The sequence below is a fragment of the Bufo gargarizans genome, chromosome 10 (genome assembly GCF_014858855.1).
Source record: "Bufo gargarizans isolate SCDJY-AF-19 chromosome 10, ASM1485885v1, whole genome shotgun sequence".
In the NCBI taxonomy this organism is placed as follows: Eukaryota; Metazoa; Chordata; class Amphibia; order Anura; family Bufonidae; genus Bufo; species Bufo gargarizans.
In genome coordinates, this window is record NC_058089.1 from 8,347,926 (window position 1) to 8,408,873 (window position 60,948).

The 60,948-nt window shown below is 43.2% G+C and overlaps 1 protein-coding gene across 1 annotated transcript; it reads right to left on the minus strand.

The window, feature by feature from the left end:
- Positions 1 to 23,631: 23,631 nt before the first annotated feature.
- LOC122920244 (tumor necrosis factor receptor superfamily member 14-like) lies at positions 23,632 to 59,805 on the minus strand. Its single transcript, XM_044269598.1, has 13 exons — positions 59,582 to 59,805; positions 40,980 to 41,100; positions 38,020 to 38,152; positions 35,249 to 35,360; positions 34,219 to 34,325; positions 33,490 to 33,537; positions 31,529 to 31,570; positions 31,103 to 31,177; positions 28,133 to 28,167; positions 27,735 to 27,854; positions 26,116 to 26,257; positions 25,821 to 25,860; positions 23,632 to 23,993 (listed from the first exon to the last, which is right to left on the minus strand). The coding sequence occupies exons 2-12, from the start codon at positions 41,070 to 41,072 to the stop codon at positions 25,853 to 25,855; spliced, it is 915 nt and encodes a 304-aa protein (XP_044125533.1). The 5' UTR covers positions 41,073 to 41,100; positions 59,582 to 59,805; the 3' UTR covers positions 23,632 to 23,993; positions 25,821 to 25,852.
- Between the last annotated feature and the right edge of the window lie 1,143 nt (positions 59,806 to 60,948).

Below are 60,948 nucleotides of genomic sequence, written 5' to 3' on the forward strand. Positions count from 1 at the left end.
GCAACCACATGAAGAGTTGCCTTGCCTCAGCGCCTCCAGAATAAACCTCCGGAACGTTTTCTGGTTGAGGTAAAATAATCCTATCCCCGTTACTGAATCTTACAGCTGATACTGCAGAAGTACTCCTCACAGAAGTACTGTCCAGCACTTCTCTCTGTAAGGTTACCTGCATATCACAATCATGTCGACTGCAACATTTGTCTGTCCGGAGGTGAGACTACAAATCCCAGCTGACATCTGTTAGGACACATTGGGAGTTGTAGTTTCACAACAGCTGAACAGCTCTCATCTGGACAATTTACCCACATAGGGCAATGCATGTATTTAATCCAGTCTCACCTCTACGTCGTCTTCTTTCTTTTTTTTCTGTAAAAGAAAGTTTTTATAATTTTATATTTTTGAGATAATTAGGCAGGTGGATATTTTTGGGGAGGGGGATATACCTGCGCTAATTCCCCATCTGCCAGAATGGATAGAGGTTGCAGGGAATGGCTCTCGCTATGTGACCAAGTGTATGCAATTGTCTTTGAATGAGCACAATGTAATACCACATTTTATCTGCAGGTGGCAGCAGCTTCCTGCAGATTCTTAGGTTCTCCATTGTTTGTATTCTTATTAGCAAACAATTAATACACACATTTAGAATAAATAGCAAGACTTAAATAGCTGATTACTACCTACTTACCTTTCTTTTGTGTCAGCAGATATAGAAAATCAAAATGACAATGGTGACTATGAAGATGCCCATGAGGACTGAGAGTGCCACCACTGCAAATCAGAAGCAGGAGACAGGATCTGTTTTGTGCTCCATCCTGAGGTATGGAAGGAGTAAATACAGAATATAAAAGTCTATCAGTGTGCCATATCTTTGACAGTAAATGATTAGATGGTGTCACAAATGTTGTGCATTCATTCTAAGAATTGACATCAAGAAGAGTTTTATGAGCCACCCATTTATATAGTACACGTCCCCGACCTAAGGCATTTGAATTACAATTATATGCACCATTCATCGCAACCCAAGATAAAAAAAAAAAAAATCCTTAAATAAATACAGACCCAAACAAATACTGCATCTCTGAGAGGTTGGTAAGATATTAAAATAACATGGCAGTGTCACTCGGTGCTGGCATTGCAGCTGTACCCCATTCCAGTAAATGGGATTCCGCTGATTTATCAGGCATGGCCTATGGACATTTAGGCCAGACACAGACGAGCAAGTTCAGTGCGAGAATCTCTCTGCGTGTGGCAGTGTGAATTCCCGTTCTGAACTCTGCTCCTCTGACAGGATTGCACAACATCATAATGATTAATAATGCTGTGTGTCCCTGCCAAATGTGAAATCTATTCAATAGATTCCACAACTTGCAGTGTCACACAGCATTTTTAAATCGCTATGATGCTGTGCGATCCTGTCAGAGGAGCAGAGTTCAGAATGAGAACTCGCACTGCCACATGCTTCGAGTTTCTTTCTTTGAAGTCGCTCGTGTGTCTGGCATTATTGACTTCTTACCTGAGCTTGTTGAGGAGCTCTGCTCTGTGGCATCGAAGAAGCAGACGACGCATGCAATCAATACATACAGTCAATACATACCATTAATGGGTGTTGTGGTGGAGTTAGTTACAGGACTATCTTCACACGCTGTATTTGCTGTTGGGGTGCATACAAACTTCTCCAGCTGATCTTTCACTGCGACTAAAGGAAGGGAGAACATTTTTGTCACATGATATCATCATGTCACAACCATTGTTTTTTTGTCCCGATGCATCACAAGTGATGCATGAAGCAACTTTGCAAATATCGTTTATTACACATCTCCTTCTGTTTTCTGTTTACAGCTCATATACAGGCCTATGCATCTCCATGGTAACAGACTACAAGCAAATCTTGTGTAGTTGGATCCTGCAGTTATGAGCCTTTACACCTGACCCCTACTTTTTGTTAAAATACATTTGGCAGATTAGTAAGAAGTAGGGGAAAGATTTTATTCGACAGGATCAGACTACATAGGGTTTGTGTGCAGTCTGTTACCATGGAGACACTTAGGTCTGCTTAGGTAAACTTAAAGCTGTGGAACTTTTTCTATTAAAACTATTTGCAGCACTTCACCCTTTTTTATTTTATATGTACTGGAGCAATAATGACTGTGAAGGCGAACATACAAAAGTAAATACTGTAAATTTCCTTTACTCCTGTACCAGTTGGACCTGTAAGGTGCTGGATTCTCAGCTCTTCTGAATCATTGTACAGTTGTGGGAAAGCACCTCAAACTCGCTTCAAAGAAACTTCATTTCCATCTGTGAAACTTTTAAAATAAGTGATCAAATGCTGGATTATCAGACTTTCTAGATGATCCAATGCTATAAAGGAATTTCACTATATAAATCTTTACTTATATTTGTTACGGTAAGTTGAATGATAACCATTATGGCTGCAGCTCTCAAAGAAGTTGCCACTCAGCTTCCCCAGAATCCTGAGCTGTCTGCTTAGTGATGTGAGATTTATTATTGCTTAAATAGGTAGACTTACTAAGCAAGAGTCTGGAAAAACTGGGTACCCACCCTGTGGGCGATGTAATGGCTGCCATGTTGCCTCTTACCCAGCTTTCCCAGAATCACATATAACAGTAACCAAGCAATTTGACATAATTATTCAAAGCCATATAAATAATCCAGCACCTTTAAATCAACATGGGTGCAATGAGATTCATGCAGGATGGAGGAAATATAGCAAAGATAACCATTAGGTTGACACCAGCACTCCACCAGTAACTTGCTGGCTGCCAGACGCTGTCCGATATAGATACCAGATATTGTCACAATGAGAGTTCCTAGGTACAGTCAGGCTGCACCCTATAGACAAAATTATGGATGGATGCAATAAAAATTGTCAAAAGTTTAGTTCACTACCAGCAGGTGCTCTAAATCCACAATTACGGGCTGCAAGTGATACAGAACAGGTCACAGAATGACAACCCATGATCCACAGTGCAATATTTAGAGACGTGTGTCCCTATAAGAGACAACACATGTAACATACAGCTATATCTGCAGCCAAATACAGACCTGCAGTTACATTCAACGCACCCGCACATTTTCCCACAACGCCCGTGTGAAAGAGGCCTAAAACCGGTTAAGTGAATATCACTAATTATCTGGTCACAATGGTGCCTGCAAGCTGTTGGGATGTATTTGGCAGCAAGTGATGTAAGATCTGGATGTTTTGGAAGCAGGAAAAATGTAAGGATTGCAAAGACTTGGGACAGTGCCAAATTGTGATGTCTAGACCACTTGGTCAGAGCATTTTCAGAACGGCCAGTCTTAAGGGGTGTTCCCAGTATGAAGTGGCATGTCACCATCACAACTGGATCTTAGAACAATGCAAGAAGGCGGACTGGTCTGATGATTAACAGTACATCATGTGGACGGCCGGGTGTATGTGTGTCACTTACCTGGCGAAAAGTATCCTGTGTCCCTTCACAACCTAGAGTCACATGAGTAAATTCTAACTTCTGGCAGCCATCACTAGGGGAAGCTTCCTCCATACTGAACTGTACAGCTTCCAATAACTTCCACGTTAAATCCCTGTGCTGTGTGCTAATGTCTGGTGACACCACAGGACACATCAGAGATGTGGAGCCCAGACCTCGACTGGTCTGTCCTGTTTTGTTGACAGGGGCCTGCACGATATTGGGCAGGTGGTTCTAATGTTATGATTGATCGGTGTATACTGTGTATACATATGTATAATACACAGTGTAATGATTCTTACCTGCTGCACATTGCTGACAACATCTGACTTCTGAAATGTATTCATTCCTATAACAGGTTTTGTCGCCTGTTTTTGTTGGTAACTGGTCTGAAAGGTTCCTTGTGTTCTCATCTTTTTCTGCCATGACCTATAAGATACCACATACAGATAGAAATGAATAGATATCCTAGTGTAGCATGTAAGGGATATTGAGCAACCCCAGAAACCTCAGCATTGGGTCCTAAACATGAACTGGCCTCCTAATGTGTCTATGGGCCGCTATAAACACAGTGATTCTAAGACTCTGCTCACTCCTTCATATATTTGGAAATCACAAAAGGAGAGCCACACTGCAATGCAAAGGGTTAAAAAAAATGGTCGCCGGTGGTGACCGACTTACTTTTAAATGGGTTGTCAGACTGTTCATTTTGTTTTAATTGTTAAAAAAAAAAAGTCAGAATGGCTTACAAAGGAAAAGTCCAACCTCAATTATTCCCTGCCACACCCGTTCCGATGCTTTCCATGGCCCCCGCCGGTCTCTACTTTCTGGTTCCTCTCAATACAGGAAATTTGTTACTCATCAGCTAGTCACTGGCCACATCGGTGATCCATCTCGGCCAGTAATTGGCTAAGCAGACACATTGCTGTGTGGACCAGGTGGTGAAGAAGACCGGCGGGGGGCACCTGGAAAGTTTCAGAATTGGAGTGGTGGGAGATCGGCTAGTTGACTTTTTAAATTATTTTTTTAAGTAATTCTGGCTTTAAGAGTAGGACAAGAGATGGACCCCAAGATGGAAGATGTCACTAAAGAGCTAAAGGGTCAATGAGCCTTCAGAAAACATTTAACATATATCAAAGGTTTGGATTGGTGGGGGTCTGAGTGCTGAGACCCCCACTGATTGCTAGAGGATATGGAAGCGATTACTTGGAGCACTCTCTCCTAGCTGCAGGAGATGGGACCAAGATGAGACTAGACTTTCTACAGAGCCCATCTCCTGCAGTGAGGAGAGAGAGCGCTATGTGATCTCCTATCTCTCCTCGTTCTAGCGATTGGTGGGGGTTTCGGCACTCGGAACCCCACCAAACAAAATGGATGACATATCAAAAGTTTTTGGAAAGTTTAGTGATGCTTTAAACTTCTGAGTACTCAGAGCTCATATTTGGTTTGATGCAAGAGGAACCGGCACTAGGTTTTGAACCAGCGTCGGTTCATATTGGATTCCAGTGGGTGTAGTAGGACAGATGGAAGGATTGGAGTAGTTGTCCTAGTACTGTCACTGTATACAACTCCTCTGCACTAGAATCTCAGAAGAACCAAACAGCCCTTTGTCAGTACAAAAATATGTTGTATAAGGGACAGGGAGGTGGATACTAGAAGTAGTTATGCTGTGTGCAATGCTGCACCAGTGGCTTAGAGAGTCCACAAAGTTTGGGGCTGTATGCTACACACGTTCTGTGCCCAAGACACAGGTGCCAGACATAATGTGGCGGTATATGCAAGAACTGGCACTGCACCCTGCAAATACATCCTAACATAGGAATGTAAAGCTGCAGTCACCTGATGCTTGGAGCTCCCTGGCCTCCATATCACCGGCATAATGTGCGACCTTATCTCCGAGGAATAGCAAACCACAAGATTCATGGGTCTGGTATTTATGAGTCTAACAGTCTGAGATCTATTCCTATGGTTGCCTCCCTTCAAGACGGAGAACTCTATGTGCATGCTTAAAGATATCCGACCGCTTTCCTGTAAATGACTTATCTGGGACCTGAGCAATGGCTGCGCTGCTCCATGATTGGAGGAATTTGGAGGGAAAAATATATAACTCTTTCCCAGGGTCCCTACTTTTGTCCAATTATTGTCTCTGAAATGCCCCTCTTTTGCAAACCTCAGTGATTTCATGTATTATAATGTTCCAGAAAGTGACTCTGTGGCACGACTGTCTAATACTTCCCATCATTATGAATTAAATTATGTTTTTATTGTTTAATCTCTGAAATGTAAGTGCAAAACGTTCTAATACACTGTAATGTGTTTCAATCCCTCACCATGTTTAACCCCGTCCTGACGCAGCAACATTTTCTGTTATCTCATTTTCATTCTTTTCTCTCTGCCTTCCTGAAGCCATAGCTTTGTTATTTATTTATTTTTACTCGCATAGCCGTATAAGGACTTCTTTTTTTTTTTTTTTGCAGGACAAGTTGCGTTCTCAAATAGCACCATTTTATATTGCATATGTGGTAAAATGACATGTTCACTTCATTATGTGGGTCAATATGAATACAGCAATACCACATTTTTGTAGTTTTTATTGTGTTTTAATACTTAAAAAAAAAATTAAACATTAAATTATTTTTGTGCATCAACGCTAGGGTTGAGTGAATCGGGTTCAGATTGCTGTATCTGAACCCAATTCCTTTAAAAACGTTAAGAATATCGGCTCCGTCATACTGTAAAATGTATTACCTCCACTGAGGTCTTTCTGAAGTTTCAGCAAATATCACGAGACCTACTGTCACGGCTGAGGATGGGGAAAACCCTCAGCCGTGCGATGCCCGAAGATGTTAAGCGCTGCTTGGCCAGGACGACAGTATTAGGGAGCAGGTCACCTCCTATCGCGTCCCTAAACTGACCCTGACTCCTAACCATATGAGTGAACCCTGAAGGTGGGAGGACTCATACACCGGATGCCTTGGGGTCCCTGCTAGCCCTCAGGATTGCCCTGGAAACAAGGAGCAGGGTAAGACGACCTGTTCCTCCTAGGAACGGAGGAACAGGAGTCTCACTAGCCAAGCTGCAAAGGGAAAAGAACATAAACAGCCTATGGATATGGCAGGAGGCTGAAAAGCACTTCCACACCTATCTACCACAGACACACAGACTGGATCCCGTGCAATACAAGCAAGAGTCCACACCCAAACACCAATGGACACAGCACACACACAAACACACAGGAACCCAGATCCATAGGTGCATAACATAAGAAAGGAAAACATCAAGTGGACATCAACATAAACCTAAGAGTCACAGTTTGTTTATGACCACAAGGGTGGCCCCCACTGGCAGATGGAATAACCAGGAGGGTATCTCCAGCAAAGCATGGCTGAAGAACCCCTCAGCTACTGATATCCAAAGAGGCTTTATAGCCCAAAGTGGCCACACCCACACAGACACACAAGGAGAGGTAATTAACCCTTCCAACACTTACAGGGAGTGAAACCACTTAAAGGGGAAGTGTCACAGTGCACACCTAACATAAGACCAAGTGCACACCAGACATACAAAGTGCATACAGACACACACAAGCCAAGTGCAACCGCATGCACAACACAGCTCAGGCTGCCATGCTGCCACATAAATACTGTTGCCAGCGGCAACCACAGGTGAGGCAAATACCAAAGCCCTCACCTGTGATTGACAACCAAACCGCTGACAACCGCATGCGGTTCAGGAGTCATGGCCATGGCCGTGACACCTACTTCGTCTCGCATTTGTCACGTGTCACTTCGTTTATTCGCATAAATTATTGTATCAAAATAGAAGCCGCAGTCGGCACAGTTCTCTCAATCTCATTTTTGTAGGTGCTGGTTAGTCACGGAGAGCACGGCACTTCCAGTAAATGACCATTCAGATGCCTTGGTCGCAACTGACCACAGCATGTGTGGGGTTAAGTCAGTGAACAGAGTCTCCACTCACAGACTCTTCCATTGGGTATCCCCGGTGGCCATCTCTAAAGACCTGACATCCGCCGTATACAGTACAGACCAAAAGTTTGGACACACCTTCTCATTCAAAGAGTTTTCTTTATTTTCATGACTATGAAAATTGTAGATTCACACTGAAGGCATCAAAACTATGAATTAACACATGTGGAATTATATACATAACAAAACAGTGTGAAACAACTGAAAATATGTCATATTCTAGGTTCTTCAAAGTAGCCACCTTTTGCTTTGATTACTGCTTTGCACACTCTTGGCATTCTCTTTATGAGCTTCAAGAGGTAGTCATCTGAAATGGTCTTCACTTCACAGGTGTGCCCGGTCAGGTTTAATAAGTGGGATTTCTTGCCTTATAAATGGGGTTGGGACCATCCGTTGCGTTGTGGAGAAGTCAGGTGGATACACAGCTGATAGTCCTACTGAATAGACTGTTAGAATTTGTATTATGGCAAGAAAAAGCAGCTAAGTAAAGAAAAACGAGTGACCATCATTACTTTAAGAAATGAAGGTCAGTCAGTCCGAAAAATTGGGAAAACTTTGAAAGTGTCCCCAAGTGCAGTCACAAAAACAATCAAGAGCTACAAAGAAACTGGCTCACATGCGGACCGCCCCAGGAAAGGAAGACCAAGAGTCACCTCTGCTGCGGAGGATAAGTTCATCTGAGTCACCAGCCTCAGAAATCGCAGGTTAACAGCAGCTCAGATTAGAGACCAGGTCAATGCCACACAGCGTTCTAGCAGCAGACACATCTCTAGAACAACTGTTAAGAGGAGACTGTGTGAATCAGGCCTTCATGGTAGAATATCTGCTAGGAAACCACTGCTAAGGACAGGCAACAAGCAGAAGAGACTTGTTTGGGCTAAAGAACACAAGGAATGGACATTAGACCAGTGGAAATCTGTGCTTTGGTCTGACGAGTCCAAATTTGACATCTTTGGTTCCAACCACTGTGTCTTTGTGCGATGCAGAAAAGGTGAATGGATGGACTCTACATGCCTGGTTCCCACCGTGATGCATGGAGGAGGAGGTGTGGGGGTGCTTTGCTGGTGACACAACTTCAAAATTGAAGGCATACTGAACCAGCATGGCTACCACAGCATCTTGCAGCGGCATGCTATTCCATCCGGTTTGCGTTTAGTTGGACCATCATTTATTTTTCAACAGGACAATGACCCCAAACACACCTCCAGGCTGTGTAAGGGCTATTTGACCATGAAGGAGAGTGATGGGGTGCTGCGCAAGATGACCTGGCCTCCACAGTCACCGGACCTGAACCCAATCGAGATGGTTTGGGGTGAGCTGGACCGCAGAGTGAAGGCAAAAGGGCCAACAAGTGCTAAGGGAACTCCTTCAAGACTGTTGGAAGACCATTTCAGGTGACTACCTCTTGAAGCTCATCAAGAGAATGCCAAGAGTGTGCAAAGCAGTAATAAAAGCAAAAGGTGGCTACTTTGAAGAACCTAGAATATGACATATTTTCTGTTGTTTCACACTTTTTTGTTATGTATATAATTCCACATGTGTTAATTCATAGTTTTGATGCCTTCAGTGTGAATCTACAATTTTCATAGTCATGAAAAAATTGAAAACTCTTTGAATGAGAAGGTGTGTCCAAACTTTTGGTCTGTACTGTATGTACTGTGGATGTTTGGTATGGGGTTAAGATCTCTGCTTGCTGTCAGTGGATAAGAACATCCTTGTTAAAGGGTACATCCACACGTGGCGTAAGCACTGCAGATTTGCGTGTGGCAAATCCTCAGCATTGCAGAGTGCGAGTGAAGTGGATGAGATTTTAAGAATTGTCCGGAGCATGTCAATTTGTGCTGCAGGTTCTACCTGCGGCTTTCAACCTTTGCAGTGCACTTGCTGTGATTCCGATGCCAGCGTGAAAACCTGCCCATTACCAGTGATTTTTACGTTGGTGGCTTTACTCCTTTTTCCTGATCCACTGTGGATTTGATTCTGCCACGTGTGAATTCACACAGTTCACATGGCTTATATTGAAAAACATGCTTAAAAAATCAGTGTGGAATCTGCTTGGTTGAGTTTTTTTTTTTTACAAATTTTTGATGCGTTTTTTTTTTTTAACCAATGGGTGTTCACTTCAATACAAAGCTGCGTTTTCAGATTGAGGTTTGTGCGCTAAAAACACTTTTTTTTTATGCTTCCTATTTATTTCAATGGGAGATTCAGCCCCAAGATGGGCACATCCTGCTTCTTTTTTACACGTGAAAAAAAAGCAAATGATGCTTCCCATTGAAATGAATGGAAGGCTGTTTTCAGCAGCTTTCCAAAATCAGCACCAAGAAACGCCATGTAAACTGTCCCTAAAGGTACATGCACATGGTGCAGAAGATTTCTTTGCAGAAAATCTGCATGAAATCTGCACCAATACCGCACAAATAAAACACACATAAATCCACACAATTTGCGTTTTGATGCGGTTTTTGGTGTGGATTTTCATGCGCTTTTTTTTTTTCTGTTTATGGAAAATACACCCATGAAGTCTAGAAAAAAAACACTCTACAAAAGTGTGGAATCGCACTAGCAATTGACATGCTGCCGTGCAACAGATCAATTTCCACATCTAAGAAAATACTGGGACAGCACGGTGGCTTTGCAGCGATTGAGTCCTCCAAAGACAGACTGATGGGGAACTTAAATTGTGAGCCCCACTGGGGACAGCTTGATACTAATGTCTGTGAAGCGCAGCAGAATATAGTAACGCTATATAAGTGTGTATAATAAATAAATACTGTTACTTTTTTTATGTTAGATGAACAGACAGATATCAGGTAGATAGATATTAGATAGATAATATATTGGTAATAGATAGCTTATCTATCTAACATCTTTTGTAGTCAGTATTTTATCAGGAATCCACCACTAGATGTCCTCATTAGACATCTCTCTTCCTGAGCTATATAGGCAAGATGGTAACATTAGGGGGTCATTTATTAAAAGGGAAGTTGATTTATTGTTTTTGTCTGATCTGAGGCCTGAATGGGGGTCTTAACATTGGGGGCCTGTTCTGAGTGTCTGAAAAGGGGTCTTATTAGCCTGCCAGTCTGAATGGGGGGTCTTAACATTGGTGGTCTGATCTGAGTGTCTAAATGGAGGTCTTATTAATATTGGGAGTCTGATCTACGGTTTGATTGGGGGTCTTATTAACATGGTCTGATCTGAGGTCTAATTGAGAGTCTTATTAAATTTGAGGGTCACATGTGAGGTCTGATTAACATTGGGTGTTCATTGGTGCTCTGAGCTTGGGTCTGATGAAAAATATTTTATTCTACTTATTTTCCTCCTCTAAAACCTGGGTGCGTCTTATAGGGCGAAAGATATGGTATGAGTGCTGCATGGAAATGGTGGTGCATAGTAGTATTTATTTGCCCCGGCATAGCCACTGATTGGCTGGTGAAACCGGTGGAGAAAAAGTGTGAGAAGTCCTGCTGTGGTCCACCTTTTCCATTTATTACTCACTTTACTCTCCTTTGAACCTGCTCCAGCTCTGCAATGTCCTTCTTTTGCACTGGTGCTCAGTACTGTCCACAATATTCTCTATGCAGTCTGACCAGTGATGAAGTGAAGTAGTAGGATTATGTTCCCGTCACGTGCATCTCTGCTTCATGATCTTATTATCAGGGTTAGTGTGTATTATATGGGTACAGTTTAGATGCATTATTAATGTGTTTTATCGTTTTATTCTTTTGACTTGAACAGAGAGGACGTACACAAACTGTAGCCGTGTTTTTGCAGGAGGAGTGGATTGAAAGTAAACTGGGCCCCAGGGCATCAAAGGTGTTGGCACTTTACCACTATAGTTAGGAAGCATGTATTATGGTTAAAATTTTTAGCACCTCAGGTGCACTTAAAGGGGTTCTGTTGGAGCACCGCTGCCTTCTCAAACAGCTGATTGGCGGGGGTCCTGGGTGTCGGACCCCGGCCGATCAGAAGCTGATGATCTATCTAGAGGATAGATAATCAGTTAAATGAAAGTGCAGAACTCCTTTAACAGTGTGTTCCATCTAATGGGCAGTGCCATGGTTTTCTGATGCACTACTGCCACTGCTAATTTATAGGCACAGCATTAGCTATATAATACATTTTTGTACTTTATTTGGTTTGCAGAATGCTGTTGCATTGTATGTTTTTTTTCTATGTTGTGTTTTCAGCTATAGCAACGTGCACCTGCGCATTGAAATGTGCTGACTAACAATCCTTTTTTTTCTTTACTGCTTGTAGCAGGGCCATTTGTTAGGTTTGGTACTTAAAATGACAACTATGCTACTTGTCCATAGGAAAACTCTACACGCAGCCTAGCCTGAATCCCATGGAAACAACCAAATCAGTGCTGGGTGACCAATAAAAGATATTATATAATACAATATCACAGAGGGAGGGGTGACTACATCAAATGCATCCTTGTGAGGCAAGACATTCAAATAACTTAAAATAGAAGAGGGAAGCAGAAACCACAGAGTCACAATTCTGACTTCTCAGAATCTTCTTTGATTACTGGTAATTATAGGATAGATTGGGTGTATAGTGCTATATAGTACTATACAGTACTAAAATGGTCCTGCCATACAGAACTCACATAGAGAACCTACAAAATAGTTCTATACAGACCTATCTACTTAATAATGCTATACAGTACCTGCATAATACAACCTGCAATATAGTGCTATAGAGACCTAACATAATAGTGCCATATATTATCTACTTACTGTAATAGTGCCATAGGAAATCTACATAATGCTTCCACAGGGATTCTACATAAAGTTAAGTTCACACGGTGGATTTTCCACCCATATTTTAATACATCTTTGGACTAATGTAATTGAACGTGTGCTGGCCGGGCCCGTGCTGCGGACTGCAAATTCCGCTCTGCAATGAACAGGCACCGATCGTAGTTCCGCCATGTGCAGAAGACGCAGGAACCATTTACTTGAATGGGGTCCGTATCCGCACCGCAAAAAAGTAGTGTTGGAAGTAACAGTACTCCATACAGTGCCTTGAAAAAGTTTTCATACCCCTTGAACTTTTCCACACAAACTTAAAGTGGTTTTCCAGGAATTAAGAAAATAAAAATACGTAAATATTACTTTATTATACATATATTTTCGAATACCTTTCATTAGTTATAATGGCTAGTTTTGTCTAGAGAGCAATGATTAGGAGAAACAAAATGGCTGCCATCCTATTAGTACACACAAAACCTGTCCTAATCGCACATCAGGACAAGTTACTTCACAACACTGAGAGAAAGAGCTGCCTCATCCTCCTCTCTGCTCTACTTGTCAGGGATTATGATCCTGAATACAGTTTAATATGATATTTAGCTGAATCTTTGGGAATGGAGTTCATGAGGAGACATGAAGTACAGAGAGGATGGACAGGACAGACTGTGGTAATGGAGACTGCATACAAGTTCTGCTGCTTATTAGCCACATCTGCTCATTAACTCCATTCCTACAGAGATTCAGCTAAAGATCTTATCATCTGTATTTAGGATCATAATCCCTGACAAGCAGAGAGGAGGATGAGGCAGCTCCTTACCTCAATGTTGTGAAGTAACTTGTCCTCGTGTGATTAGGACAGGTTTTGTGTGCACTAGGACAGTGGCCATTTTGTTTCTCCTAATGATTGCTCCCTAGACAAAACGAGCTATTATGACTAATGTAAGGTATTTAGGAATATATGTATAATGAAGTAATATTTAAGTATTTTCATTTTCTTAATTCCCGGACAATCCCTTCTAAATGTATTTTATTGGGATTTTATGTGATAGACCAACACAAAGCAGTAAGTATGTTTGAGGTGAAAAGAAAATGATACACAGTTTCCACAATGTTTAATAAATAAAAATGTGGGGAAAAAATCTGAAATTTGTATTCAGACCCCTGAGTCAGTACTTTGTAGGACCACCTTTCGCTGCAATTACAGCTGAGCATCTTTTAGAGTCTATCACTACCAGCTTTGCACAGCTCGAGGCAGACATTTTTGCCCATTCTTCTTTGCAGAAAAGCTTGCAGATTGGATGGATTGTGGCAAACTGCAAACAGGACTTCTTATGGCTTGCTCTGAAAAATGGCTTTCTTATTGCCACTCTTCCATATAGACCAGATTTATGTAGTACAGTGATGCCCAACCTGCGTCTCTCCAGCTGTTGTAAAACTACAACTCGCACCTTGCCCTGCTCTAGGATGTCCAGGCATGCAGGAAGTTGTAGTTTTGCAACAGCTGGAGGGCCGCAGGTTGGTCATCTCTGATGTAATACATGGCTAATAGTTGTCCTGTGGACAGATTCTCCCACCTGAGCTGTGGATCTCTGCTGCTCCTCCAGAGTGACCATGGGCCTCTTGGTTGCTACTCTAATTAGAGCCCTTCTTGCCTGGGCTCTCAATTTAGGTGGACGGCCATGTCTTGGTAGTATTGCAGTTGTGCCATACTCCTTTCATTTTCTGATGACGGATTAAACAGTGCTCCATGAGATGAGATGTCCAGAGCTTGGGATATTTTTTTTTTTTATAACCTAACCCTGCTTTACACTTCTTCACAACTTTATCCTTGACCTGTCTGATGTGTTCCTTGGTTTTCATGATGCTGTTTGATACTGAGAATACATTACACACAGGTGGACTCTGTTTACTAATTAGGGGACTTCTGAAGGCGATTGGTCACAGTGGATTTTATTTAGGGGTATCAGAGTATAGGGGGCTGAATACAAATGCACTCTACACTTTTCAGATTTTCATTTTTAAAATATTTTGAAAACCATGTATGATGATCTTTTCAACTCGCACATACTTGCTACTTTGTGTTGGTCTACCACATAAAATCCCAATAAAATACATATGTTTGTGTGTGTAACGTGAAAAAATGTGTAAAACTTAAAAGGGTGTGAGCTCCTGCCAATTCAATCACTAATACAACGGTCAGTAGAGACCACAGCACCTTGAAGAGAATCCTTTTGTCTCCCCATACCGATATATATGTCTATTATGCCGTGCCAAAAAGGTGCCATTATACACAAGACAGCTGTTGGCCGAATAGCTATTCCTCCCGACCCCGCTCCCCAATTAATTTATAGTCCTGCTGGGCTTGGCCGAGCATGCAAGTGTTCACAATAGGGAGAGGTGATCAAGGTCCCATTAACACGACCATATTTTTGCTCCGCATCCGATCTGCATTTTTTGCGTATCACATGCGGACCCATTCATTTCAGTGGAGCTGCAAAAGATGCGTACAGCACACCGTGTGCTCTCCGCATCCGGATGTCTGTTCTGCAGCCCCAGGAAAAAGAACATGTCCAAAGCCATTGTTACAATGAGTCCTCAAAAAAAAAAAAAAAACTGTTGCAACGCGGACGTCACACAGATGTCATCCATATTTTTTGTGAATCCCCATTTTGCCTACCACAAAATACAAATGGTTGTGTGAATGCACCCTTAACTGCTGACAGGCACCTTACACATTAGGTAGTCATCCGGTCTTTCTGAAATCTGCAGGGTTGCTGTTCGTCAAATGTGTATGGCATCCTAATAGAATAGAGCAGGGTTCCGCAACCTTCGGCACTCCGGGTCTTTCTGAAACGTCAACTCCCAGAATGCTCCATTCACTTTTATAAGAGTTAGAAGAACAGCCAAGCATGTTTGCATGCTGGGAGTTGTAGTTTCACAGCAGCTGGAGTAACGAAGGGAGCTGATCTAAGCATAGCCTAATTGATTGCTAGCCTGAAAATAAGTATTCCAAAGCATTATGCATAATATCAAGTGGTTGCCGTTAGTGCTGTGTGATCGGCTCTGCTATACCTCGTTGTAGTTGTAAGTAATGATAAATGTGGCACGCCCTCTGTGCGGCTGGTGCTTTTGCGTGATAACGTGTGAAAGTGTTTGTGGGAAGCGCCGCGATATCACTGGTGTCCTGGTTGTGCAATTTCAACCATAGCACATGACCGCTCATAGAACGTCTCCATTCAGCCCAGGCCTTCGGTTACTCAGGATGTTTATACAGTTCTAAAATAACCTGTATAGCTGCAGGAAAAGGGGGAGCAGCAGTGCGGGGGGTGAAGGGTTAACTGGAGCTTGCTCTATGTGATATAGAGTTCAGAGCTTGTGAGTCATCACGGCCCAGTATCAGCAGAGGAGGCAGCAGCCAATCACAGCCGCACATCATTGCGCAATGGAACTTGTGATGCTGATACGTCATGTGCAGCAAATGTCTATAAATGTCTCTTAGTTTTCTAAAGTTCCCTTAATCTGGCATCTGATAGTCCAGCACTAGCCGATCATGAGGCATTTTACAAGTTTGAAGGCATAAAACTGAGGTCACAATATAACGCACAATAAACTAATGAAATAAGCAAGAAAGTAAGAGCTAGTTTGTAGCCGAGCCAATTTATCTAAGCCTGACTGTCTGCTGAGCTGCTATATCTAAGCCCATCGTGTCAGACTGTCTACTGAACTGATGTATCCACGCCTATCATATGAAACGCATTCGAGCTGCTGTATCTAAGCCTTTCATAGGTGATATGGGTTGCTGCAACATATGACCCCCCAAAAAAGCATACCAAATGCAGATCCAAAATATGGCTGTGTGCATGAGGCCTAAAGGTTAGAGGGGTTTTCTAAGATTTTAATATTGATGACTTGTCCTCAGGATAGGTCATCAATATCTGATTAGTGTGGGTTCGAAAAAGTATGCAGCATGTCATTTTACGCGGAGGATTTCCATGCAGATTTCACACTTCACAATGCATAGGGTGAAATTTGCTCAAAATCCATGAAAAAATGCACAATAAATCTGCAGCAGAATACATTCCATGGGTAAGTCCTCCTCACTCAGAGATACTAGGTAAGAGTTAGGCTACTTTCACATTACCAGCAGCCTTCTACGGCGGATGAACAGCCTGCTGGATCCGAGCTGTCGCTAGTGCACGCGTGCTGCCAGAAGTCACTCTAATGGGGGGCGGGCAAACATGCCGAGAGGTGACCGGAAGAACTTGACATGTGAATGGGACTGGAGCGGACTTACGGCAGCATGCGTGCACTAGCAGGATCACCTGCCGGAGAAGGCTGCCACTAGTGTGAAAGTAGCCTAAGGGGCTGCTTTACCCCAATGTTAAGATATACGTTAAAAAAGGATGCAAAAATGTAATACACTAGACTTGTCCATCCTGCAGAGTACAGTAAAGAAAAATGTATAAGTTAACGGATATTTTATTAATTTATTTACTATGGAGACAGAGGACCCTGTATGGCATCCATTGGAGGCGTCTGTATAAATCATGTGTATATGTTAAGTGTGGGATTAAAACTTGATGTGAACACAGCCTTACAGATTCTAATGCAGTCAAGGCCAAGGGACTGGTGAGGGACTGGTGAGGGAGGGTCCAAGGCAGTGGGTCGAGCCCATTTATGTTCTTTTACGCCAGTTTTCTACAAGCTGCTGTAGATTTCAGTTTAGACTCGTGGCCTGCCAGAGGATGCCCCTAATTTATGGCGAGCCGTGCACCTCGTCATCCTCCAGCAGTGCAGGGCATATCAAGACCAGTGTACCACACCCCCGTCTTAATACATCTCCCCCCTAAGTTTTCAAAAGTTCATAAATAAGAATAAAAAAATAAAAAAACACAGATTCGGCTTCAGTTTTATGTACATTTTTATTTTATTATTCAAAATAGAAAAAAAACATCAGTAAATCATAACCCCCCCCCCCTCCATTTACATTTTTCACACTGACATTTGATATATTCTGTCATACATGACGACAGACACACAAATATTTGTCAAAAGCGCACTCTGTCATGGATGCAACAATAGGCCAAGTACAAAAACATTCAAAAGCTGAAATAAATGCAAAAAAAGTTTGCCCATTCCTACCCATTATGTGTTGACACCACGCGGGCTGCCATCCAAGGTATCACTGATCCAAGCAGAAGACCGCAACCAATCAGAGACCGCACTTTAATATTCCAGTGCAACTTGGAAAATGAAACTGAATTCTGATTGGTTGATGTAAACGACCCATCTGCTTCCTTCTGAGACCCTCTGGGTGGCAGTTCACACTCTTCCTTCATAGAACCAGCATAACACAATACATACATACGCAGGTCCGTCCAGGATGAAGATATGTACGATTCAATAAAAGGAGATATAGTATAAAATATATTACATTTTTTTACCCAATACTAAAAAGTGCTTAAAGGGAAACTCCAGTTAAAGTCCTTCAGGCTCCCTGAGGTTTATTAACTTCTAGACCCTGCCGGTTGTCACCTTCACTGCAAGTGCCACCGACATATCTCTCAACCGTTCTTATTGTGCAGGATAGCCCAGCAATACTGACTAAAAAGTAAAATGTGACCCAAAGTGCGCCATATTGTCCATTTGTGAGTGTTACTGGGCAAATGAGAGCACTTCTTAACAGTGTCCAATGAACTGTGGTCCAAAGGGTTAGGAGTTATGGTCACCAGGCAGAGATTCATGCAGCGGCTGAGACAGAGCAAGAGGGAAAGCATTCGGCAGGCAGTTTCACATCCCTGTCACATCTAGCGTGCAAATATTGGTGTAAAACAGTAATAAAATAATGTATAAATACTGTAGATATAAATATGTAAATTACATGGTTTTAAATAATGTTTACAGCAGCAGCAAAACCGCAGTTCATATCAGGGCATTCTGGGCTGATTGATTCTGATATGGACAGTGATTTTAGATCTTGCACTTTTAAAGTCTTCCCATTACATACACACAGCGGAGGTAGCCAGTTTATGAGTTATATGACTAATTCACTATACTGCATGCTACCATTTTGAGTAAAGTAATGTATGACAGTCTTTTGGCTTCTTCTCTAGTGCACTTCCAGTTAGTGCACACAGTGAAAAAAAGAACTCTAGAAAGTGGCCCTGTTTTGTAGTTGGGGCCAAATTGATGGAAGGCAGGGCCAGCAATACCATATTGTGACAGATTATACCACCCCAACAGAGCCAGTACCACAGTCCATCACAAAATACTGCCACAAAAACGTCCGCTGGCCGGCTCAGGCGGTCCCCTGGGCATCAGCCCACCGGGAAGTTTCCCTGTAAGGTCTATGGCCAATCCACCCCTGTCATTAACCTCCTTAACTAAAAAGCTTCTATTTGTCACAAATTATTTACTAATATCCACCTAATAATTCGGATTAAGCTTTTTTCTTTAAATACACAGCAGTGTAAGCATACGTTACATGTCACCATATTAATATATGACTGGCAATGTAGACGTAGCACTTGTCCTGTTTGGCTTCTTCTCTAGTGCATTCCCAGTAAGTGCACACAGGGAAAACAGGATAGCCAAAGTATTTATAGTCTTCCTGTTACACATGGAGGAAAAAGGCGTATTATAATAAAGAGTCTACTATTAATTAGGCAGCCATTTTGTAGACTAAGGAAGACATTTTGAGAGCTTCTTATGACCACTCTTATTGAGTAAAAAATTTTTATTAATAAATTATTTATAGTACCTTTTGTAATAATTCTTATATCTCTAAAGCATTTTATGCCCCCATTTTAAGTACATTAATGTTGGACAGGCACTGCTTGACTTCTTCTATAGTCTTCTATGGTGCACACAGTGAAATATCACAGGACAGGCTCCTCACTACTTACACGTCAGGGAAGTCATCAGCAGTAGTGGAAAGTCTACTTTTAATTAGGCGGCTGTTTTGTAGACTAAAGAAGACATTTTACAAACTCGCTGGGAAGCTTCTACTTTTTAATATATGTACAGTGGCGGAAATAATTATTTGACCCCTCACTGATTTTGTAAGTTTGTCCAATGACAAAGAAATGAAAAGTCTCAGAACAGTATCATTTCAATGGTAGGTTTATTGTAACAGTGGCAGATAGCACATCAAAAGGAAAATCGAATAAATAACTTTAAATAAAAGATAGCAACTGATTTGCATTTCATTGAGTGAAATAAGTATTTGAACCCCTACCAACCATTAAGAGTTCTGGCTCCCACAGAGTGGTTAGACACTTCTACTCAATTAGTCACCCTCATTAAGGACACCTGTCTTAACTAGTCACCTGTATAAAAGACACCTGTCCACAGAATCAATCAATCAAGCAGACTCCAAACTCTCCAACATGGGAAAGACCAAAGAGCTGTCCAAGGATGTCAGAGACAAAATTGTAGACCTGCACAAGGCTGGAATGGGCTACAAAACCATTAGCAAGAAGCTGGGAGAGAAGGTGACAACTGTTGGTGCGATTGTTCGAAAATGGAAGGAGCACCTAAATGACCATCAATCGACCTCGCTCTGGGGCTCCACGCAAGATCTCACCTCGTGGGGTGTCAATGGTTCTGAGAAAGGTGAAAAAGCATCCTAGAACTACACGGGAGGAGTTAGTTAATGACCTCAAATTAGCAGGGACCACAGTCACCAAGAAAACCATTGGAAACACATTACACCGCAATGGATTAAAATCCTGCAGGGCTCGCAAGGTCCCCCTGCTCAGGAAGGCACATGTGCAGGCCCGTCTGAAGTTTGCCAATGAACACCTGAATGATTCAGAGAGTGACTGGGAGAAGGTGCTGTGGTCTGATGAGACCAAAATAGAGCTCTTTGGCATTAACTCAACTCGCTGTGTTTGGAGGAAGAAAAATGCTGCCTATGACCCCCAAAACACCGTCCCCACCGTCAAGCATGGGGGTGGAAACATTTTGCTTTGGGGGTGTTTTTCTGCTAAGGGCACAGGACAACTTATTTGCATAAACGGGAAAATGGACGGAGCCATGTATCGTGAAATCCTGAGCGACAACCTCCTTCCCTCTGCCAGGAAACTGAAAATGGGTCGTGGATGGGTGTTCCAGCACGACAATGACCCAAAACATACAGCAAAGGCAACAAAGGAGTGGCTCAAGAAGAAGCACATTAAGGTCATGGAGTGGCCTAGTCAGTCTCCGGACCTTAATCCAATCGAAAACCTATGGAGGGAGCTCAAGCTCAGAGTTGCACAGAGACAGCCTCGAAACCTTAGGGATTTAGAGATGATCTGCAAAGAGGAGTGGACCAACATTCCTCCTAAAATGTGCGCAAACTTGGTCATCAATTACAAGAAACGTTTGACCTCTGTGCTTGCAAACAAGGGTTTTTCCACCAAGTATTAAGTCTTTTTTTGTTAGAGGGTTCAAATACTTATTTCACTCAATGAAATGCAAATCAGTTGCTATCTTTTATTTAAAGTTATTTATTCGATTTTCCTTTTGATGTGCTATCTGCCACTGTTACAATAAACCTACCATTGAAATGATACTGTTCTGAGACTTTTCATTTCTTTGTCATTGGACAAACTTACAAAATCAGTGAGGGGTCAAATAATTATTTCCTCCACTGTAGATTAATTACTCAACACGGCCCATTATTCATTTTTATCTTTAAATACTGCCATTGTGAGCATACATGCCGTCAGCTTTATAACATCATAGAAGAAGCCTTTCCCCTTTTTGGATTCTTCTCTAGTACATTCCCAGTAATTGAACAACATTTTTATAGTCTTCCCATTAATAACAGAAAAAGAAGACATTTTGCGGGAATGAACAGTAGTCAAGTGACTCCTGCCCATCTGTCCACAAGTTTAGGCAGCCATTTTGTGAACTAAGCAAGGCATGGTGGGGGCCATCAACAAATCTTCACTTGTGAAGTGTTTCTGTAACCAATAAATATTTGAAGATTGCTAATAACTCTAACTGGCCAGTCCGTTTTTGCGCCGGGGGATGATTCTTATTGTATTCGCATAAAAATCCTCCGTGAGGTTCCAGGACCCTTACCTGAGGAGATCCGCATCCATGGCTGCATACCGACCGCATCTGGGGAACGATAAGTTATTCCCGACACGTCTACAATAGTGTTGTGCCTATATTTCTGCACAACACCCTAAGGTGAGCCTCCAATTGGAGTATCGTCTCGAATCCCTTATCTACGTTTTTTACCCTATGGTGCGCCCCTATTTTGTTTATTCATATAGTAAACAAAGCCTGTGTACACGATTCACTTAGGAACTAGTCATAGTGGACATATTCATTTCGACTGGTATTTAAATATTGTCCATTCTCTTTGGTTTCTGCATACCGTTGCACACAGTAACACTGCTGCAGAAGCTTCTTTTCTAGTACACTGCCCAGTCCATACAGACAGCAGAAGAGAGACGAGACTTACACATTTTCAGCTATATTATCAAGGTGTTTTCCCCCTTTTGAAAAAAACACAACTTTTTTATCTCTATTTTACAACACCATTTGTTAGGTTGCAATATTATTATTAGCTTTTTTTGTTAAGAATCTGCTGTAGTCCACGTGACTACACAGTGAGCAGTATCTCTGAGCTTAGGCTTCACTGTAATGCAGTGGTCACTCAGCTATATAATGGTTTAGGCATCGGGGTTTTACATTTTTTTGCCCGTCACTAAATGTAACTGTCCTTTTAGGCCATTAGCATAGAAATGACCGGACTTCCGGACTATAAAACTCTGATCATTGTGATCATAGAAATAATTAGCGTCCTATTGTGGAATCGCTGATCGTAAACGCTCATTGTTCAATCTTTCGCACTCATTGGGCAGAATTGCTGCTTGTAAGCTTTCCATCTCGCCAGCGCCCAATTCCCCAGTGGATGTAAGCTTTTGTTTGGCTGCCTCCGTTTTCTGTGTGGATAAAAGGAGCACCTTAAAGGCACAGTACATAATGTATGTACAGAAGTAGTATACAACAATACATCCAGCGGTTGATCATTAATAAATAGCAATAAAGATAAACGGAATATTAATACATTTTCATTCCTTTCTCTATTTTCAAACATTTTAGGAAAAAACATAGCCTTCTATTTAAAGGGGAAATCCAAACTATGGTCACTATCTGGTATCAGTGGGTGCATGCAGGCCTTCCACAGCCATTGTGTAGAAAGTTTCCAGTGACAGGGCTTTGGTAACGGTACAGAACACAAAGTCGACCAGGGGCAGATCTCCCGTCACACCTAGTCCATGGTGTCTGAACAGAACCAAAGACCCTTTGCCCCATCAAAACACACACGTATTGTGAACGGCACATACTCTATGTGGAGCCCTCCTACAAATTATGCATGGGCCCCAAATTACACCTACGATTTCTATACCTGATTAGTGGAGGTTTCCCCTGTATTGTTTCAGTGCAGACTATGAAAGTTGTTCCTAACATTTTTTCTTTATAGACACACGAAATCATACAATAAATATAATAGCATCTTCAAAAAATAAGAGCCATAAAAAACGACTGCCTCGAGGGTACCACTTTTGTCATCAAGTTTGAGTCACACTGAGACTCTTTGTGGCCATCATCACAGTAAAATAACAACATTTTACCCGGCACCGACCATGAAATGCACCAAAAGTGGTATTGTATCAAGCAATGCTGTATCTCGGCCATTGAGTTCCACGTTTAGCATTAAAATAAAAAACTTCCCTTTTAAGCCCTAAATTCATAGAAACTGCTATAAAAGTACTGCACAAAAAAATAAAATACTTCATCGAACCATCTCGCAAGCACAAGCTGTTACACATAGAACATCACTAGAAGACATAACCTCTTGCATTTCCCTGATTATTACGTATATTTACCACCACTCTGATCCATGTGAGAAGTTAATGATTGTCACATTCTGGCAGAAGGAGATGAGCAAAAGTGTGACGTAAGCAGGGGTGGGGCTTGGCAAGATTAAGGGGTGGGGCTGCTTAGAGCCCGGGAAATGTAGGGTCATTCCAGCCTTGAAAGAGGTATCATCCTAGAACTTACACCATATAACATCAGTCTAGCTATATGCAGTTTATAGAGTCCTCCGTGTGAGGATGCAGTCCACTTAAGACATATATCATATGAACCATAGTGCTCACCTACCACCTTGCAGTAGGACATTGAGCTTTGGTCCAGGACAAATAATGGTCTTCTTCCTGGAGCTCCTTTTAAGCGGCTACACCAAAGCTTATTAAAACTTTGGGTCTGAGGGGCAATAAGAAAATAGAGGAGCTTAGAACGAAAGGCCCTTTCCTCCCGCCAGGAGAAGGTGGCGGGTGGAGTGGAGCAGAGAAGCCAAATTTCTGTACCGTTTTTTTTTTTTTGCTTCTCAAGTGACCAACAGTGTCAAGTCATTCCAAGTAACATTGGGGGTTTCAGGTCCAATTTTATGAAGCCAGAAAAATAAACTTCTTAGTTGTACTAATTAATTGGTATTTTTTGAGTTTTCAAGCTATTCTCAATATTTTGGCAGCACCCCCCTAGGTCCATTTCCGTCAACTCTTTAAGCAAGGCTCTCATAGAGGCCTGTTCACCCTTTTCATCCCTCCAATGACTGAGTAACTGATAGTTTTGTTCTGTACAGTCGTTGGGATTATTCTTTATTATTTGATCTATGGTAGCTTTATGGTGGCACAGCCTTCGGGCCAGCTGCACAATGTACTGCGGTTGGACGTTGTCAATGACAGTGTAGTGAAACAGCGACCACTCTGGAAGGACAAAAAGAGAAACTGGATTAGAAAACCTCATGGGGTACATGCAGCTTAAGCGACTACAATAATCTTTTGCTTTGCCGTTGTTGTATATGTAGATATGGCCCAAAGCGCAACGTATTAAAATGTTAGCTCTGCGTGTAAACAGTTCATGCAGGGTCTGGTCAGGTTTTTTATGTGGTTTTTGGGTAGTAGTATTTTTTTTTTAATTATATTTTCTCTTTTTATAATCCATACCCGATTTTGGTTTCAAAGACCATATAATAAAAAAGTTATAGTATAGAAATGAATCAAATTGGTGGTGGCTGCTCTCTATGTAGCTATATGATGTGGTGCTGCAAATCCAAAGAGAGGACACCCTACCTCTCGGATGTGGATAATATTTTCAAAAAAGAATGTGAGGACGAGCACTCTCACAATTGGCATACATTTATTGAAGACCTGATATAATTAATCAGTTAAAATGCATAAAACAATAATACAATAAAATAATATACATCTATTCAATTAGCCACAATGGGATGCTCACTGATGTCAAGTGATTTGACAGTCTCGGTCCGTCCTGTGGAGAAAGATGATGATGAAAGACCTGATTGGCCTAATGTCCACAAGAATTCAAACAAGAAATATCACCTGCCATTACCTACCATTACCTACCACATTGGTATAACAGTAAAACTTGAGGAGCTACACCTCTAAGAGTGATATTTCTTGTTTGAATTCTTGTGGACATTAGGCCAATCAGGTCTTTCATCATCATCTTTCTCCACAGGACGGACCGAGACTGTCAAATCACTTGACATCAGTGAGCATCCCATTGTGGCTAATTGAATAGATGTATATTATTTTATTGTATTATTGTTTTATGCATTTTAACTGATTAATTATATCAGGTCTTCAATAAATGTATGCCAATTGTGAGAGTGCTCGTCCTCACATTCTTTTTTGAAAATAGTATAGAAATGAATGGAGCGGCACTGTCCGTGCAGAACACTGGGCCTTAATTGTCACAGCAGGACAACCCCTTTAATTAAAATAAAAAAATTTGCTTTGGAATATCCCTTTTCCAAAGAGTTGGTAATGACACAAGATCACACACATCATTATACCACTGATTGCTGCCGCTGTGTGCGCTTGGTCAACACATTTTTGATCTATATGTAGTTATTGAGCCGCTTCTGGAAACGCAGTAGAGCCACAGATATCATGAGTATCAGATTTTGTGCTTCACTTTACATCCTGTGTCGCTATACCCTCGCTATGAACAATGAATGCTGTTTACTTGGAAATAATTTTTGCACCGTTTCTCAATATATATTTTTAGAAAAAGAGAATGTAAATGAGCTCTAATGCCTATGAGTCAATGTTCATCATTTTAAACAGGACTTTATACATGGATGACTTGCATAATAAATAAGCCAGCATCTCATCTGCAGACCTCTGTTTCGGGGTAATTGCCCCTCATAAGTACAGAGAGTACTGGCTTAATTGGGTGAGACCTCGGTCAGGATTCGAGGAATACAGTATCTCCTTATGGAGAGCTCATAAACGGTTTGAGGAGTCTTAGAGGCCAGACAATGCTCCTCTGGATTTCTGGGAAGAGGGAATGCAAATGAGCTCTCTATAAGAAGATATTGTATTCCCCGAATCCTGACCTAGGTCTCTCACCCAGTTACTGTAAGCCACTTATCAGCCCACCCCACCAGAGTATGAGTAAGCAATAACAGCAAGCAGACACACCATGATCAGTACATTAGCAGAGTGGACCTCCCCTTAACACTAGCACAGACACTAATGCAGGCATGTTGTCCATCTAATACCTACGTTTATCACATGGCTGCGGCTTTTTACATTCTTCACACTCCTGCAAAGAAGAGAGAAAAATAATGCCAATGCTGATTGTATTAATAATTAACTGTAGAGGTGTTTCTACACCTACATTTAGGAAAATGGTCTGCAACCTGTGGTTCTCCAGCTGTATTGACACTACAACTCCCAGCATGGATGGAATTTGTAGTTTTGCAACAGCCCAAAAAAAAAAAACGCAGGCTGAAGACCACTGCCTCAGAGAGCATTATTCTAATCAATATGATGTATAAACGGGTAATATATGACTTACTGTCCCCCAGCTTTGAGCTTCCTTCACACTCCACATCGCTCCCTAGAGACTCTACAACACTGCTCTCCCCAGGTTCTGTCTCAGCTCCATTTACATAGGGGGCCGCCCTCACGTTCATCGCGATTTCAACGTTCCTGTGTTCCTGGAACGGACAATTGGATCATCATTTATATACAGCAGTGGCAAAGCTCGATGGGCTTGAATGCAAAATCTACATCAGGGCCCCACAAATTATCACGCTTGCTATTTTACGTATATTCGCCATCAAGGACCCCATCGGCCTCTGGGCCCAAGTTTACATGCAAAATGTGCACCAATGCTTTTCAGCGACTACATTCATTTTCCTGCTTGACCTGTACATGTACCACAAGGGCGGGAGGCTGTTTAGTTCCCGTGCCGACATCGGTAGCAGCTGTAATATACCATATACAGGGTGGCCCACGAAAAAGTAGCCTGCCTCCAGCGATAGTATGACAAGATGAACGAGCAAGTGGATTGTTTTTTATTTTATTACCCACAAGTCACAAAAGATGCTGAAAGTGGTCCCCTTCAGGTCTCTGCGTCGTTGGGCAGGTCAGATTCTGTCAGCTGATACTGCTTGTGACGCTGCGGACGGTGTTTGTGATGTTTTACTTGCGTTCATCCAGGGGATGCGGATTGTTAGTGAACACTTTCTGTTTTAAATTTCCCCATAGATAAAAATCACATGTGGAGAAGTCTGGGGAAGGTGGCGGCCATAACCCCTCACTCACAGTTCGCTCCTCCGTAAACAGTTCATGAACCCGTGAGATATTGGAGACCCCCCTGTATAAGCATCTAAGGGGTTAGATGACCAGAATTGGCGTTATCTTCACTCCCCAAAAAATTTAAGTCCGTAAAATGTCACCTCATATGGCTATGTAGGCGGAGAAATACGTGTATGGCTCTTAGCGCCCTATTACAAGGGCAGATTATTGTTAGGCCTTATGCACACGGTCGTTGTTTTGGTCTGCATCCGAGCCACAGTTTTGGCATTCACTTCAATGGGGCCGCAAAGGTATAGGTATAGGGACGAGCGATGCATTAGCAATGTAATAGCAGTGGTCTCCTCCTCCAGCGAGCAGGCGACTGATGGGGGCGGGGGGGACACTTCCCTCCCGACAACCGTCTGCTCTATCTGCCCTTGTAATAGGGCCCTTAAAAACAAAAAGCGTCCTGAAGGCTCAAAATTGGCAAGGTCTTTAGGATTTAGTAGTAATTTATTAGATATCAGCTTCAAGGAAAGTCTTCCTCATTGGAGGCCTTGCTTTACACATCCATGTAATGCTTCATTTCCCCTCTAGAGGCTCTGTAGAAAAACAGAACCTTTTAAGTTCCACCACTGATTACATCTGTGCAGGGGGTCAGTGTGATCAGCTACTTAATCTGGAGAAGGAGCACCCCTCCATCATACATCGCACATTGTGCAGCAGCCCCTGATTTACAGTGAGTGTCTGTACACTGTGAGCAGGTACTTTCCCTGTTTCCAAGAAGCATGTGCTATTACTATTAGGAAGCTATATCTTTTAGATAGGATAGGATGTAGCTTCTGGCACAAGTGACATGGAACACTGAGAACAATATCTACACAGGAAACATACGGTAATCATGAGCCTCTGGCATTCTGGGAGTTCCTCTTCTCTGCAGTTCTTGCCTTCAGTGTGGATGGAGTCTGATGAAGTGTTTGTACTGTTATTCTTAGTGCCGCCAATGAGAGAGTTCTGTATTAAAAGAAATGGAGGATGCAAGTTCACAGGGAAAGCCGAGCGTGCAACACCTTATACTAGCATCTCTAATCACACATAGCACATAGCAATCAGCACTCTGCACAGTTTTACTTTATCCCATAGCACCATGTGTATGTGAATAGTGAGAATCCATGTAGCGCACACTCTGCCTTTTATATTTTCTATATTATAATGTGGCAGGTAATTTTAGGAGAGGCTTCATCTGCAGGGGATGAAGCACTGTGTTATAGATGAGAATATCCACTGCTCACCTCAATATTGTCTTTAGGTTTATCTTTCACTTTTCCTAAAAGAAAGCAAATAGAGACTGGGATTAAGCCTTCACCCAAGCCTCCATGTACAGTTCAGTCTGTGGTAAAGTCTATCAGCTAGTTATCAGATTCATATCTATCTGTAAGGGTTCCTGCACACTGCTGTAACCATTTTTACGATCCGCGAAACATGAATGCTAGTTGTGTGCATTCCGCATTTTGGGGAATGGAACGTCCTGCCCATAATAGAGCTTGTCCTATCCTTGTCTATATCTATCTGTCCTATCTATCTATCTATCTGTGTGTCAGTGGCTGAAAAATATATATACAGTTTCAAGAAAAAGTATGTGAACCCTTTGGAATGATATGGATTTCTGCACAAATTGGTCATAAAATGTGAACTGATCTTCATCTAAGTCACAACAATAGACAATCACAGTCTGCTTAACCTAATAACACACAAATAATAAATGTTACCATGTTTTTATTGAACACACCATGTAAACATTCACAGTGCTAGTGGAAAAAGTATGTGAACCCTTGGATTTAATAACTGGTTGAACCTTTTTTAGCAGCAATAACTTCAACCAAACATTTCCTCTAGTTACAGATCAGACGTGCACAACGGTCAGGAGTAATTCTTCACCATTCCTCTTTACAGAACTGTTTCAGTTTAGCAATATTTTTGGGATGTCTGGTGTGAATCGCTTTCTTGAGGTCATGCCACAGCATCTCAATCGGGTTGAGGTCAGGACTCTGACTGGGCCACTCCAGAAGGCGTATTTTCTTCTGTTTAAGCCATTCTGTTGTTGATTTACTTGTGGACAGATGGCCTTAAGTTCTCCTGCAAAATGTCTTGATAAACTTGGGAATTTATTTTTCCTTCAATGATAGCAATCCATCCAGGCCCGACGCAGCAAAGCAGCCCCAAACCATGATGCCCCCACCACCATACTTCACAGTTGGGATGAGGTTTTGAGGTTGGTGTGCTGTGCCTCTTTTTCTCCACACACAGTGTTGTGTGTTTCTTCCAAACAACTCAACTTTGGTTTCATCTGTCTACAGAATATTTTGCCAGTACTGCTGTGGAACATCCAGGTGCTCTTGTGCAAACTGTAAACGTGCAGCAATGTTTTTTGTTTAGTGTTTTATGTATTGTATATTCACTAACAGGGATGTTAGGCTATGCCAGAGACTTTTGTAAGTCTTTAGCTGACACTCTAGGATTCTTCTTCACCTCATTGAGCAGTCTGCGCTGTGCTCTTGCAGTCATCTGTACAGGACGGCCGCTCCTAGGGAGAGTAGCAGCAGTGCTGAACTTTCTCCATCTATAGACAATTTGTCTTACCGTGGACGGATGAACAGCAAGGCTTTTGGAGATACTTTTATAACCCTTTCCAGCTTTATGCAAGTCAACATTTCTTAATCGTAGGTCTTCTGAGAGCTCTTTTGTGCGAGGCATCATTCACATCAGGCAATGCTTCTTGTGAAAAGCAAACCCAGAACTGGTGTGTTTTTTATAGGGCAGGGCAGCTGCAACCAACACCTCCAATCTCATCTCATTGATTGGACTCCAGTTGGCTGACACCTCACTCCAATTAGCTCTTGGAGATGTCATTAGTCTAGGGGTTCACATACTTTTCCACCTGCACTGTGAATGGTTACATGGTGTGTTCAATAAAAACATGGTAACATTTAATTCTTTGTGTGTTATTAGGTTAAGCAGACTGTGATTATCTATTGTTGTGACTTAGATCAGATCACATTTTATGACCAATTTGTGCAGAAATCCATATAATTCCAAAGGGTTCACATACTTTTTCTTACAAATGTATATCAATCTATAGCTTATCTATATATCTATCTATTTCATATGCGTGTATCTCCTATCTATCTATCACGGTTCGCTGTGACAGTTTGGCCGTGTAGGCTGGCTTCATGCCCTCTCACAAACTGGCTGCAGGCTGTCTCCTGTGTATGCTGGTTGCTTGGGGCTGCGGTGTTTTGTGGAACTGCTGCCTGTGAATGTTTGCTCTCCCCATGTCTGCTTCTCTGTGCAGTTCTCATCACTGTTGCCGTGCTGGCTGGCTGCAGGCTCCCTCGTGTACTGGCTGCAGGCTGTCATCTGTGTTTGCTGGTTGCTTGGGACTGCATTCTGGCTGCGGTGTAGTGTGTGAACTGTGGCCTATGTTTGTGGATTTCCGTGTCTGCATTTCTGTGGTTCCTGTCTCTGATGCCGTGCAGGCTGGCTGCATGCGCTTTGTGTACTGGCTGTGGGTGTTCCTATGTATGCTGGGCTGTCTGCAGATAGGCAAGGTCCTTGTGCTCTGCTAGGTTCCTGATATTCACTTGTGTTCCTGGATTCTGCTACCTGTCTGATACCTACCTGCTTGTCTTGACTCTCCTGTTGCTGACCCCGGATTGCCTGACCTGTTCCTGTGTCAGTCTGCCCTGACCTTTTGCCTGTCTGACTACGCCTCTGCCTTATCCTTCGATCCTGCACTATTGCTCCTGGTAACGACCCCGCCTGCCTGACTACGCCTGTACTTCTGGTACCTTTCTCAGCTACCTCCTGGTCCGCTTGGACCAGCTGCCTCGTGTGACTATCCTCCTCAAGAGGTAGCGACCTGGTGTTCCCCTCGGGAAAGTCTATCCCCACTATCAGGGGTACTGTGAAGAATCGAGGGGTTCACTTAGACAACACCCTTAGAGGAGGTAGGACACGTGGCACAGTGAGTTCACACCCGCTGGTTCGTGACACTATCTGTCTATATCTATCTATCTCATATCTATTTCATAGCTATCTCTCTCTACATCCCTTTCTCTCTCTATACATATATATCTCATATCTATCTATTGATGTCTGTGTTTATATCAGTCCACTCTAAAGTATGAAAAAAAATTCTTAAAGAATTCTGTATATAAAGACAGACATCCACAAACAGTTTTTCTTGTGAGCTTATTACTTACTTTTGTGACGAACAATGAGGAGGAGGATGATGATGGCGAGGATAGTAGCCACCACTGGTACTGCTATAAATGCAACTGCGAAATAAGGGAAAAAAATAATATTGTTTATTGCTTTTATATTACACATATATATTCCAGAAAGAATATTTGTGGTCATCATTTTCTGTCCCAAAAGAACTTACAATGCGATTTCTAACAGATCCATTTCATATAGGTGTCATGTAATAGATAATATCCAGTTAATATGTAACAGATAATATCCACAGATGGTATTGAACTCATTAGAGTAGCTGAAGTATTGGGTTAAATGTTTGCTTACTATATAGGAACCTGCTTAAGTCGCAATCTCCTTAATGCACCATTCAACACCGTCTTTAGACGTTGTATTTTAAGATATATTTTATACATTTGATCCTCTTTACTGACCTGATTTATATCCTGATGGGTCATCCGGGGGGTCAGTTGACACTAAAAAAGTGCATTAAAGAATGAGCCTAACAAAAATATTAACATAAATGAGCGCACAAGTCTATATGCATCCCCTGGTGTCTGGTCCGCGGTAGGTTCCACCACCTCTCCTGTTTTGGCACCTGATCTCGACCACTGCTCCCAGATTAACCAGCTCCTGTCCTCCCCTGCCAGAGGGTGCATAGGTACGAGCACCCAGTGTAGTGAGTGTGTTTTATGTTTTCACTATGTGTGCGATCATGTATGTTGTGATTGTGTAATGAGCTTGTGAATATACAGTGACTACACTCTGTGGGTGACACACAGGAAAATTGTATACAAATAATATACAAATTGTCCCAAACAAATAATATAATATAATGAGAAACATGCCTGGTATGAAGTGGTCAGGTGGTGGAGGCCACCGCAAACAATAAAACGTTTGCACTGGACCCAGCAATGATTTAAAGGGATTCTGTCACCAGGTTTCACCCCCTCCAGATAAAAATATGGTTATGTGCATATGTTCAGGGAGCTTTAACCATTCCGAATGTGGTCTTATAAATGTAATCTGTAGGCTCATTTTGCTATATAAAAAATCCGCTATTACTAACCTGTCTTTAATAAAAATAAGGTGGCCAAGGGGATGTAAATGGCTCCAAGCTGCCCCCTCCCTCCTCCCTTCTCCTGCTGCTGTAAGGTTGCTGTGACGCCTCCTGCTCTCCGTCCCTCTCCCCTCCTCCTGCTCTCCCTCCCTCCCCCCTCCTCCTGCTGTAACATCGTAATGTTACAGCAGGAGGAGGGGGAGGGAGGGAGAGCAGGAGACGTCACAGCAGGAGGAGGGAGGAGGGAGGGAGGGAGAGCAGGCGACGTCACAGCAGGAGGAGGGGGGAGGGAGGGAGAGCAGGAGACGTCACAGCAGGAGGAGGGGGGAGGGAGGGGAGAGCAGGAGACGTCACAGCAGGAGGAGGGGGGAGGGAGGGAGAGCAGGAGACGTCACAGCAGGAGGAGGGGGGAGGGAGGGAGAGCAGGAGACGTCACAGCAGGAGGAGGGGGGAGGGAGGGAGAGCAGGAGACGTCACAGCAGGAGGAGGGGGGAGGGAGGAGAGCAGGAGACGTCACAGCAGGAGGAGGAGGGGGGAGGGAGGGAGAGCAGGAGACGTCACAGCAGGAGGAGGGGGGAGGGAGGGAGAGCAGGAGACGTCACAGCAGGAGGAGGGGGGAGGGAGGGAGAGCAGGAGACGTCACAGCAGGAGGGAGGGGGGAGGGAGAGCAGGAGGCGTCACAGCAACCTTACAGCAGCAGGAGGAGGGGGGGAGGGGGAGAGAGAGAGAGCAGGAGGCGTCACAGAAGATTATGAGGCGGCGCTGGGCACGAACGGCAGCAGGTGCGGGCGGCAGCTATGAGCCATTTACATCCCCTTGGGCACCTTATTTTTATGAATGACAGGTTAGTAATAGCGTTTTTTTTTTTTTAAGCAAAATGAGCCTACAGATTACATTTATAAGACAACATTAGGAATGGTTAAAGCTCCCTGAACATAACCATATTTTTATCTGGAGGGGGTGAAACCTGGTGACAGAATCCCTTTAAGAGGGCCCTACTTTCTGTCAGCCATGTGCCCTGCCTCTCACCTGAACCCCAGCAATGCACGGCTCTCTAGTAGCCGAAAAGCTAATTTCTGATTTCAGCTTGTGTGTATGTGAATGGAGAAGAAATACACTACACCTCAAAATCAATGCACTTTATATTCTTCTGATTTTAGGAATAAACACACAAACAACAGAAATATGTTGTAGCTCTGTCTGTTTGTCCAGGGGAAAAAAGCAGCACTTTAAAAGGAGCTGCGTACACAACAGCAACACATTCTGCAAGGCCCTGGTCTGTACAGCATCCAATCATAAATATCTTATGCCTAGGATTCTTCTCACTTCACTTACTTGTCCTGTGTCCAGTTGTGTCATTGAATGAACTGGTTTGCATCGGAACTAAGAACGATAAAAGATGGTTACAATCAGAAGTGAATGTAAAAAAAAAAAAAAAAAGATAAAGCACGGGGAGTATTATTGTGTGACACATGGGTGGGTGCTAATCTGAAATAGATAGGACATAACATATGGGGGGGGTTGGGGCAAAGGATGAGAATCCCTTCCTTGGAATCATCTATGAATTGCAAGACACTGTGCCAATGTCATGAATTCCAAGCTTTGGATGGGGAAACATCAGTACCAGTTGCCCCAGAGTAAGGCCTCTTCCACACGATTGTTGTGTACCCGTGACCGTATTGTGGCCCACATACGGCTGGTCCGCAATACATGGGCACTGGCCCGTGTGAACTCTGCATCACGGATGCGGACCCATTCACGGAAATGCGGAACGGAAGCACGGATCGGAAACCCCACGGAAGCACTACGGAGTGCTTCCATGGCGTTTCTGTCTGTGCCTTCGTACTGTAAAAAAAAAATAGAACTGTTTTTTTTTATTTGCGGTGTGGATGGATCCCGGACCCATTCAAGTTGAATGGGTCTCGATCCATCCTGGCCGCCGCACGGACATTGCCCGTGCATTGGGGACCGCAAATTGCGGTCTCCAACGCCCGGAACGGATGCACAACGTTCATGTGCAAGAGGCCTAAGAGGTAGAACAGTAGACGATACCAGTCTGCACACCTATCACATTGGCTTTGGTTGAGGTAGATTCTGGCGGAGAGATGTCTTCACAAACTATGTCTGTAGTTGAGGTACACGGCTTCTTAATGCGTTGACCTTCACCGCACCTTAGGAGAAAGAGATGCTGTGGTTATTCTTCAGGTCAGGCAGTCAGATGTACAGTGTATGTATGTTAGATAATTCCCTGTGCAATCCGTTCTGGCGGCAGTACCCCAATATGGTCTACTGACATACTGTATACAATCCAGTGCCTAATATTACAAGCATCATACAGTACGGCACCCACAGAGCCATACATTGTTCAAATAACACCTCTATACTGGTGTATAAATAACAATGCTATACAGTGCCACCCCTGCCATAAAGCTCACAAACAATATATGATATGACGTTTCAATTCTATGTGCTTCCCGGACCCTGGCCACTAAGCCCTGAGGGAAGGGGGCCCAAGCTGAAATTTTGCACCAGGGTCCATGAGCTTTTAGCTACACCCCTGCATTAGGCCAACAGTTATCCCTCCGGATCCCACCATACACATGCATGCTCAGATCTGTCAAGCACGCTTGTGTTCTGAATGGGACAGGGGAGAAAATTACTGGCGGATAGTTCTGGTCTGAAGGGGCGCCCATACACATCAGATGGTCGGCTGATTCTGACCAAATCAGTGGGTTTGGCTGACTTGTATCTAAGGGTCCATTCACAATGGGGCCAGAATGTGCTGTCCGGATCCGTATTTGCGAATCCGCACTTCCGTTCCGCCAAAAAAATAGAGCATGTCCTATTCTTGTCCGCAATTGCGGACAAGAAAAGGCATTTTCTATGAGAGTGCCGGCGATGTGTGGTCCGCAAAATGCGGAACGCACATTGCCGGTGTCTGTGTTTTGCGGATCCCAAAACACATACGAACGTGTGAATGGACCGTAAGGTGTATGTCCAGTTTTATAGCGAGACCTACTCTTTTTAATAGGCGCTATGTAATTCCGTAAACATGTTACAGTGCATCAAATCAGCATGCCATAATGCACAATACCTTGAACACCGGTTACAGATTTCACAGGGTTCATCAGGTCTACAGTAATATCCAGGTTTGCATTCGCATTTTGCATTGGCTGTCGGGGTGCACTCCTGTACCAAGACTTTATCTGCAATTTAGAAAGGGAGTGAACAGGTGAGCTTACCGTATACAGGTCCTTCTAAAAAAATTAGCATATTGTGATAAAGTTCATTATTTTCTGTAATGTACTAATAAACATTAGACTTTCATATATTTTAGATTCATTACACACAACTGAAGTAGTTCAAGCCTTTTATTGTTTTAATATTGATGATTTTGGCATACAGCTCATGAAAACCAAAAATTCCTATCTAAAAAAAATTAGCATATCATGAAAAGGTTCTCTAAACGAGCAATTAACCTAATCATCTGAATCAACTAATTAACTCTAAACACCTGCAAAAGATTCCTGAGGCTTTTAAAAACTCCCAGCCTGGTTCATTACTCAAAACCACAATCATGGGTAAGACTGCCGACCTGACTGCTGTCCAGAAGGCCATCATTGACACCCTCAAGCAAGAGTAAGACGCAGAAAGAAATTTCTGAAGGAATAGGCTGTTCCCAGAGTGCTGTATCAAGGCACCTCAGTGGGAAGTCTGTGGGAAGGAAAAAGTGTGGCAGAAAACGCTGCACAACGAGAAGAGGTGACCGGACCCTGAGGAAGATTGTGGAGAAGGACCGATTCCAGACCTTGGGGGACCTGCGGAAGCAGTGGACTGAGTCTGGAGTAGAAACATCCAGAGCCCCCGTGTACAGGCGTGTGCAGGACATGGGCTACAGGTGCCGCATTCCCCAGAAACAGCGGCAGAAGCGCCTGACCTGGGCTACAGAGAAGCAGCACTGGACTGTTGCTCAGTGGTCCAAAGTACTTTTTTCTGATGAAAGCAAATTTTGCATGTCATTCGGAAATCAAGGTGCCAGAGTCTGGAGGAAGACTGGGGAGAGGGAAATGCCAAAATGCCTGAAGTCCAGTGTCAAGTACCCACAGTCAGTGATGGTCTGGGGGGCCATGTCAGCTGCTGGTGTTGGTCCACTGTGTTTTATCAAGGGCAGGGTCAATGCAGCCGCTGTCAGGAGATTTTGGAGCACTTCATGCTTCCATCTGCTGAAAAGCTTTATGGAGATGAAGATTTCATTTTTCAGCACGACCTGGCACCCGCTCACAGTGCCAAAACCACTGGTAAATGGTTTACTGACCATGGTATTACTGTGCTTAATTGGCCTGCCAACTCTCCTGACCTGAACCCCATAGAGAATCTGTGGGATATTGGGAAGAGAAAGTTGAGAGACGCAAGACCCAACACTCTGGATGAGCCTAAGGCCGCTATCGAAGCATCCTGGGCCTCCATAACACCTCAGCAGTGCCACAGGCTGATTGCCTCCATGCCACGCCGCATTGAAGCCTCCTGGGCCTCCATAACACCTCAGCAGTGCCACAGGCTGATTGCCTCCATGCCACGCCGCATTGAAGCCGTCATTTCTGCAAAAGGATTCCCGACCAAGTATTGAGTGCATAACTGAACATAATTATTTGAAGGTTGACTTTTTTTGTATTAAAAACACTTTTCTTTTATTGGTCGGATGAAATATGCAAATTTTTTTAGATAGGAAATTTGGGGTTTTCATGAGCTGTATGCCAAAATCATCAATATTAAAACAATAAAAGGCTTGAACTACTTCAGTTGGTGTGTAATGAATCTAAAATATATGAAAGTCTATTGTTTATCAGTACATTACAGAAAATAATGAACTTTATCACAATATGCTAACTTTTTTTAAAAGGACCTGTATATATTCAGTGCTAATTCTAAGACTATGAAAGGCTTTTAACTTTGTATGTACAGATTAGGGTGGGTTCACATCACGTTTTTCCCATCCTTTTAACACATACAATGGCATCCATTTACCATAGAGTTCCAAGTTGTAAAAAAAAAAAAAACGTGTAGGGTTTTTTACCATTGCAAATTTTTTTTTATTTTTTTTCCCTTGACTGTGCAGGATACAAGAACGTGGTGTGCTGTGTTTTTGTATCGTATACATCAAACGGAGGCTTAAATGTGATGTGAACCCACCCTTAGATGTTGTACCCCAATATTTCTAAGCTAGTTTCTGACCAACAGCCTCCTCCATGGCAGAGAATGGAAAACCTAAGAGGAGGCGCTTGCATGGTTCATTGAGATGTCAAGGCCCAGCAAGTCTCATGGCAATCTAGGTAGACATACTGGGAAGATTTATCAAACTTGCTTAGTTGCCCATAGCAACTAATCACATTCGACCTTTCATTTTTTTTTTACAACTACTTTTGAAAATGAAAGATGGAATCTGATTGGTTGCTATGGGCAACTTAGCAAGTTCTACTTTACACCAGCTTGATAAATCTCCCCCATTGTTTACTTGTGAAGCCAAAGTTAGGGTATATAGTGGGCCTTTGTCACCTAAGGGCCCATCAACTCCTAGAACCAGTGGATTGTGACTTGCCTTTCACTTGTGCACGCTAGATGGAGTGAATTTTTCTAAAACTAGATGCCCAGAAACGTGCCAAATTGTGCCAGATTTTGGACCATTTTATGGCAAGGTCTACACGCAATCAAATTAGTAAATGTGGACTAATGTATACATGGAGCTGGCTACACCCTGACCTCCCCTCCCCTCGGGCACTGTGGTAGGGTCCAAGTAATTGGATCTTCTGCGATCTGCTTAAAATATTCAGGTTGCCAAATGTTTTTCTTGCATTAAATGCACATTACCATCTTTACAGATGAGACAAGGTAAGCACGACTCCATTCCACTGGGGGCGGCAGTAAAATGTTCTCCCGGAGTACAGTTCTGACAGACGCCACGGGCATGGTTTACAGTGCAGTGGGTAGATGACGCTGGTTCCTGACATGAGAGATAATGAGATGCATGCAGATAGTATTACTCCATGTGAAGTCTTATCGATAATCTTCGATTATCAGATGCATGCTTAGAGTTTCACTGCTTAACATGAAAATTATAGTTCCAGTCAACCTCTGTCTGGCATTTTGGAGAGTCATTTAATGGGCATAGCTGTGACTAAACTCAGTATTTCATAGCACACCTGAAAAGTTATTCTACTACCTAGTGGCATCCCTGTTTGCCATCTGGGGCGGATCTTTTCTCTGGCACCCCCTCATACTTTAAAACATTGTGCTCCCCTCACAGTAGTAATACCCGCATTGCGCCTCTTCACAGTAGCTATGCTCTCAATGCACTCCCACACAGTAGTTTTGTCCACATTGTGTCCCCCACACAGTAGTTATCTCCACACTATGCCCCCGACAGTAGTTATTCCCTCATTGCGCCCCATCAAAGTAGTTATGCCCACATTGTGCCCCCATCAGTAGTTATCCCTTCATTGTGCCCCATTACAGTAGTTATACCCACATTGTGTCCCCCTCATAATAGTTATCCTTTCATTGTGCCCCCTCACGATAGTTATTCTTTCTTTGTACCCCCTTCATAGTAGTTATGCCCTCATTGTGCCCCCAACAGTAGTTATGCACTCATTTCCCCCTCACAGTCGTTATCCCTTTATTGTGGCCTCTTCACAGTAGTTATCCCCACATTGTGCTCCCCTCATAGTAGTTATCCCTTCATTGTGCCCCCATCCTAGTAGTTATCCCTTCATTGTGCCCCCATCATAATAGTTATGCCCTCATTGTGCCCCTTCACAGTAGTTGTGCCCTCTCTGTGCCCCTTCACAGTAGTTGTGCCCTCTCTGTGCCCCTTCACAGTAGTTGTGCCCTCTCTGTGCCCCTTCGCAGTAGTTGTGCCCTCTCTGTGCCCCTTCGCAGTAGTTGTGCCCTCTCTGTGCCCCTTCACAGTAGTTGTGCCCTCTCTGTGCCCCTTCGCAGTAGTTGTGCCCTCTCTGTGCCCCTTCTCTGTAGTTGTGCCCTCTCTGTGCCCCTTCTCAGTAGTTGTGCCCTCTCTGTGCCCCTTCGCAGTAGTTGTGCCCTCTCTGTGCCCCTTCGCAGTAGTTGTGCCCTCTCTGTGCCCCTTCGCAGTAGTTGTGCCCTCTCTGTGCCCCTTCGCAGTAGTTGTGCCCTCTCTGTGCCCCTTCGCAGTAGTTGTGCCCTCTCTGTGCCCCTTCGCAGTAGTTGTGCCCTCTCTGTGCCCCTTCGCAGTAGTTGTGCCCTCTCTGTGCCCCTTCGCAGTAGTAGTGCCCTCTCTGTGCCCGCTTCACAGTAGTAATGCCTTCTCTGTGCCCCCTTCACAGTAGTAATGCTCTCTTTGTGCCCTCTCAGGGTTAATAAAATAAATTAAAATAGTAACTATACACCTTGTCCCATTCCTAATGATGAGATCACCTCCAGCACTCCTCTGCAGGCACGGATCACGCTGCAGCAGTGTGTGGGAGGAGCACAGGCAGATTCCTGGGCTTGCAGGCTCCTCTTACACAGTCCGGCAGTGAGCTCTGTGCCCACTCTGTGAAGCAGGGAGCAGACGGTCTGGAAGAGGGAAGGAGCATGTGGAGCTGAACGATCAATAAGTTAAAGAACAGCTGGCATCCAGGGCGGACTGCCACCCTTTGGCACACCACTGCTCCTACCTAGTCTATGGGATCACTTTAAAGAGACAGCTGTTGGGGGCTCGTTGCCCTGTTGTATGTGGTAAAGTGCCAGGGACACTGACACTAGTGACCGTAGGGTGCAGGGTTTGGCCACCAAAGAGCTTGGAGTTGTTTCCTTTTCAGTGTCCTGAGGCCCATTCTCATCCACCTTATTTTGGGAGGGGGGGGGGGGGTCCTGCACAGGTTCTTGTCACCCATTAGCCTAGGGCGTGTACCACACAAGGCTGGTCCTCACTCTCCAAGGACCCACAGCAGCTGCATGGCCTTCCTCTATCTTACTTAAAGACGGCTTATCAGCAATTTATTTTGATTAATGTAAAAAACTGAAAATCAGACATCTCTTTCTAACAAAGCTAGAACCAGACCTGTATTTCACATGGATCCAGAGATCTCCCCATTCATTGCTCTGACAGATTTACATCAGGCTCACAACATGGGGATGTGTTTTTTCTGCTGGCGCTATCGCCCCATCACAGACCAGAAGGCTGCTGAAGGTTGAAACAGAGCACGTGCGGCCTTCTCCGTGAGCCGGACAAAGAAATAAGCAAAAATAGCAAACACCAGATGGCGCTAGACAGATTTTATTTCACATTTTATTGAATAGCTAAATAAGTGACTATACCAAATTTTTAATTACATGCAATTAAAGAAGTATTCAGGTCCAGGTGCTGGTTTGAAAACTGTAGAATATTTTTAGTGGGACAACCCCTTTAATAGGACGACTCCCTGCAGGAATCATGTCTGAATCCCATAAGGGCTCTTTCACACGGGCGGATGCCGTGTGGGTAATCCGCTGCGTGAAAGCGTGCCAATCCCCGCTCCGGACAGCAGAGACACGAAGTGTTAACATGATTGATAATGCTCCGTGCCTCTCTGTGACCTTTTCACTACAAAATCACAGTGAGATAAAGTTGTCACAGGTCCTCTTAAAGTCGTTGTCCCTTCTGCACAGTTATGGTATGAGTGCCATCCTTGTCATTCACTGCTATAGCACCTCAGAAAAAATTCCCCTAGCAGTGAATGGAGAAAGCTGGGCATGTGTAGCATGCTCTCCATTCACTGCCAAGCCCTGCTCTTGAGATAGTACATTCCTATGTACACCCAGAAGAATTTTACCTGCCGGACAGGTTCTGCAGCACTTTCCCATGTGCCAATATTCATCTTCGTAGCACTCCTGATCCCGTGAAGTCCTGTTATGAGCATCACCATGGAGATGTGCTGGTGACGCAGGTAAAATCTGTTACAGAAGAGATACATACAGGTTACAAAGCTGATATGTAACACTGTGCTCCCTGTGACCACTCTCCACCAGTCCAGGGATTATAACACTCTATGTAGTGACCACTTTAAGGATTACACACCGAGCCTGCATGAGCCGTTAGCAGGTGGGGCATTGTTGGTTAAGGTTTGGTTCACACATTCTAGACCCAAGGTGCTCCCTGGATGTGGCTGAAAACTGCATGCATAACCGGCCTCGCCTTATCCATAGTACATCTGGAATGTGTGAACCAAGCTTAAAGGGGAAGTTGTTGACCACTTAAGACACTCTCCACCTTTCTGTAAAAAAAAAAAAAACCTGAGCCTGTGGTCTTTAATTCCTTCCTTGTCCAAAAGAAACTACAAGTCACGACCTGCATATGACCTTGGAATCGCCTTTGATTTTAACCTAATACTTGACATGTCAACCACAGAGCTTTTAACATCACTGATACTTCAGAATGTGAATGGGAGATTCCGACCTATATTCAAAGGTGTCCCAACTTCCTAGAGCTTGGAATTAGAGTACCCAAAATGGGGCTTTGGCTAAACAGGGACGCTGCAACCTCTGCACACACCTTTTTGCGTGGGTCTCAGTTGACGAATCCTCCCCCAACAATGTCAATTGAATAAAAATCCCCCTTATGCTCTCACCCGCTCTTCTCTTAAGAAGGCAATTAGACTAGACCACCAGTACTCTCTTGGTTCGAAGAGCTATTAAACCAGTCACAGTACCCTTCCAAGCAAATCTCTACCATTTCTCACAACCTACCCAACTCTGAGTTCCCTTCTTTGTATTTTATTAAAGAATGGGAAAGGGACATGAAAGTGAAGTTCACAGACTGTGAAATACAGGAAATACTGCTAGCTCCCAAGCTCACCTCAAGATGCACCACCATTCAAGAGAATGCCTACAAAGTCTTAACCAGATGGTACCTAACCCGTTAGGCCTCTTTCACACTACCGTTTTTTTTTTCCCGTTTTGCGGGCTGTTTTTTGCGTTCCGTATTTCAATGGGTCCGCAAAAAAAAACGCAATGTACTCCGTATGCATTCCGTATCTCCGTTCCGTGCAAAGATGGAACATGTCCTATATTTGGCCGCAAATCACGTTCCGTGGCTCCATTAAAGTCAATGGGTCCGCAAAAAAAACGGAAAGCATACGGAAATGCATCCGTATGTCTTCCGCATCCGTTCCGTTTTTTGCAGAACCATCTATTGAAAATGTTATGCCCAGCCCAATGTAATTACCGTATACTGTATATGCCATACGAAAATCGGAACCGAAATGGAAACACAACGGAAACAAAAAACGGAACAAAGGATCCGTGAAAAACGGACCGCAAAACACTGAAATAGCCATACGGTAGTGTGAAAGAGGCCTTAAGCCCCTCTATCGCTGTTAACCTTGTGATGTGCAAACACCAGCGCCAGCCCGTACAATGCTTGTACAATGGATGCCATTAAGTGACGCATGCCCATTAGGTTGAAGTATACCGCTGCCCACAGCGCTGGTGTTCGCAGGCACATACTGTAGACAGGCACGTCACACGGATACTGGGCAGGCGAACAGCGATAGAGGGGAGGAGTTTTCGCTGAGTAACGCTGGTTAGACCTGGGACACTTGCAAACCCTATTTGCATATGGTGTGAACTTCATTTATGGAACATTGCTGCTACAGAAGTGGTAAAAAAAAGGTACAATGTGTTTTCGATGTGTATGAGCTACCGCGTGGTATTAACAGCTTGACATGACTGAAGTTGGTGACGAACTCCCTTTAATTTCATGTTTCCCTTTAACAACGGAGGTTTTAATATAGGTGGAGATCACTACCCCAGGCTTTGGTTTCTTCCCATTACAAACTTTAGCAATTTAACTTAACAACTTTAATGCATAATTTTTTTCACCTAGGGGATTTTCATCATCCGTGCAGAGCCCATAGCAGGCAGGCAAGGAAGTAGGTCTAAATAATGTGTCATCCAAATGTGAGATTGGAATTTTCCACAGTCTTGTCCTATAACATATCGCTACAGCATTGTACAGGGCAGGGCGTAGCTAAAGGCTCATATGCCCTGGAGGAAAAGTACAGCTTGAGGTCTTCATGCAGCTTCTCTTCACAGCCACCAGCCTGGCACTAACTGTCAGCTGCATTGATATCCATGGTGGTCTACGTTAGTGAGCGTGTTTACCAAACTCTGTAGGCCTGGTAGGCAGGTCTGTGACCGTAAGGGCTCATGCACACGACCGTGCCGTTTTTGGCAGTCCGAAAACCGTGGATCCGTCAATATAATGCCTATTCTTGTCCGCAAAGCGCGGACAAGAATAGGACATGTTAAATTTTTTTAGCGGGGCTGCGGAACAGAGCAACGGATGCGGACAGCACACAGAGTGCTGTCCGCATCTTTTGCGGACCCAAACAATGGCCGTGTGCATGAGGCCTAACAGTGTGATTTAGCATCCATGGTGAAAGTGTTGTCAACATTCCTGTTTGTCTAGGGCAGTGAGGTGGTTAATTCCAGGATTCCTGGTTGTTTAAGACACTGTGTTTAATGTAAGGGTCTCTGGTGGTCTAGGTTGGTGAAAGGGTTAATGTTAATATCTCTGGGGATACCAGACTTTACTGTTCTGTAGCAGAAGGGTTAAACCTAGAGCAGGGGTGCACAACCTGCGGCCCTCAATACCATTCTGTGCGGCCCCCAACCATCTGGTAACAGACTTGTATGTCTATGTCTTTTAGCTGCTCACATATATCTTTCATGTATTCTCCCATTACATGGAAATTCTGGAGATGTAACCAGACATTTATAGTATATACTGTATGTACAGTATGCCGTAAATACAGTATTTCAGTTTGTAATACCCCTTTAACTTATTTTCGGCCCTTGGATTTCTTCAGTCTGACAATGTTGCCCCGCAACCAGAAAAGGTTGTGCACCCCTGACCTAGAGTGTTAGGGCCCCTGTCAGGTTTAGGTCATTTAATGTTGAGACAGATGGTGGTAAAAAGTAACATTGCTGCATTTTTGGGTTTTAAATTTTTTTTTTGTAGGGGTTTTGTGTGGTGTTTTGTTTAGAGCGATGGTTGTTAGGGTGGTGGGAATAGGTTCTGAGAATCGTTAGGGGACAGGGGGGGGGGATCTCATAGGATCCTACACATTCTAGACACAACTGGGAGGTTGCAAATGCAAAAAAGCTAGAAAAACAATGGAGGAGAGCACTTATAGCAACCATAGGTATAAACAGGTACAAGAAAGCAGTATTCATTTTCACGTTCTGTACCAGCTAGACTCGGTAGACTTGCTTGTATGTTCAAACATCAGGGTGAGAGCAAGCCTGGTCCGCCAAGGATCTCTTCTGATCCCTGGTTAAAAAATCTGCATTAGTAGTACAGTAATGAACAAAAGCTTTTCGGCTCTATCCCCAACCAGCAAAGATGCTAGTAGTATAAAATAACCGTTTTTAGATGAAAAATTTGAATGATACTTTTCACGCTCATGAAATTGCTTGACAAAACGCTCAGTTTGAGTGCAAATGTATGTTGTATACTACTAGCATCGTCGCTGCTTGGGGATAGCGCTGAAAAAGTCCAGTTTACATAGCAGTAATACTGTAGTAACACTGGGCTGCACTGATCATAGAGATAAGTGCATGGAGGGGAGAGAGAGACGGCAGAGCTGTAACTCTGGGCACAGTGGATAGTTCTCTTTATGATTGGGCAGAGCAACTCAGGAGCACTCTGCTTAATCATTAAAGAGGTTGTCTGCTTTTTTCTATTGATGGCCCATCCCCAGGATAGGTCATCAATATCAGATCAGTAGGGGTCCAATCAGCTGTTTGAAGAGAAAGCATCGCTGGTAGAAGCGCTACCTTCTCTTCTCTTTGTGTTTTACCTGCTCGCCATCGCAACTGCATTGGTGAGCAGGTGTAATTACAAATTACAACTATGGCATTCAATTTAATGAGATCCTACAAGAGCTGCTTTCTCTTCAAGCAGCTGATCGATGGGGATGCCGAGTGACCTATTTTAAAAAGATAATATAAAGGGAGGTAGCTAAACCTCTTGTAATTTTTGAGCACATTTAAAGGGGTTTTCTGTGGTCTTTTATGTTGATGACCTATCCTCAGTATGTATCGTCAATATCCGATCAGATTGGTTGAGGAGTCTGTGCTGCTCTTGTGAGCAGCGCAGCCTCCTCGCGGTTTGCCAAACATTGTGTCGTCTTTTGGATAGCGGATGTGCTTGGTATTGCAGCTCAGCCCCATTTACTTGAGAGTGAGAGCACCTTGGCCTTGTGACCGATGTTCTATCCTGAGCATAGCCATCCATATAAAAATATCAGCAAACCCTTTCAATCATTCATTTACAGCATTTGTTTAGGCATAATATGTCTGACAGCCATGAATATATAAAAAAAAAAGTTTTACCTGGTGATACACATTTTCTTTTTTCTTTAAGTTTTTATGCTGTCCTTAAAATGTTTCCTCCCTCAGCAATATGGTAAGAATACAAATTACAAGTGAAAGGTTTATAAACTTAACTTTGAGTTAACCTTCCCCTCCCCCAGGTCTGACGTCTAGAACTGAATCGTCACAGTGGTTGTGGGCACGTTCGCACTGTTCGGGGGGGAAATGGTTATGCAGTGACGTGTGATCACATTGTCACTGTAAGGTGCTGGGGGGAGGGCGGCCAGGTGGAGCTGACTGCGGTTGCTGTACTCAGTTACATCACTTACTTTCAAAACAGATTTACTAGAAGTGGAAAAATATTGTGATTCTTTATATGTATTTGAGCCGCGTCATTTGTTATTAACATTAGACGTAGAATAATGGCGACAGAAAACATTCAAGTGTCATCAGTCTGACAAGTTCTGTTTTTTTTAACCAAAGTATTTCTAATGCATTTTATTTTCCTAGACATGTAAATTAGTATAATTTATCTATGAATATACTTAAGCTTCATAGGGCTAATTTATTAGACCAAATATACTGTACATGTGCAAGAATATAACTGCTGTAACTACTGCCTCATGTACAACAATATAACTACTATAATACTGCTCCATATGTACAAGTATATAACTACTATAATACTGCTCCTATGTACAAGAATATAACTACTATAATACTGCTCCTATGTACAAGAATATAACTACTATAATACTGCTCCTATGTACAGGAATATAACTACTATAATACTGCTCCTATGTACAGGAATATAACTACTACACTACGTGCAGAATTATTAGGCAAATGAGTATTTTGACCACATCATCCTCTTTATGCATGTTGTCTTACTCCAAGCTGTATAGGCTCGAAAGCATACTACCAATTAAGCATATTAGGTGATGTGCATCTCTGTAATGAGAAGGGGTGTGGTCTAATGACATCAACACCCTATATCAGGTGTGCATAATTATTAGGCAACTTCCTTTCCTTTGGCAAAATGGGTCAAAAGAAGGACTTGACAGGCTCAGAAAAGTCAAAAATAGTGAGATATCTTGCAGAGGGATGCAGCACTCTTAAAATTGCAAATCTTCTGAAGCGTGATCATCGAACAATCAAGCGTTTCAGTCAAAATAGTCAACAGGGTCGCAAGAAGCGTGTGGAAAAACCAAGGCGCAAAATAACTGCCCATGAACTGAGAAAAGTCAAGCGTGCAGCTGCCAAGATGCCACTTGCCACCAGTTTGGCCATATTTCAGAGCTGCAACATCACTGGAGTGCCCAAAAGCACAAGGTGTGCAATACTCAGAGACATGGCCAAGGTAAGAAAGGCTGAAAGACGACCACCACTGAACAAGACACACAAGCTGAAACGTCAAGACTGGGCCAAGAAATATCTCAAGACTGATTTTTCTAAGGTTTTATGGACTGATGAAATGAGAGTGAGTCTTGATGGGCCAGATGGCTGGATTGGTAAAGGGCAGAGAGCTCCAGTCCGACTCAGACGCCAGCAAGGTGGAGGTGGAGTACTGGTTTGGGCTGGTATCATCAAAGATGAGCTTGTGGGGCCTTTTTGGGTTGAGGATGGAGTCAAGCTCAACTCCCAGTCCTACTGCCAGTTTCTGGAAGACACCTTCTTCAAGCAGTGGTACAGGAAGAAGTCTGCAAGGTAAGAAAAACATGATTTTCATGCAGGACAATGCTCCATCACACGCGTCCAAGTACTCCACAGCGTGGCTGGCAAGAAAGGGTATAAAAGAAGAAAATCTAATGACATGGCCTCCTTGTTCACCTGATCTGAACCCCAATGAGAACCTGTGGTCCATCATCAAATGTGAGATTTACAAGGAGGGAAAACAGTACACCTCTCTGAACAGTGTCTGGGAGGCTGTGGTTGCTGCTGCACGCAATGTTGATGGTGAACAGATCAAAACACTGACAGAATCCATGGATGGCAGGCTTTTGAGTGTCCTTGCAAAGAAAGGTGGCTATATTGGTCACTGATTTGTTTTTGTTTTGTTTTGCTTTTGAATGTCAGAAATGTATATTTGTGAATGTTGAGATGTTATATTGGTTTTACTGGTAAAAATAAATAATTTAAATGGGTATATATTTGTTTTTTGTTAAGTTGCCTAATAATTATGTACAGTAATAGTCACCTGCACACACAGATATCCCCCTAAAATAGCTAAAACTAAAAACAAACTAAAAACTACTTCCAAAAATATTCAGCTTTGATATTAATGAGTTTTTTTGGGTTAATTGAGAACATGGTTGTTGTTCAATAATAAAATTAATCCTCAAAAATACAACTTGCCTAATAATTCTGCACTCCCTGTATAATACTGCCTCCTATGGACAAGAATATAACTACTATAATACTGCTCCTATGTACAGGAATATAACTACTATAATACTGCTCCTATGTACAAGAATATAACTACTATAATACTGCTCCTATGTACAAGAATATAACTACTATAATACTGCTCATATGTACAAGAATATAACTACTATAATACTGCTCCTATGTACAAGAATATAACTACTATAATACTGCTCATATGTACAAGAATATAACTATTATAATACTGCTCCTATGTACAAGAATATAACTACTATAATACTGCTCCTATGTACAAGAATATAACTGCTATAATACTGCTCCTATGTACAAGAATATAACTACTATAATACTGCTCCTATGTACAAGAATATAACTACTATAATACTGCTCATATGTACAAGAATATAACTATTATAATACTGCCTCCTATGGACAAGAATATAACTACTATAATACTGCTCCTATGTACAGGAATATAACTACTATAATACTGCTCCTATGTACAAGAATATAACTACTATAATACTGCTCCTATGTACAAGAATATAACTACTATAATACTGCTCATATGTACAAGAATATAACTATTATAATACTGCTCCTATGTACAAGAATATAACTACTATAATACTGCTCCTATGTGCAAGGGGGGCTCAAAAGACGCACCCGAAACACATTAGTACTGATTTGTACCCACTATTGTGTAATTGCTTTTTAATAGTGAAGAAATAAAACTGAATGGATTTTACCAACACCGGTGGCTGGAAATAGTTTACATTTGTCGCTGTGTAAGTGCAGTTCTGCTGTGCCCCGGAGGTCTGAGTAGAAGCTGGCGTTTGCTACTGTACTGTTATACTGCCTCCTATGTTCAAGAATATAACTACTATAATACTGCCTCATATGTACAAGAATATAACTACTATAATACTGCTCCTATGTACAAGAATATAACTACAATAATACTGCCTCCTATATACAAGAATATAATTACTGTATTACTGCTCCTATGTGCAAGAATAGAACTACTATAATACTGCCACCTATGTACAAGAATATAACTATTATAATACTGCTCCTATGTACAAGAATATAACTATTATAATACTGCCTCCTCTGTACAAGGATATAACTACTATAATACTGCTTCTATGTACAATAATATAACTACTATAATACTGCCACATGTATCCGAATTTAACTACAATACTTTGTGGATTATTTAGGAGACTAATGCTGGACTGAAAAGATTAAAGGGTAACTGTCATGTTTTCATCAAAAATCTATTTTAGCATATGTTACTGCTGCAGCAGCATTATGCATAAAGCAATCTTTCGTTTCTTCACATACCGCTGTTTTCCTTGAGTTTTTCCCTTAGTTACGGCTGTTTAAACATTTACAATATGATGACCGTCTCAAGATGGCTCCTCTGCCAGTTCTCTGAGGCCAAATCTGCTTTCCCTCACTTTCCATACACTCTCTGTAGCCAGCAGCTTCCTAACATCCAATCAGATTGGATTATTGAGAGATACGCCTCCTCACTCTTAAAGGGATTCTGTCACCAAGTTTTAGGCTATAGAGATGCGGACATGCACGGCTAGATCGCCGCTAGCATGTCCGCAATATACCTGTCCTATGGGGCTGTGTGCTTTTATTTTCTTAAAGGATTTTAGAGATCTGTAAATTAGTCTTGTAGGTGCCCAAGGGGCTTTACGAACCTTCCTGGTGCCCAGCCACGCCCGCCTGTGAAGGAGCCCAGCACCGCCTATGTCCTCCGAATCTCCTCCTTTCATCACCGATAGATTGCCTTTATCTCGCGATGCTCGAGCTCGCACATGCGCAGTGCCGGTATAGTGTTCCTTCCCTGTGCTGGCATCAGCCTCAGGGAAAGAACTGTGCATCGCGAGCTTACGGCAATCTATCGTTGATAAAAGGAGGAGATTCAGAGGATATAGGCGGTGCTGGGCTACTTCACAGGGGGCGTGGCTGGGCACCAGGAAGGTTCGTAAAGCCCCTTGGGCACCTACAAGACTAATTTACATATCTCTAAAATCCTTTTTTTAAATAAAATAAAATCACACAGCCGTATAGGACAGGTATATTGCGGACATGCTAGCGGCGATCTAGCCGTGCATGTCCGCATCTCTATAGCCCAAAACTTGGTGACAGAATCCCTTCAAACCTAATGCAGGCATGCAGTGTGAAGGACCACCTCTCTGTCTTCTGTTTATACTAAAAGGAAGACAGATAAGCCCTAGCAACGGTCTTTTAAGGGAGCAGTGGAGAGGGACAGGGGACATTAATGAAAGCTTTTATTATAAGGTAATGACAGATCTTTTCACAATCATTGACAGACTAATTCAGATATACGTGCCTAGCTCTAGTAAACTAGCAAATAAAATAAAAATATGACAGTTACCATTAAGGCTAGGTCTACACGACGACATTTGTCGCGCGACAAAAAGTCGCGCGACAGATAGGGCGCAACAGTTGTCGCGCGACATTTTGTTGCACTAATGTCGCGCGACAATTTTTATAATGGCAGTCTATGGTGTCGCACTGCAACATGCGACATGTTGCGACTGCGACGCGACAGTCGCATAAAAATCCATCTTGAATGGATTTTCTGCGACTGTCGCGTCGCAGTCGCAGCATGTTGCATGTTGCAGTGCGACACCATAGACTGCCATTATAAAAATTGTCGCGCGACATTGGTGCAACAAAATGTCGCGCGACAAATGTCGTCGTGTAGACCTAGCCTTAATGTTTGATCTGGAGGCTCCGTTTCAGAAATTGGCAGTAGTTTAGCTCTACCTGTGATATCATGTGATACATGTAGCTGGAATCTCTCTTTAAACAGTCATTACAGTTCTTATCAGTGGCTAGATGCTATTGAAATCCTACAAGAGGGATGGGGTGGAGCAGTAATGCATAACTGATATCTGATAACCTACTGATTCCAGGAATTGTACTGCCATCCATCTACAATGTAACAAACCCTCCAGTCCTTCTCTGGCACTAGTTCATATAGGGCTTTATATTGAATGCCGCAAAAAGGACGCCCCCAGCTCATACAGGAAAGATCTGCGGCCACGCATTACTATGAGGATAATATAAATCATCGACCTGGTCCCGGCTGTGAGATTTTCCAGCCCTCATTCATTGCGCTGTCAGGAACAGGAAAGGACAACTCCAGTGGGTACTTGTGTTTCTGAGTTTTGCCATTTTTAAGACCTCTGCTTGCTGTCTTTCATGGAGACATTCTAGTTTTCATTCAGAAGATGTACAGGTCTACCACTCACAACTGAGGGTTTGCTTCTATTGAATCCAGGCATGAAAATCCTGGATCCCAGCCTCTGAATGCACACAAGAATATCTCCATAAGGGATCATGCACACAAACATTTTTTTTTGCCCGCATCCAATCCCCTTTTTTTCGGGTTGAATGCGGACCCGTTCACTTTAATGGGGCCATGAAAGATGTGGACAACACACCGTGGTCTGTCCACATCCATATGTCCATTCCGCAGCCCCGCAAAAATATAGAACAAGGATAGGACTGTCCTATTATGGACCAGATGTTTAGTTCCACAAAATGCGGAAGGAACGCAGCCGGTATCTGCAATTTGCGGTTGTGTCTACGGTTGTTTAAATGTACCTGGTATATTTGAAGCCGTAGCTAATCGGGAGGTCCGTACTTGCCGGCCTTGTCAATCACATCATATATGGCCATCAGCACGCTCCACACAAGGGAGGATAAGAGGGGTAACATGAAGGCTATAGCAACCGCCATTGCCACATCAACTCCAGACTAAACGGATATCATCTGTATAAGGATGTAGTAAGGCGCACAGTGCGACTGTTCTGTTATTTTGGTATATTGCACCCCGTACTATCAGTGTGGAGACTGTCTGTACGGAGAGGCTTTGCGACGTACACCTTGTCATAAGTTTCAAAAGGAGAGGAAATTTAACTAAAGTAAAGCGGATAAACTGAATAAGGAATTTCTCTTTTACCATTCTCTATTTTTATTTATTTATTTTATTCCGCAATATAGGAAGTTAACTTCTATAATAGCAAAAGAAACACGCACCATTTTGTAATACTATAATTGTTATTACTATTTTTATATCTGCAATCACAAGTGCCCCGTAGTTTATGAAGTTTGTAATAACTGTACACACTTATTATTATATTATATATATATACACAGGTTGATTGCCATATACTTTATTTTATGTTTAGGTATTTTATGTCTATATATATATATATATATATATATATATAATTTGTTTTTGTGACTAAAGAGCATAATTTCGGGGATGATGAGTCGGACTGCCAACTAGCATTTACTAAATATTATCGTTTTATTCAGTTTTTGTGCAAACTGACAGTTTGAGCACCCGGTTTTCCAATTATCAGTAATTGGTGAGCCCAGTGACGTAGCGTGTGGAGGGGCCGGGGGTGCTGTTGCCCCAGACTGCAGGGGGCGCTGGCCACCGTTTGTGCAAAAAAATCTATGAACTTACTGACTGAGTTTTGCTTTGCTGCACTGCGCAGCACCGCAGAGTTAGGAGCGGTTGATAAGCGCCCTGATAAGGCTACTTTCACACTAGCGTTTGGAGCGGGTCCGTCTGATGTTTCATCAGACGGATCCGCTCCTATAATGCAGACGTTTGCATCCGTTCAGAACGGATCCGTCTGCATTATAACTTAGAAAAATTTCTAAGTGTGAAAGTAGCCTGAGCGGATCCGTTCAGACTTTACATTGAAAGTCAATGGGGGATGGATCCGCTTGAAGATTGAGCTATATGGTGTCATCTTCAAGCGGATCCGTCCCCATTGACTTCCATTGTAAGTCTGGACGGATCCGCTCGCCTCCGCACGGCCAGGCGGACACCCGAACGCTGCTTGCAGCGTTCAGGTGTCCGCTCACTGAGCGGAGCGGAGGCTGAGCGCTGGCAGGCGGATGCATTCTCAGTGGATCCGCCTCCACTGAGAATGCATTAGGGCCAGGCGGCTGCGTTCAGGGCCGCTTGTGAGCCCCTTCAAACGGAGCTCACGAGCGGACACCTGAACGCAGGTGTGAAAGTAGCCTAAATCACCAGGGTGCGCACAGAAGTACGCAGCTCCGCCTACCTTCTGGGCGGTAAAGAAACTGCGGAGCCGGAGCAAGCAGAAGAAGATGGCTGCCGCAGTGTGCCGCTTCAGGACTCCACAGCAGTCAGCCTTAATGAGCGCCAAGCGACACTGACAGTGAGTCAGTGTGACAGCTCCCTGAGTGTTAGGTGTGGGGTGGGCAGGCGGTATATTAAAGGTAATACTGGTGGTAGGCCTGGTATATGGACTGGACAGCAGAGATGGCATCCTCTGGGCAGTATTGTCTCTGGTCATCCTTCACCAGGGTAACCAGGCAGTTTATGAAGGGGTAATACTAGTGGTACGCCTGGTATATGGACAGCAGAGATCTGTATTATTAGTATATATAATAGCCCCCTCTGTATTATTAGTATATATAATGGCCCCCTGTATATAATAATAGTAGAGGATGATAGTAAAGTGAGGAATCTAAAAACGTTTTCTGTGAAACTCTGTAGATCTCCAAATGAAGACGTTGAGGAAAGTCTACATCACAGGAGATGTCACTGGATGGGTGAGGTATGTGGTGCTGTATTCTACTGTATATAATAATATCCATCCACATATTTGTTTCACGGTAGGGTTGGGGGGTGGATTGAGAATTTAGCCCACCCTGCTGCATCCTGGCCCCAAACTTCAGGTCACACTGTGCGTGTTATGAATTCTGGGGCCTCACACCCATCTACTACATTATCTGTATTCAGAGAGTTATTACTGTGTTATCTGAGGTGTTACATAGGACTGCAGGCAACATCCACTACGTTGTCTGCAAAAAGGGGCGTGTCCGCGGGTTGGGCCGCAATACATGGCTTGCCCCGGGTGCTGGCAACCCACGCTACGCCACTGAGTGAGCCACTGAATACATTGTATAATAGTCCTGTTCTCATCTGAGAAGTGGTTACAATTGTATCTAGTCTAGACAATGCTCTGTGAGCTAAACAGCAAAGTCCAGACAGATACAATGCAGCAAACTCCCAGAGAGATATGTGCAGCTGCTGGGGATGTGTTTAGATATATAAGCAAAACTTTGTGGCACTCTGCCGTCCGTTTATTCATGTGTGTTATGGACTTCCTTTCATCTGGACAATATACCCCTTAACATGATTCCAGCGGAGGTAGCCCAACTATGGGACCCGACCGAAATGCCTGGATCTAGGATTTATGTCTGGTTATTAACTGACATGTGGATGTGATAACAGAACCTCCTGGATCCCATTCATTATGTAACATGCTTCTCTGGGTTTTTTTTATAATTTTTTTCCATTTTTCTTTTTTTCATTCTCTTCATTTGCCATGGTATATTATAAAAATATCTGTATGTGATATTTGATTACACTATTTATTTTGTTTTTTTCTTTTGCTGTAGTCTGATGAAGGCCAATGTGTGGCCGAAACGTCACATTGTACACAGCCGCAATACCAATTAAAAAAAATCCTTTCTTGCAACTCCATTGCTGGAGTTTCTATATTTTTTACAAGACGGGATGTGTTCAGCTCACAGAGCATTGCCTAGACTGCATTCAACTGTATCCACTTCTCAGTGGTAGGATTAGCTATGTCCAGGATTACGGTCACTGAATGTAAGGCTACTTTCACACTAGCGTTTTGGCTTTTTTGTGAGATCCGTTCAGGGCGCTCACAAGCGGTCCAAAACGGATCAGTTTTGCCCTAATGTATTCTGAATGGAAAAGGATCCACTCAGAATGCATCAGTTTGCCTCCGTTCAGTCACCATTCCGCTCTGGAGACGCTGCCTGCAGCATTTTGCAGTCCGCCTGACTAAGCGGAGCCAAACGTTTTCTCTGACACAATCTGGCACAATAGAAAACTGATCCGTCCCCCATTGACTTTCAATGGTGTTCAAGACGGATCCGTCATGGCTATAGAAGACATAATGCAATTGGATCCGTTCATGACGGATGCATGCGGTTCTATTATTGTAATGGAAGCATTTTTGCAGATCCATGACGGATCCACAAAAAAACGCTAATTTGAAAGTAGCCCAAGAGTGTTCTCCTTCACTGACAGCAAGCTTGTATGGACAGTAAGGCAGGAGTGTCTCTACAAAGTTATTTTAGAGCTGGTGTTGGGAGGTGGGCAGTGCTGTGTGGTGGGAGAGCGGAGCTGTGTTCTTGTGGCAGACCTGTTCAAAGAACATATGAATCAATGCCAAGTTTCACCACAAGGAAGGAAGCGGGCTCCCAGGCCCCGATTACACTGGTGTCATGGCTTTCATTTATAATGGAACCACAAAGTCCTTGTCCTAATAATGTCTATCAGGGCTCTGGCATGTTTTACAGCAGGAATTCTGCAAAAGAATGCGCTATCACTGTCATAAAAATTACAGGAGAACTTGATGGCCGTATGCCCCTTTTAAATACATCCACATGCCGCCTTTTCTCCCTCTTCCCTCCCCTGGTCTATTGTCTGTCTTGTCTTGGTTTTGCTCGTTTTTTGTCTTTGTTTGTTTGTGACTTTTCGTGTGTCTTTCCCTGAGCCACGATAGAAGCACTATATTTGCCTTACTATTAATATGTTAATTAGGAGCCAGACGCGAGTGCTTGATAGATTTATTTCCAGCATATTTGGCTCCTATAACCTGCATTTTATGTCTCCTTTTTCGCCAATATAAGTGCACTTATAGAACTCAAGACGACACACTTCCCTCAGTTAGTGAGTATCTAGGTGTTCAAGTCTGGGTCTACCTTATTAGAACGCCCACAATTTTGCAGGGGGCCTACGTCCCACAACACTTGTTAATTTGGGAGGAATTTCCAGATTACTATGTCTCAAACTGTGCTTTGCATTGGGGATTATGTTGTAATGTATTACTGTTAAATCACAGAAGCCTTTACCCTAAGCTGGAATGAGATGGCATTTATTGTTTATATTGTCTATAATGCTCTATGTCATTTGCTTTGTTCTTACATACAATAAAAAGATTTAACAATTAAATACATCCACATGCCTCAATGTACTAAGTGTGTGCCACAGATCTGAAAAGACAATGCATGCCCTATGCCCCCCTATATACTGTGCCTGCCATGTGCTGCCCATCTACTGTGCATGCCACATACTGCCCATCTTCAGTGCCTGCCACATGACCACCATCTATAGTGCCTGCCACATGACCACCATCTATAGTGCCTGCCACATGACCACCCTCTATAGTGCCTGCCACATGACCACCCTCTATAGTGCCTGCCACATGACCACCCTCTATAGTGCCTGCCACATGACCACCATCTATAGTGCCTGCCACATGACCACTATCTATAGTGCCCGCCACATGACCACTATCTATAGTGCCTGCCACATGACCACCATCTATAGTGCCTGCCACATGACCACCATCTATAGTGCCTGCCACATGACCACCATCTATAGTGCCTGCCACATGACCACCATCTACAATGCCTGCCACATGACCACCATCTACAGTACTTTCCACAATCCCCTCCCATACTTAATGTTTAAACATTCATGGCTGAGATAAGATTACCCTTCCTATATGGCGGCCAGACACTGCCTGTTGAGCAGGTTAGGAAACGCTGTTTCTGTAGATCACTTTCATTTCTATGGGAGTTTCGGAAACAATGTAGGTACAGCATGTTCAGCTGTTTCTGTGGCCTTCTCTGGCTGCTGCATACGACAGAAAGTTTACCTTTGGTCATGTGAACAGGCGGCGCCGGCCTGCGAGTAGTCACACCCGTCATAGAGTAGAGGCCTTGGGATTTTAGCTCCATTCTCCTCAGAGCATGAAAATGGTCAGTGGATTATGCTGATTGTGGTGTGATCATCCTGTAATGTAATATGTACGTGGGCGGCCTGACCCTCTCCCAATCCATAAAGATAGAATAGAAAGGATTAAAAGGGTTTTCTGAGATTTTTATACTGGATACGTCATCAGTGTATAATTGGTGGGGGTCTGACAACTGGAACCCCCGTTGATCAGCTGTTTGAGAAGGTACCAGTCTCCTGTGAGTGCCGCTGCCTATCGCAGCTTACCAAGGATAGTCATCCGTATGAAAATCTCAGAAAACCTCTTTAATCCCAGAGACATCCCCTGTGTTCCAGAAGGGACCAATCGGAGCTCCGTTTACCAATCACTCATTGGGTGCAGTGGCCATGTGACCCACATCAAACAGGATGTTGACACGTGGCTGGGACTTTAAATATGGCGCCCACTTGTGCCTGCTGTTTTAAACAGCAGGCACTTGGGGCTCATGTCCCCAGCCGCAGTAACGCCGATTGCAGACTTTTAACCCTTCAGATGGCATCTGGAGGCACAAAAACCCGGAATCGTGTGCTGTAAAAATGAAACCCATAAAACTGTGGTGGAATCGTGATTTTTTTTTTTTTATAATTGCACCCCATTTGGAATTTTTTTCCCTCTTCACACTACATTGTATGCAACCGTAAATTGCCATTAGAAAGTACAACTTTTCCCACAAAAAACAAGCCCTCATACGGCTACGTGATTGGAAAAAAAAAAGTTATGACGAAAAAAAAGAAAATGAAAATGTTTTACATTTCCCAATCATTAAGGGGATAACAAATAAAGCCTATATATTCTATTGTATCTAGTAAGGTAGGCTAGGGAGGTCTGAGGTATCAAATGCCTCGTACCTCGCTCTAATGGTGCACTATCTCAGAACCACAGAAATCACAGCTTTTTAGCCCCTTATCTCCCATAGCTCTTGGCATCCTGTCATATCACATGCTTAGTTTTACAGCCAGAAAAATGGCCTGGAAATTCCTTTTTTCACTCAACCTCAGGATTGCATCAGCCACACAAAACAATTGAGATTTACCATAACCCGTGCAAAGGAAAGTGACGGAACTGCCACCATCATAAAAGCTGGGACCTGATTGGTTGTGATGGGCGTGATAATGAGCTCTGATTGTGAGTTATAAGCTAAGTCATCAATATTTAACCCCCGATATACTTATTAAATGGTGAACACTCCTAGAGAATTTTTTTTAGAGAACAATCATTTTTTGTGTTCTATAAATGGGAATATTAATGCGCAATTTTCACGCTATTTATGGCATGTAAATGCATAACACGGTCACAGGCGACTGATAAAATGTGAAGGTTTTAAGAATCCAAACAATAAGGTCTGCGACTATCGTATAAATATCATATAATAGCGACTACTTCATGTCAATGTTTAGGCATGTAGCTCAATGTCCAGATATGGAAGCATTTCTGGAAAAGTCGTTGTACCCAGCTGCTAGCAAACAAGCCGCCATGCTTTTGTAGTCCTGTACAAATCTATGTAACACGTTCACACTAGATCAGGCAAATCGGACTATAAAGGGTGTCCTAGCAGATAAAGGATTGATATTGGGAAGGTGTACACAGGGGTATGCATAGATTGTTAATTATGACAGTGGGATGCTGGTTATAATTTTTGTCTTTTATGAAGTTAAGTCCTCTAATTCTGCAGCCCCCAGGCACAGGAGAGGCTGACAGGTGAATCCACTAATTACAGCGGCGTGCCGTACACACGGGTTGCGTTTAGACAACCTCTCTGCCGTCTCTCTGTGGAGTGTGCTTCTACAAATGCATCCACCTTCACCTAACCCCACATTTCATGGAAGGCTCCAATGTCTCATGATACAAATTTGATATATTTTCTCCTAGACACATACAGTATGAACAAAGTATCACCAAATCGTATGTTTTTTTTTTTTTCTTTCAAAATTTTTCATCTCACTCCACTTTTCTCGGGACACTGAATCTCGAGCCGAGAGGAGAGGTAAGGAAGGATCTTTAAGAAAAAAATACAAATAAATTTCACACTGGCTTTTTTGCTTTCCGTTTGTGAGATCCGTCATGGGCTCTCACAAGCGGTCCAAAACGGATTAGTTTGCGTTCTAATGCATTCTGAACGGAAAAGGATCCGCTCAGAATGCATCAGTTTACCTCCATTCCGCTTTGGAGACGTTTAGCGTTTTGGTGTCCGTTTGATGAAACTGAGTCAAATGGATCCGTTCTGACACACACTGTAAGTAAATGGGGATGGGTCCATTTTCACTGACACAATCTGATACAATAGAAAACGGATCCGTCCTCCTTTGACTTTTAATGGTGTTCAAGACGGATCCATCTTGGCTATGTTAAAGATAATACAAACGAATCCGTTCTGAACGGATGCAGACAGTTGTATTTTCTGAAAGGATCCGTCTGTGCAGATCCATGATGGATCTGCACCAAACGCGAGTGTGAAAGTAGCCTTATAAAAAAACAAATCAGATACAAGCAAACGATCACTGAATGCAAAAAGTTCAGAGCCATTTTTTCAATATCTCTATCAGTCACTTTCATCAAATTCACACTCCGTTTTTACATTAGCAACAAGGATCATCTGACAACATAAGAGACCGGAGCGGATGATTCATCTTCTCTAATATGTTCCAGCTCCCGATGTTTCCTGCACCATTTCCAGATGTTTGCACCAATATAAATTGCCTTGCACATCTCCCCATTGAGCCAATTGCCCTATATGACTGCTGGTTAAACACAGCACTTACCTTTATCATCATGGACAGCAGCACGGACCAAGTAAGTTTCATTGCAAAAAGTTCTTAACTTCTAAAAGTTAATTAACAAAGTCTGTCGGCCAAATAGAGCATTTAGAGCAAAAAGTGATCCAGTGCCGATCTGTAAGATGTGGTTTTTCTGGATCTTTCTGAGATTGGTGTAAGCACAACTCCTGGAAATCAGGTATATATTCGTATGAATGTAGGAACTGAAAAGAATCCGATCACAAGACATAGGCTGGGTGTACACGCCCCTCCCTCTGAATGAGTCATGAAAAACTTGGCAGCGTACAATGTACAAGGCAGGTCAGTCAAAGAGAAAAAACCTTACAGACTCAAAACTACAGATCAGACGAAAAACCTCTAATGGCGTTCTTAAATTCTACCTTCACTCAAATCCTGAAAGCTGGGATGTAAGTGCAGTTATTCCTAGTATCCTTCTCGCCCATTTCACACCCACAGGGTCGAGGAAGTAGAGATAGGGACAGATGGGTTTTGGGGTCCTCACATAGTGGAGCAGCTTTAGTTGTCCCTGTCTTTGACATGGAGGGAACATGGTAGTCACTGGGGATTGTTCTTTACCTGAGTAACAAATTAACCGCTCTCCTGGGTTAAGGGGTCAAACATACTTTTTTTTGCCTGTAGATACACCAGAAATCCTGAGGTTGCCACAAATACCTTAATAACCCTGTGTGCCTCTGATGCTCCAAACAGTTCCTGCCACGGGTTCCCAAATTTGGTGCCAGCTGCAAATTCCCTAATAAAGTGCCTGCTGCCGAGTTTTTAATACGGTGCCTGCTGCCATGGCCCTAAAACTGTGCCTGCTGCCAACGCCCTAAAACTGTGCCTGCTGCCAACTCCCTAATAAAGTGCCTGCTGCTTATTCCCTAGTCCTAGTACAATATCTGCCATGAATTCCCTAATACGGTGTCTGCCACTGAGATCCTAATACAGTGGCTGTCGCCGAGTCCATAATGCGGTGGCTGTAGCCGAGTCCATAATGCGGTGGCTGTCGCCGAGTCCATAATGCGGTGGCTGTCGCCGAGTCCATAATGCGGTGGCTGTCGCCGAGTCCATAATGCGGTGGCTGTCGCCGAGTCCATAATGCGGTGGCTGTCGCCGAGTCCATAATGCGGTGGCTGTCGCCGAGTCCATAATGCGGTGGCTGTCGCCGAGTCCATAATGCGGTGGCTGTCGCCGAGTCCATAATGCGGTGGCTGTCGCCGAGTCCATAATGCGGTGGCTGTCGCCGAGTCCATAATGCGGTGCCGGCCGCCGAGTCCATAATGCGGTGCCTGTGGTGTCTGCGAGTCCGTAATGCGGCACCTGTCGCCGACTCCCTAATACTAATCTGGTAT

Excerpts from the sequence above, each read along its gene's own strand:
- LOC122920244 (XM_044269598.1), bottom strand. The coding sequence starts at position 41,072 with ATGGTGATGCTCATAACAGGACTTCACGGGATCAGGAGTGCTACGAAG. Across the intron at positions 35,361-38,019 it reads TTGTCTCATCTGTAAAGATG|ATAAAGTCTTGGTACAGGAG; the intron begins GTAATGTGCATT and ends TCTAAATTGCAG. Across the intron at positions 34,326-35,248 it reads ATCTGTAACCGGTGTTCAAG|GTGCGGTGAAGGTCAACGCA; the intron begins GTATTGTGCATT and ends CTTTCTCCTAAG.